The following is a 68,747-nucleotide window of genomic DNA, read 5'->3' as shown; positions in this document are numbered from 1 at the left end:
TGTGCCTCCATTTGTCTTTGTGGCTATTCTGGGCAGAAGCAGTTGTCCCCAAGACAGTGGGGTGATAGTCCCTGTTCTTTCCAGGCTGCTCATAAACAGCAGGGTGACAGGGTCATAGGTGGTAGTCAGAGTGCACTGCACAGCTTGGCTAAGCAGCTATCAAACTCTAAAACCTTGGGTGACTGCCTAGTAGTATCAGAGTGGAGACTGGCTAAATATTGTCCTCCCAGGGCTGGCTCTGTAACTGGTCTGACAACATTGTTCCCTGGCCCCATTCTGCCTTTTGCTCGTAACTTTTCCTTAGAGTTTACACATCTCCCCTCAGTCCCTTCTGCCTCTCCTTGCTGCTTATTTAAACAGGGTATGCCCTGCTCAGAGAGAGAGGTACCAGGCCAGTTGCCCTGGAGAAGTCAGCATTAGATCTCCTGCAGAGCTAAGATCATGCTGCATCCTACTGTGCTGGTGACAGGACAAGGAGACATCCCAGGCTCAAAGACATCTTTGTGGCCCAGAGGACTTGACATCATCACAATGTTACATTTCTGTAACCTCTTATGATACTAAAACAGATCAGGGAGGCCAAAACTGCACCTCTTTTCTCAACTGCTAGCACTTCCTCTTGTTTTCTAGACAGTCTTTTAACAGCACCCCACGAGCCAAGGTAGCCAGAGCCCTGCACACTTTGCCCTCCAAGGAGATGGGAAAAATGCAGAGGATGACTTGCAGAAGAAGCTGTGCACCCAGACAGCTTAACAGCTTGTGGGGCTCTGTGCTCTGGGGCCATGTCACCAGAGCTTCTTGCCCCAGTGCCACAGGAGAGCTTGCAGGAGCTCAGTCAGGCCAGGGGCTCCAAGAGCAGCTGAAGGAGATGGGGACTGCTGTAGTTTCACCTGTTTGCTCAGGCAAGAGCTTTTGGGGTCTGAAGAAGGGGGCAGGTTGGGTTGCCAGTTGGGGTAGAGTCAGGTCAGAAGGATAGCAAGTAGGTGTGGTGCTGTGGAGGGTCACATATTTGCCAGGATGGCCCCTGGCTGTAGCACCAAGGAATGGAAAGTTGTGAGATGGGATTGTGAAACCAGGAGCATGGGGAAGATGGGGCAGGACTAGCATTTCCTCAGTCAGCCTTTCACCTGAAAGTAGAGTGCCAGGCTGGCAGGATGTTCCAGTTGCTCTCTGCCTTCTCCAGGAGCCTGCCCAACCCAGGGCAGTGGTGGAGAACTGGGAAATACCTTCTCACATGTGGGGCTGTGCTGTTACACCAGCTGGCCAAAGGTCTGGATGACTGGTGTAAAGGAAGGGGTAGTGGAGGACTCCTTGCTAGCCTTCATTCCTTCCACTGAGGGAGACAGGAAGGGTTGGTTTGGCTTGTGCCTCACTCACACAATGATGAGAACACGGTCCTGGATCTTCTGCAGGAGCTTCACACACTGCTCCACCGTGAAGAACTCTAGACTCTGCTGCAGGTGCAAAGACAGAGAAAGTCTCAAAGGTCAGGGACAGCAGCTGGGGGCAGAGGGTGTCCCCAAGCCCTCCTACACAAGTGGCTCTGAAGGCTGAAGTAGCTGTGGCCCTGAAGCTTCCATGCTGGGACATGACAAGCATCCAGGCTGCACAAAGGAGTAGCTGGCTCTGCAAAGGCTCCTTTTGTCCAGCTGTGTTTCAGGGCTGCCAACAACATTGCCTGCTGGGCTGCAGCACATATGGGAATGATCTCATGGAGAAAAGCTTTAAAAATGTTTTTACTAAAAAGGAGAGAGTACATTACCCTGGCTTCCATATCCTGGCAGTAGCACAGGTAGAGGAGGCCCTATTTGCTCAGAAGTGGCACAAAACTATCAAAATACCAAACGTAAGGACTTTGCTCCACTCCCCTTCTTATTCAGGTCACCTGCCAAAGAAGCTGACAGAAAGCATCCATCCCTCTGCTGCCTGAAGAGTTATAACAGCACGAAAATGTGGCCAGGAGGCCCTGGGGCGGAGGAACTTCTAAAAAAATAAGCAGTAACATTTTCCAGTGACTCTGTAAGCTGAATCAATGATCAAGTGCAGGCCTTTAAAAGCAGCATTTAAAGGAGATGTGGGAATTAGGGAAGTGGAAAGTAAGTGGCTGGGTGGAGGCAGGGCCTGGCTCAGTGAGCAGGCATCCTGTGTCTGAGTGTCCTGTAAGGTCAGGGCTCCAAAGTAGCAGGGGGCTACATGAGAAGAGCAGTGCTCACCGTACGGGCTCTCATGTCTCTGTTATACACCAGCCCTGGAAAAAAAAAACCAGAAGGTTTTCATGTTTCATAGGAGCAGGAGTTCTTATGTTTTAACTCACTTTTGGGGTCTGCCTAAGACCTTTTGAGATAGGAGGAATAGGATTAATTCAGATTTCTCCTTTTTAAAATTTATTTTCTTTAGCTGTTCTAGGACTTGAGCAACAAATTCAGTTGCTGGGAATGGAGCACTCTGCCTCCAGACTTAATTGATCCCATTCAGGCTGTGTAAACTTGTAGCTAGGGCACCCTGTACCCTGCAGAAGACAATGGCTATTGGCACCAGTCCCTTCCCACACCCAGCAGCGGGCCAGCACCACACAGCCCCTTACCAGCGGGTGTCTCAGTTGCTCCTCGCTGCAGCAGGATTGCCCCACCTTCTGCTGTCAGATGGCTGTTTGCTTCTAAGAGCCTGAGGGAGACATGGCGGAGAGATTGTGCTGCTGGAAGGGAGGAAGGGAAGCAAAAATGGCATGACTAGGTGAAAGCGAGCTCTCAGGCTGCTTCAGAAAGGAGCAGGAAGAAGCAGCAGCTTCTAGCAGCAGAAGCAAAAGATCTTGCTGGGATTCCAGAGGACTTGAAAGGTGAAATGCAGGGACAGTTTTCCTTTCTCATTTGTGCAGCTGTAACTCTGTCAAGGTGAGGGCAGACAGTAAATGAAGAGGATGGATGGGAACCCACCTCTGCAATGCTGCTTCGGGGCTCCGTGCCTTGGGGGTTTGCTGCTTTGCCTCCAGACTCAGTAATCTGTCAATCACCTTCCTTTTAGATTTCAGCCATGCCTCAGTGTCCTGAAACACAGAGAGGCAGGGAGGAGGAGTAACCACTCTCTTCTGGATGATTTTACCCCTTATCAAAGTGTGGAGGAAGGAATTTCACCCTTCAACATCCCTCTGAACTGGTACCAGTTATGGGTATCTTATTAAAAATGCCCATTTCTGGGAGAAAGGGAACATCAATAATGCTGTAGTGAACTTACTAACTTTTTATCCTTGCAATCTTTTCTAACCCTTCCTACCTCATTTCTGAGTTGAGGACAACTCTCCAGAGTTTGGTATCTTTTGTCTCTCTGACCTAGGACTTCTGTCCCACTTCTGCCAATGAAAGCTCCAGCATCTGGTAGCAATGATGGCAAGTTGGCAATGTAGCTTTATAGACCGCCAGGAACAGACAAAGAAATCCACCAATCTTGTACCCAGGTCACCCAACAAGCTGTTGGTAAAAAGATAACCTCAGCTGGCAGTTGCCTGGACAGAGGTTCCAGTTTCCTTTGTACAAGGGCTTGGCACAGACAAGTAAATTTCAGTGCTAAGGGACTGCAGGATGTGGAGCTCTAGCAAGTGTGCCCCAAGGGCCAGCCTAAGGATGGACTTCAGTCTGTGCAACAAGGAGCAGATCAGTGCCTACCAGAAGGAAGAGCCCTGGGACTTGTGTGACCTGCCAGGAAGTGGTCACATCAGTGCTTTCTCTGAAAAAATGAGGGAAATTAAAAAAAAACCAAAACATCTATTTTTCTATTTTTAAAAAGTGAAGGGAAGGACACATGAGATCTAACCTCTGGAGCCAGAAGAAAGCCAAGAGTTTCCAGCAGGATCAGCTTGTCCACCATCTCAGGATAAAGGAAACAAAACTGAGGAGAGATTAAACAATAAGAGAATGAAAAGCTGAGCACTGAGTGATGTCTTTATCCTGCTACATGGGAGAGGGGTCAGGGAAGGGTCTCTCCTCCCCTGAGCTCCAGGTCTGTCCCTTCATTCCTCTCCCATTTGTTGTTGCAGCTGCAGAAATCACAACCCCATGAAGAAATGATGCTTTACTCACCATTCCTGCCACAGCCCCACCTGCAAAGGAGAAAAGGGTGCTCAGTTATGCACAGAACAACCCCTGGTAACAGAAATTCCCCTTCCCCACAGCAGAAGCTGCCTCAGAAATAAAACTGTGCATTGTACCATGGGACAAAGCCCCAGTACAGAGGAGAGCTCTCCCAGCCCGCAGGATGCAGGCAGAGACCAGGGCTGTTGACCTGCTGTATTCCCCATCATGTGCCATTTCCACCACCCTCAGGCAGCAAAGGCCAAGGAGGAGTCACTGTTTAAAATGCCTTGGTGTGCAGGTCCTGTTAGCTGTGACCAGAGCAGGCCTGGGAAGCAAACTCCAAATTGTGGCAAAATTAAATCATACTCCGAGCTTGAAGGGATGGATCTTGGATTCCAGTTCCCCTCAGCAGGCTTCATAGCCCACCAAATGGGCTGTCTGTTCCCAGGCTTTGTGGGGATCAGGCATGAAGGCCTGCTGTGAATTCTCCTGTGTAGACCACCCCTCTTTGCCAATTGCTGTTCCCTCCTGTGAGTGGGGGAAATGCTCACAGCAAGAGTTTTATCCTTGTCTGTACTACACAGTCTTGAAAGCAGAGGCATTTCAAACAAGGGCACAGATTTTTGAATCACTCAAGCAGGAACCTGGTACTTGACATAATATAATAAATATTCCAACCCAGCTCCTAGTAGCATGTCTTGGAAGTTAATTATCTACTGATTTCTATTAGTCTCACATCTTACAAGAACTAGAGCCACTTACCCATACTGTGACCCATCAGGGTGAACTGTCTCCACTGCAAGGCTAAATGGCAACAGACAAAAACAGTGCTGCATTAGAAACCAGAGCAGCAGCATCTTGCTGCTTCTCCTCTGACATGGGCCCTTTCTCCCAGGAGGGCTTTTGCACTGCCTAATTTGTTTCTTAATCCAGAAACTAAGCAGCTGAGTAGGCCAGTTTTAAAGAAAAAGAGCATTCACCACCTCATTTCAATGGTAGTTAAGTCATACAGCTCTCAAGCTCTCTCTGTATGCCAAACAAACTCCAACAAATTCCCATTCACTGCCAGACATGAGAAGACTGGCAAGAAGCAGAGGAGCCTAACTGGGCAGCATCTGGTGGAAGAGAGAAACCTTGACAGAGCATCTTGCTGCAGGGCATTCTGCAAGACATGTGAGGACATGAGCCAGGTCTGCTGCATTGAGGGATTCCAAGTGAAAGCTTTCTGCACCATTTAGCACATCAGGCTCTTCAGTCCATTTTTAGGGCACTCTGGGAGGCTTATAGGAAAACACCGCTCTGTCTGTGCTGCCCATCTGAAATATACCTCCCTGAAAGATGGGGTTTACCCTCTGGAACATCTGAGAGCTTCTAGAAGCTCTTGTGTACTGAATGAGGGATGTAAAACCACAAGTTTCACAAGTATACAGATAGACAGTTACATCAGGACACTTTGTCTTTCAGATTTCTTTGTATGATACTAAAGCAAGTAGCAAACTGCCATCAGGGAGAACCAGAAGCTTCCAACTTACACCTAACACTGGTTAGGGGTCACTGACTGCTTACAAAAAGCCAGTCTGGCAAAACAATTTAGTTGCATCCACCACTGCACTGCTACTGCTTTTATAGTATAGAAACACCTGGGGCTTACCATCTCTTCCTTTCCCAAAACAATGAGAAAGAGGGATGGATGCTTATTCAATCACAAAGCACTGGCTAACATCAAACTGAGAAGCAGGGGGAACTGATTCCTCTCCTGGCAGTTAAATGCTGCCTGCTTGTTGTAAAGAGCAGGACTAATACAGCACCCCCTGCACAAGCACCCACTCAAGGGTTCCTTCAACTACCCACCTGCTGCCACCCGGCGCACGTCGGTCACGTAATCTAGGAAATGGTAGGGGCAGCCTGCAGGTCGGTGGGACGACAAACCATGGCCAGAAAAATCCATTGCCACATAGTAACAACCTGAAAGGGAAAGAGTACCAGATGTGCAGCCCTGCCACACAACACAAGCCATCCTGATGAGCCAGACCTACCTCTGGGGAGCAGTGGAATGAGCTTGTCAAAGGTGTTGGCATTGTCCAACCAGCCATGCAAACACAGCACAGGGTGTCCCTCCGAGGGTCCCCAGGCCTTGGCTGCCACATGTCCCCAGGGCACAGGGAATTTCAATTCCGAGAACATGCCCAAAATAGGGTGATGTCCTTGGAGAGTCACGTGCTTGGAGTAGGTCCCAGGGGTCTTGTTAATGGTCTAAAGCTCTGAAAAGAGTAATACAGGTCTTTAGTAACTCACCAGCCTCCTGTGGTCTTAATTAGCAGCTTGCTGATTTATAGCTCCCCATTCAACATCCCAAGCTGCCGTTCCTGACTGCCTGTTTGGGGAATCCTCCTCCCAGCACGTACTAGCTATGCTCCTAGGAAGAAATAAGCTTTCCCTACACAGGAGGAGAAAGCCTTATTTCTGTCTCTGCAGCAGCTGCAACACGACCAGAAGGCGCAGGAGATCTGGCAAGAGGGAACCATGCAGAACTCCCCCAGCTAGCTGCAGTCAGCCAGGCACCTGTCCTGGACCAAAAAGACAGTTTGGGGAATAAGGATGTTGCCTCCAGCATTAGACTGTTACCACCTTGTCCTCCTTTACCTTGGTGCTTCTCTTTCGCACCACCGGTTGGCACATTCATGAAAGCAGCTGGCTCCATGCTGCATAGCAGGTCACTGCTGCCACCTGCCTGCGCACCCCTCAGGGCCGGGGAGCTTCCATGGGATATGGGTCCACAACCTGCCAGGCACTTGCTCGACCTCAAACCATCTCATCTACCTGACAGTCACTGACCCTTGCTCAAGTCCCAGCTCCTGAGTGAAACCCAGTCTCTGGGGACCCTCCAATGGTGGTTTAAACATCTCCCTTTTACCCCCAAGCCATGGGCAACCTGACTACCCCTATCCCCATGTCTCTCATGTCGTATCCCCTTCCAGGTGACTCGTCTTGCTTACCTGCTCCCTTAAGTAGCCCTCTGAGACCGTACAGCAATTAAATGACTCTACAACAAGTCTTTCATGAGCCCATACCTCTCTAAGGTGTGAGGAAAGAGGGGGTAGGCTGCTGTCAGGGCCCTGATGGTCCCAATCAGCCAGGCCTGGGGTTCCCCATAAGTGTGTTTAAGCTCGGCCCAGGACCAGCCGCAGCAGTGCTGCAGGAGTGCCGGCCTCCATCAGCGACGCCCTCGCCCCAGGAGCCGTGGCCCTGCCTGCTGATCACGGGGCTGTGTCTGACCCGAGCTGCCCTCGCCGGGCCAGATCCCGGCAACCAACCGTGGGCTGACTTTCCGGTGTGACCATGACCTGCCCTTTCCTGACGGCCTGGGCTCCTGGCAGAGCCTGATGGCTCTACCCGGGCAGTCCTGCCTGGGCCCAGCGGGGCTCCAGCCCTGGGATCCCCCCGGCCCCGGGGTGAGGCCTCCCTGGGCGGGCAGGAGGCGCTGCTACACTTGGGCCTTCGCCTCTGGGCGCCCTGGAGCGTCTGGTCCCGGTCCCGGTCCCGGTCCCGGTCTCGGCCCCGAGGAAGGGCTGCCTGGGGACAGACCCCCGTCCGGCGCCGAGAGCAGCCCCCGGAGCGCCACGGCCGACCCGGCCCCCGCTCCCCGCACCGCCCTCCCGCGGAGCCCCGGCCCCTTCCTACCGCTCCGTGCGGCCGGGCCGGCTGAGCAGAGGCGGCGGCAGGGCCGGGCCGGGCAGGGCGGGCCGGGCCGGCTGCACCGCCCCGCTGCCCGCCTCCCCGGGGCGACCCGGCCTCCGCCCCCGCTTCTGTCTGGATCGGGCTCTGTAAGAGGAACCTAGACTTAACGCTGGCTGTGGGGTCTGAAGCTGCGAGGAACCTGCTGGGCATGATAGGAATCTCTGACGAGATGAAATCAAGGAGGTATGGCTGCGTCCTTGACTACCTCCAGAAGACATATTACTGATGACGGAAACTGCCTGTACTGTGGTGACACAGTGTGAGATGTTTTAACTGTGACCAGGAACTTCATATTGACATCAAACAGGCCCAGTGCTCGACGCCAACACTGCACTTCTGTCACTCTCTGATAGAGAGACTCTTCTGAACTCCTAACTCTTGCTGGAATTGTGTTGCTTCAGGGACAAGAGTCACCCTCCCATACTGTGACCCATCGCAGTGAATGACTCTACCACAGGGCCAAGCTGCCACAGACACACAGCAGACAGCACTGCCTTAGCCGCTCCACTCCTCTTCTGCGAAAACAGACCCCTCTCAAATGGAGAGGTTTCTATACAGCTCACCTCATTTGTTGCACAAAAAGGTGGTGTCTGCATAGACCAAATTTCAAGAAAGTCAATACCTAAGTATGGCTGCTTGCTGGTGCCTCTCATTCCCTCCAGCAGTCAGTCTGCTAGGCCTAATGCAGACCGCAATTCCTCTTCAGTCAAGGACTCTGCGGTCAAAGGAAGCAAAGTCAAATCACACTGTGAGCAGTGGGACCCCCTGCTGGAACAGCTGGAGAAAGCAGGATGAATGTATATTCTTAGGGAATCATTTTTATATTGGTAACTGAAAGCCCTGTGTTCAGTTCAGCACATCGGTCTCCTAAATTACACAATATATTTTCAGAACAGCCTAAAAAGCTTGACAGAAACCAGTGTAGAAGTTTACAGCCCTATTTCTCCTGCCTAGCTCTAGCTCATCCTGGCAGAACAGGCCCTGCACCATGGCAGTTGAAACGTAACCTTGGGGACCTATCATTGAAAAGAAACAAAAGCGCTGTGTAGCTCACAGCCTCCTCTCCTTGTGAACCATTAGAAAGGAAATCAGAACGTGAATTTTTACAGGTTTGCAAAGTGTCCAGTGCCTTGGTTTTTCTTAGGCCTCCATGCTGGAGGAGCAGGAAAGCAGACTACAAGTGCTGGGGATCCTTGCAGAGGGAGAGAGGCCACAGTAACTTCTACAGCTTCTCTCCTACAACTGTCAGAGGTGGGTGGCTGATTACAAAAGGTGAAAAGCAAGAGACAGCTTGGCAGAACAGATGTGTAAAATGCACGAAATAATCAATTGCTGCGGAGGGCAGGGCCCTCCTCTAAATTCCTGGAATTCCTGCTAAAGAAGCCACCAGACGGCAGTGTAATTGTTAGGCAGTGGCTGCTGCTAGGCTTGTGGTTCTTCAGTCTATGGCATGACTTTTGAGGAAGAGGACCCTGTACCATGAGGAGTTATGTGGGCTGTTGGCACACACTCCAGTGGTTGGTGGGACAACAGGCCATGGCCAGGAAAATCCATTGCCACTCATGAGCCAGATCCACTTCTGGGGAGCAGTGAAATGAGCCCACTGAAGGTGGTGACATTGTCCAGTCAGCCACACAAGCACAGCACAGATTATCCCCAGGCCTTGGCTTCCACCTGTGTTTGGGGCATAGGGAACTTCACCTCCAGGAACTTGTACCCACAAGCAACATCCTCTGAATGCTACATGCTGGAGCTGGTCCCACGGAGCTTGTTAACAGCCAAAAACTCTGGACAGAGCTTGTAGGTAGGTGGTAGTTACTAAAGGTGTTTGTTTACCTGTCAACCCTGACCTCTACCCAATACCAGTTTTGGGCACAAACCTTGTTTGGGATAATCCTGGGATCCTGCTGTAAATTCTTGCCCTGACAGTATATACATCACCACCCATGTGTCTTGGACCACCACACTGGGCTCTCTCCCCCATTCCAGCAGCCAGTAGGATCTGGGCTCTCATTGCTTTGGGTCACATAGATGACTCTGGGACTCAGGTGGGAATAATGCATTCTCTAGTGACGTTTGACTCCTGTGACCTGCATCCTAATTCACTTCTGGTAGGAGGCTCCATCGGCAGCTGCCTGATGGGAAAGGAAAAATTCCTCACAGAAATGATCAGGAATAGGTGATTTCAGATAGAGCTCCAAGTGGAGAATATTGCACTGGGATGTGCTCTGTACCCTCCTTTCAGTGGCAGGACTGTCGGCCAAAGCCAGATGGTTGAGTTGTCCTCCAGGTCCCTCATACCTTCTCTAGCAATGCTACTCACCCCTCTAAAAGAGCAGCCCAGCATCTTACAAGACAGTGCATCTCCCCCAGCACAGCCTGGAAAACCACCCTGCAAGGGGAGGGCCCTCTGCAGGATGCACAACAGAATTTGGATGGCTCACAGAATTCATTTTGCTGTATCTACTTCTACTAAGTGCCACAGATTACTGCAGTGGAATTGCTGCTCGTGGAGGAACAAACTAGATTCCACCTGGAAAGGTGCTGAGGTGTTGGCTGGGCTACACTGGACTGCTGGTCAGAAAGGCTGGTTTTGAATAAAGAACTGTGAGTTAGTGTGAGATACCCCATGTGCTTAGCAAAGGATAATTTAACCTCTGTGTCCTTGCAAAGGAGCAGGAGACCTGCAAGGGTGAACACTGGGACATGCAAAGCTGTTATGCTCCGCTGACTTGGAACAGCATTGATCAGTTTGTGCTAGCTGCAGATCTGGTGAGGAAACTTTAAGTACAGCAGATTGATTGCTACCAGGGGACAAATTCCCCATAGCAGGTTGGATTCAAGCACTGAAGTACTGACATATTGATCTATTTATGTTGATTTATCAGCAATAGCCCTGTACCCCAATTTCTTTTGTGTGGTTATACAAATTTTTAAAAAGCATGCTATTGCTACCTGAACTGATTTCTTTCAGAGGATATATAGACGACACACCTCTATATAAAGCCCCATATTGTGAGCATATGCTGCAATCTATAATAGACAGGGGAAAAAAGTGATCACAGGGAAGCATGTTATCATGCAACCAGCTCCACCAACATGCTGGCTCACAGGCTTTAGTTTGAGCTCCATCTACAAATCTCACTTGCTTTGGAGATGGTCCCAGGAAGTCTCAAGAGTTTAAATGAGCTCCCCAGGTGGGAAGAGTTGAGGTAGGATATTATCCCACAGTCTCTGGGCTATGCTCAACAGCAACAGACTCATCCAGGTACCTTGTGTGGTGTACTTTTTCTTTGGTTTTCCCTAATTTCTTGTTGAATTTAATTTATGTGAATTTCTGACTGAAAAAGTTGCTTACATACTAAGTGCAAAAAAATTCCGTGATGTCTTAAATTGGTTTCTCCCCCCCTTGCTCCAGACCTGTTGTGCTCCTCATTTATTAGCATCATGCTGTAACCAACTGAGCTAAACTCAGTTGTTCCAGAGCTCTCCAGCTGTGCAGAAGGTGGGAGAGACAAAGAGATGCTGGCTCTTTACCCACCACAGTCTGAGCCCAATATGATAATTTAAATGGAAATCTTTGTTTTAAGCCAAGCGATGAGTGGTTGAAAAAGTGGAGTGCATCTACTTCAGGGATCAACCTGCAGCGTAATTTGGATAGTGGGGCTGCTGGAGTGTTAAATCATTCCCACATGAACCACCACCATTCAGCTGGAAGCAGCCCCAGGCACACACCATGCATCAGGTCCAAGTGGTGCACATTTGTATCACTTTATTTGCAACTAATGAAATAGCTAGAAACATTTATTGCATATAAATTATATATGAGCACCCATCATACAAATAAACTCTTTCCAGTCTCAGCTTTCCATTTCCTCCTTAATCAGAAAGTCTATTATATTTGGGACAGATTCAGGAGTCTCTGCTGGTTCCCATCCCCTGGGCCTGTTCAGGTTAACTCACGAGGTGAGCTACTCTTCAGATCTCTACAAAACCCATACCCACCTTTAGAGTACGCACCTATTTTAATGTATGAAGTGGCAGGGGAAGAAGTTTCTCCCCAGCTCTTGTCTAGACTTAACCTTCTTTCACTTGGAAAATCTGTCAGATTCCCCATAGGCTGAGATGAAATAATAATGAAAACCATCAGTAATCTGACACTTGTAATTACAGGCCTACCAGCTCCTTATTGACCTCTGACAGAATAAGGAAATAGCACATACCAGGATCATTTAAAAACAAGGAAAAAGTTCTAGTTAACACTAAGTCTCGTGTTTATGGAAAAGAATCTATAAAACTGCTTGGGAACTTTTGGAGATGTAAGTTACAGATTTGGGTTATGGATTTGGCTGACAAAACTAAAAGCTGTTGAAGTCATAGCTCTCCAGCAAGGAAACTGATACAGTCTTACACTGTGTTTTGATTTTTAAAATACTGGAATGATACCAAATTTACACATTTTGTAGTAATTGGACTGAGAATTGACTAGATAGCAAGTGTCAAAATATTAAAGTTGATACAAGCATGTGAGGGGGGGTTTTGAAACAGCCCAGTGGTGAGTTACTCCACCCGGGCCACACTTTTGGTCTGGCAGCCCTGTCTGTGGAAGAAGTGACTCTGGTGAAGGACTGACTCACAGCAGAGTAGCAGCTGACTGTGAGCTCCCAGAGCAGTCAGAAAGGCTAATTCCATTCTCCAACATATAAGCAGGGAATGCGGAACAGGTGTAATGAGATTATATTGCAGGAGATTATATTGTGTCTGCTAATTCCATGGAGGTGATTACTTGTGTGAAAGAATTCCCAATTTTGACATCTATGATTCAATGAGGAAGGAAACAAGTTGGAGAGGCTTCCTGGCACAGCTTTAAGGCATGTTAAGGAGATGGAAGACATTTTATGGGAGAGAAGCATTTAGGACCAATATGATCAAAGCCTTAGTATACCTATGTAGTGCTGCATTTTTGCTCCTCCAGTTGTCACACTGCCTAACAACGGCACAAGAAAAAACAGTCTAGAGGCGAGGTATACATTCGATAATGGAGAAGGGAGTTAAATACTTCAGTGGTTTACTTAGGGTGCTGGCAGCTTTCCAACCATTGGCAGTTTTTTAATGAAGATGGGATGTTTAACAAAACAACAATGATTAATGTGACAGAGTCCTTTGTCCTGTGATCATCTGGAAAGCAGAGTGGTCTGGAAATTAGTCTACTGCAATAGACACTGCTGTCCGATGGTACCAGCCTGCAATGCTTCTGCTACAACCACTCCCAAAATTATAGTCCATAGTTACACTCCTTGCATTTTATGTTGTTTTACTTCATTTAGAGGCTTGGTTTCCTCAGCTGAGGAAGCCCCTGCTTCTAGGTCCAGCAATGACTTAGGACCTTTCTGCTATGGGATCTCTGTATTGGGCTCCATGCAAACAGCCTCTCCCGGCTGTTTTGTCTGCTTTGGAGAAATGCCTGAAGTGAGAGACCTCAGTGCCTGTGTCCTGTGAGTGGGGTTCAGCATCACCACCCGCCTCAGCGTAGGGGGACAAATCTGGGAAAGCATGGGCAGGACTGAGGCTACGTGTTCCAAGTGAAGGATTCTGAGCAAAGGGATTTGGGCAAGGTCCACCCATTTCAGCCTCCAGTAACATGTCCTGAAAATGCGGGATAACAAGGAGAGGCAGTAGACCTCAAGGATACAGTGAAATCCTGAAATCCTTAACTGAGCTTCTACCTCCTTATCTGTTGGGCAGCAATGTTGGGAGAAGTTACCTGGGGCGGTCATGGATTTATGGGGCCACAGAGCCTCAAGTTCACACCTGGGTCCAGTAGTGCAGAAGGCTGGTACCTCATTTCCCCTGTCCCAGATTGTCCTGTACTGCTTCAGGGTGTTTGACATACAGGTAAGATTCAGAGGTGAGGGAGTGGTTTGCTGTACAGTTATAGAAGACTGCAGCTACCTAAATCTGACCTAAATGCCTTCCAGATTATGCAGCCTGATGCTCTGTTTGAAAACCTAGAAAGTCGCTGTCTGCTGGGTCTTCCTCCCTCAAGTGAACCAGGGGCATGGATTGGCAGCGAGTGGGAACTCGTGCTCTGCGGCGGCCGTGGGGGAAAGCCGCAACAGCAGAGGGTGTTGCAGATTGGCACGAAAGCGCATCGGCCGCGGTGCCCCCCGCGCGGCTGGCTCGGGCTCCCCTCGCTCCATCCCTCGTCCGGGACACGCAGCTCCGCTGGGCACGGCAGCGCAGCAGCTCCGTGCCGGGGCTAGCAGCGCGCAAGCCGCGGCACCCGGCTCCCCGCAGCCGCGCTGGGTCACCCCGCTCTGGGCAGCCCCTGTACCTTCGCTTTCCTGGAAAGCAGTTTCTCTTCGTTACTGAGAAGAGCCCTGCTCTGCTAGAGGAAGGAGGGGCCTTGCCACCGCTTCATGCAAAGGGGCCACTACTTGTGCTAATTTTTCTCATAAGAGTGGAACTAAAATAGCCTCTGCTCGCTCTAAACCACTAAAGGTGTTTGTTTGTTTGATTGTTTTCGTTTGTTTAGTTTAGGGTTTTTTTCCTGGGGGGAGCAGAGGAACGGGGCTGGGGGATTTTTGTGTGTTGGTTTAGTCCTCCTGGCTTTCTCTTTTTGTGTTGTTGGGGTTTTTTTCCTTCTTCGTAATGCTTTGCTGTTAGCACCTCCTAAAAGGAGGCTTTTGTCAAGTTAAGAGAGAGACCTTCTTGAAAGGGGAGGAAAGGTCAAAAGGGAAAAACTACCTAAGACTGAATGGAGTCAAACATTGTACATTTTGTATTATTTTCAAGTTGGACTTGCAGCACATCAGGAGATGGTGACAGTCATCTCCTACTCACCCCCCAAGCATCCTTCCATCCTCCTATCTGTACAAAATCTCATGTACTGCCCGCATCACCTCTCATCCCAGGGTACCCAGGCCTTCCCCTTGCTTTCTTCTCTCCCTTTCCGTCCCATTTAACCCCCTGGCAGGAGCCCCTCAGGTTATGTCTAGGCCACTTGGTCAAATACATTGTCGGGGCAGTTTCATACCCTACTCACATCCCATCCAGAAAGCCAGTGTCCACACTAATGGACAACAGCACGTTTGGGTCTGGCTGGGGGCCCAGTAAGGCACTGAGATCCTAAGTAATTGGTCACCTGTGATCTGGAATTGGTGCTCCAGCCCCAGCTGAGCTTTCATGCACAAGTCTGCTAAGCTGAAGGGCAAGTCAGTACTGATAGATCTAATGTGTTCATCCATCTTCCCTCCCCTGTGCCGTCTATGTTCTTCTCCTTTGGTTTTTTGTATCTCTTTTCCTTTCTTCTGCAGATTTTCAGTGTTTCATTATCTCCACTTCAGTTCTTTTCCCTCATCCTATTATCCTCTCCCTTCCTCTGGGGCAATGTTTGCCCTTTGCTTTCCCAGAAAACCATCTTTATTCAGTAGTTTGCAGTGACCTGCTCCAGAACACCTTCTGCCCACACCTCCCAAACTGAGAGGAGTAAATAGGCAGATTGTGGCTCCTTCTACCTTATGCAAGCTGTAAGGAATCTGCAGGCTGTGAAGAAGTGAAGCTGTTAGGGTGTTACTGGCTCTTGGGCTGCTGGATATCAACATCTTGGAACTTATCAAAGACTTGAAGGTTGCTGAAGAAGAAGCAGAGAAACACCACAAAGTAGAACTATCATCCAAAGGTAGAATGAACTCAGACCTACTGCTCTCAGCAGCAGGACTTCAGACAAAACTCTCTGGAAATGGTTCATTCTGTCAGCAGCTCTATCAATTAGTGCTTTCATGTTTAATGTGGTTTAAAGCTTTAGCATCGGGGACAGTGAGGGTATATGTATCCATAGGCAGAGGAAAAAATGAGGGGTAGGATAAAACTTGTAAATCCTAAGAACAAATCCTGGCACCTTCTTGGGAGCTATTCCTTGTCATGCTGTCATCAGCATCCTGGGCATCTCAAAAACTGTCTTTAAGATGGATCCACCTTCCTTCAGAGATGCAACAGTAGGCAGTGTTCAAATTAGCCTGCCTGCATCCTCACTGTCATTACCCAAAGCCTTTCAGGCAGGTATCCTTGCACTGAAAGCAGTTGGGAAAAAAATCATCAATCCAGTGGTGAGAGCATGGGAAATCTCTTGGTTCTAGGGAACTTATATTCTTTTTTCCTCAAAAAAACTCACCAAAAGACAGGATTTGTTTTTCATGTTAAACACATCCAGACTTGGTTTCAGGTTCACAGGAAAGAAATGCAGGCCTAGCTAATAATGAAGCCACCTCAGAGGTACCTTGATCCTGAACACATTTTGGATGCTGTGGGTCAAATCCGAGTTTTGGAAAATTGTGGTCAATGGTGTCATTGTGACATGTCTCACCAGCTTTTATGGCTGAAGAGGATTGCTGCAATACGCTTCAGCTGCAACTGCTGCAAGGTCACGGTTTCAAGTGGATGAGAGAAATATGAGCAAGACCCACAGATGATCTTGGAGCAGTGAGGCTGGATGTTAACTTTTCACAGGCAAAAGTGAAGAAGAAGAATAAAAGGCAGAATTAGACCAGGCCATTTAACATTAAGGCAAGGTGGCTGGAAGAGTCTATGAAGTCACCCAATGAATGTTATAAATATCCACAGAGGAAAACAGACTCCCTACTAGGCAACTGTAAAGCAAACCACAGGATATTTTTGAAGCTGCCAACCAAAAATACAAAGAAAAGTGTGACAAGCCTACTTAAAAACCAAAAATGGAACAGATGAGCACTTCATCCCTGCTGTGATTTAGAGCTCCAGCGGCAGGTCCTCCCACTGAAGCCTCTCTGAAAAAGAATGAAGTGCTTTGCCCAGATTCTTATGGAAGTTCAGAAATTCTTCTGTGGTCAGCAACATCTTCATGCTTGGTTGAAAGAAAAAACAAGAACTGATGTCTCTACATTCAGTGGAACTTCTGGCAAGGTTGAGGATCAGATTCAGCAGTGTGTTTCTGACTGCTTTACGCTCCCTAGCAATGCCAAGCAGCTGTAAAGCTTTTAGTCTGCTGCTCAGGCTGGAATTTCAGCTGCTTTGCATCACTAGGCTGGTACAGAGCAGCCAGAACACTTCTGCGTTTGGGGTTTGCACAGAGCTTTTTCAACAGGGCAATTCACCTGGTATGCACACACCAGGGAATGTGTGCGGCAGGCTCGGCAGCATCTAGAGGAAATATATAGGTGAGTGAGAGCTCTGATGACATGATCAAATCATAGCCTCATTACAGGCTAGGCCTTTAAACTGTGAGGTTTGTACTGAATTCCAAAGTTTATATTTTCTTCTATTACATCTATTCTCTCTGAGCAGCAATATGCTTACAGTATGCATCATGCGGTGCACTATTTGTATTTCGTACCATAACATTTCTCTGCATTTGTAATTTTGTACATGATTTCCAGTATTTTAATTTGACCCACCAAGGCAACAGCGTGCGTTTTGGGGCACGCTCCTTAAGTGCCTATTACCCCGCCACACACGCTGTGCTTCCAGGGTGCCCGGTGTCCTTCTGAGAGCTCCTGCAGTGCCCGAGAGGAGCTGGGAGAACTCTGGCAGGGAAGTCGGGGCAGGCTCTCTGTTTTCCGCTGGTGTAAAGAGCCCTCTGCGTCCCCCCTCGGCCCTGGCCACTGCCCCTTCCCCGGCGCTTGCGAGCTCCGATGCCCCATCCCCGCGCTGCAGGGCAGCTGATGGTGGCTGGGAGGAGGGGCAGAACCCCGGACCGGCCGCCGCCTCCCTGGGGCGACACGTGGCTCCGGCGGGTCCCGGCGCTGGCGGATGCTGCGGTGCCGTCCCGGTGAGATTCCTCTGCCAGTCTGCAGCGGAGGGGCTTTCACAGCATCTTTTTTTTTTTTTTCCTTTTTTCCTCTCTCTCCCTCCCATCCGTCCAAGTTTTCTTTAAAAAAACCCCAAACTTTTTTCTTCTTTACTTTTTTTTTCCCCTTGCAAGAGCCACGCCGTGGAAAGACGGGGTGGTGGAGGAGGGAGAAACCCCTCCCCTTCCCCTCCCCCGTGTCTCCTTCCTCGGAAAAGAAACACTTGGGGGGTTTCCTCCCCTCCTACCCTTCCCCTCCCTTCTGTGCCGCTCGGCTCCGCTCCCCGGAGCCGAAGCCGTCGCCGCGGCGCCCGCCCGCCCCGCGGCCGAGGAGGGCCCGGCGGAGCAGCCGCGCCGCCCCCGGGTAAGCCGCGCACCGGCCCCTTTGTGAGCGGAGGGGCCGGGGGGGGATGCGGAGAGCGGCGGGGAGCGGGGCCGCCTCCGTTTGGCTTCGGGGCGGGAGAGCGGCGGGGGCCGGGCCGGGCAGCGCCGCTGTCGCCCCGGCACTGAGCGCTCGCTCGCACCGGAGGCAGCGCCGCCCGCCCGTGGCCCCGGTGGTGCCGAGAGTAAGTTGTGCTGGGTTAACTGGAAACGGCCTTTTTGGGGGGCGGGCTGCGAGAAGTTTGTCTGTCCGTCTGCCGGTCTGCTCCGGTCCCCCCTTGGCTTATGAAGGGGTGCAGCCCCGCTGGTTTGGCTCCTGGGGGCATTGGGGCCGTTGTTGGCTGGGAAGAAGGAGCGCGTTGGGGCTTGGGGGGGCTTTCCCGAGGAGTCGGGGGAGATTTGGGGTGCTGGCATCTCACTGCCGGCCTTGAAGGGAGCCATGTGCTGTACTGAGGTGGCGGCGGGGTGCTGGGAGTAGCCTGGGAGGCTCCGTGGGGACTGTGCTGCTGTCAAGGTGTTCTTCACAGCGTCAGGGTAGGGAGATGCTTCTTTTAAAGTGAAACCTGCAAATTATGTAATGTCCTAGATGGGTCTGTAGGGAAGCAGCCGCGCAGGTCCGGGTAACTTGGTCATCACACCACTTCTTTCCTTTCACGTAAAGCACTGGAGAAGCGGTGCTCAGAGTGTTACACTTAGTCTTAGCTAAGGAAAAGGGAGCTGCCTTCCAGAAGTGAAGGCGTTACAGGGAAGCGGGGTGACTGAACCAGGGGTGTACATACCCGTTTGGGGTTGCCTTGGAAGGCAGAGAAACTGGCCCTCCTCCAGACCTGGCACAGTCAGAACGCAGCCTCTTACCTTGCCGTTTCTCAGAAGATCAGTGCTGCGCACCCATGAAAAGCCTCATCGCAAAGGTTATCGCTAAATCCTTCTTTATGCAATCTGAGTCATGGTGCTCACAGCCATGCAGGATCCGCTACTCACTTTTTCCCACAAACGCACGCGCTGTTACTGAGAATTTTGGAATGGTTACCACGTAAAACCTCAGCTCATGCTACTCTTAGGATTCTTTTTTTCCTTTTTTAAAAATTTAGTTTAAGTGCATATTCCTTCCTGGTTAGTACAAGCTTGGAAACAGGATCTGGATGAACCCCAGAGGTAACTGAGAGGAACTCAAGAATGTTAACTTAGTGTCCTTGGCTGTTTTCTTCTCCTGCATGGTGAAAAAGGGGGATGTGGCTTGACCATTGTTCTGGAAAGTTGAGGGTAGAGGGTATTGTTAGCAAGCTGCTATTTCGGACTGTGTGGTCCAGACAGTGCCATTTACTAGTTCTAGTCCTTGCAGCTTTCAGAGAACTTAAATGAAAAACCCAGTCACATGTTGACCACGCTCAACTATGTAAAATGGGGTGAACTCAGAAACAACTAGTTTCCTGATGTTTCATTCTCTATTGACTGTGTCCTTAAGAAGGTATGCAAGCATATCTTCTTTCTCCAAACAACTGCAACTGCAATTCAGATGCTGTGTGAATGTCAAATGGGCTATTCAGTCACAGCAGGGCAATGGTCATGTGCTTAAAAATATGCACATGCACAGAAGTTTGTGAGACTGAGGCTGTATTATCACATAATGTTGCTCTTGGTTGAATCAAGTTACGATGAAATGTGGCCAGTCGCTGCAGATGAAGCCAAGCTTTGTTTCTGTGTTCATGAGTGATTCTGCTGGGTATGTGATTTAAAACATAGCTGTTAAGTATGAATTCTTGTTCCCTCCAAGGGAAGGCTCTTGGGCACAAACCCTCAGAATTACTGGGATGCCAACCTCCCACACAGGTTCGCATCTTTTCCTGAGTTAGACTGGGATCTGGGCCTTTGTTATTTCTGTGCTTCTTGTTAATGTTCAGTATGTTGTATGTCCTTTAATAACCTGGCTTGCTTATCACTTACTTAAATGTAGTGGGGTTGAGTGGCAGGGATTTTCCGTAAGACTGAGTTGGAAGGCACAGGTAAACTTTGCTGGAGTCCCCAAAAACAGGCAGAGAGGAGCACTGGGGAGAGGCTGAGCTTCTTCAGATCCTCCCAGGTGTGTGTCTCTGTCCCCACTGTGCCTGCTCAGAGAGGGCCAAATTCAGTTTCCAGATGACAGCTTCAAGCATGCAACCAGTGCCTCTTACCCTCCTCAGTCCAGCTGGGATTTCTGTGAAGTTGGTGGTCGGTGTGTGCAAGGATAGAGCTGGCATTGGGTGGTGTAAATTCTTAACTGTTGTCACTAATACTGCGGTTGCATTGCTGAGAAACAAAGGAGAAAATGTGCCTTTGGAGCTGTTTTTTTCCCCTTGTTTCTCTTTTTCTCTAGCCCCACTGGGAATGTTTGGTCTTTTCTCCTAGTCTATCCCTGCAGCTCCTTGCCACCCCTCTCTCCCCCTGCCACCCACAGGCTTGTCTGTCCTGATTTCTCCAGCTTTGGTTTGGTCAGCAATAAAGAGATAGTGCCAGTACTTAAATATGACATCATTTGGGTCGGGTTGATACTGTGGTTAGATTAATAAAAGCTGTGGGGAGGTGGTGTGTTCCTGAGCTGTTATTCCAGGCCGCTGCAGACCTCAGCTAGTGGTGCTTGCCAAAAGCTCACAAGATGGGAGAGGAGGGCACGTGCCTCTCTGTAACTTAGAATGTGGATGGTGTGAGAGCTGAGTATGCCATACAGGGACGATATCTTTTTACAGAGTGAAGGTGTTAAGTGTGTGTGTCATTAGGAGGCATATTTATTTAAAATAATGCCAGTAAATGCTACATTATTTAAATCCTTGGTTACGTGTAAGTAGAGGCAGAAGGCAGGTATGATAGCAACTTAACCCCTTTTATCCTGTCAGTCTGCTTCATTATGACCTGCTCTTCTGGTCTGCATTTGTGCATATCCTGCATCCTTCTGCCTCAGTAAGGTATTTATTAGCTCACCATTTTGCTGACAACAGTCTCAACCTTTAAAAAAAAAAAGATGCAGTGGTGTTTGATGTAGCAGGATTTGGTGACTTTGTGTTAGTGAGTGATCAAAATGATAAATAAAATTCTTCCTCCCTCTCGCCCCTGACCAAGTTAAGATTTAGAAGTGAGAGGTGTAGAAAATCCCACTTTTTAAACTTCTGGAAATCAATGCTTCTGTTCAATAGGTATTTAATGGTATAAAAATGTAAATTCAGTTTTAGTGGAGTGGCTAAATGCTGGTTTGTGTTGTCTTTGGAGACTTTAGAGCTGCCCCTTATTTTCATCCTCTTCAGTGGAGAAATGAAAAGGCCTGTGTGCACTTCACAGGAAATGAGTGTCTGATACAGGCTTGCAGGCTGCACATTTCCAAGAACTGCTCTCAAGGTATTTTGATAATGTACATTCTCTCTGCCTTCTCCCTTCCTGCTCCTCCTGCACTTTGTGTGCTTCTGCTTTTTCGCAAACACATGCAAAGTTGAGGGGAAGAATCGAATGGTGCCACTATTAAGTTTGCAGATGGGCTCCTTTAGCTTTATACTGGAGCAGTGGCTGGCAAAATGGGATTAAGCTGGCAGCATTCAGTTGCCTTTGTTGCAGAAGTTTTTGTCCTTCCCCCCACTCCGTGCAAATGCTGAAGAAAAATTTTGACTTCAGATTGTGACTTGTGCAACAAGGGAGTTTTTTGTGTGTATGTGATTATGCAGTTCAGAAACAGTTTGGATCTACTTTCATACTTCTTCAGTAGCAAAGTTTATTTGGAAACTTAGGCTAAAGCTAAGAAAATTAGTGTGGCTGTTAGCAGTTGGAAAATGCCAGAGATTTGCAACCTGAACTGTGTAGCTGGGCTTTTGCACATCCTGCTGAAGGTGCCTTGCTGAAGCGAAGTTTGCCTCAGTTGGCACACTAGTGGTAATGAGCACAGGTTTGATTGTGCAGGAATGGTTTGTTTATGCTTTTTGACAGACCAGCAGTGTTGTTCTTCATCCATATTTTAGTTCTTCCTTGTTTTCTGGTGAGATTTTGTGGTGTGGAAGGAGGGAAGTCGGAGCTGGAGAAACATTTACTGCTTTAGCAGTAAACACTGAAATCTGCCATTTGTGTAGGATGCACGCTGATATTCAAGTCAGCACATCCAAAGAAGAGGTGCTGTTCTTTTAGTCATAAAAAATGGGGAAAACATGGGCAGAGCTAATTTTAACTCTGCAGTAGGTCCATAGTTGATTCCTCATATTGACTTCATATACCCTTGTTTACTACTTCAGTTTTACACAAAGGTTATTTATGCCTTGTGCTGGGGCCCCCGTAGTGTTATGTCAGGTTTGAATGGTTAAGAGGTATCTTAAAAAGGTATTGCTAAAAACCCCAGCCCTTTGCTGCTGGATTCCTCTGCCTAAGATCTGCTAAAGCATGACATGGTGGGTACAGCACAGAAACAAAGCAAAAACTTTTGAGAAAGAAAAGAAATGAGACTCCTTAGATCAGCTCTCTCACTTTCCCCAGTCTATATAACTGGAGTTTTTCCTTTTATGAGTTTTAAAATTAGTTACTTTTCAATCTTGGTCACCTTTGAACTTCCTCTCATCTGGTTTTCTGAAAGAATACAAAAAGAATGTCCTGATTGTACTGTACCTTTCTCTGGCATCCCCTTGTATATATATATATATCTGCTCTCTGGGCATGATATTTCTCCAGTTTCTCTTTGTACAGTTACGTGTTGCTTCGTATTGCCCATCTTTAGGCCTATCCTCTTTGTTTCAGCTCTGTGTGTTTTTATTTCAGGTGACTAGAACTGACTGTATTCTCTCAGGTGGTGACATTACTGTTATGTTTCCACCCATCCATTTTGCACCCTCACGCTCCTGCTTGCTTGTGGGTTTTTTAATGACGCTTTTGCATTCGGAGCTGGAGCTTTCCTCAGTGAACCCTCAGCACTGTTACTCAGCTCATTGGTCAGCTGTGCCACTTAATTTATTGCCCTTGAAAATACAGACCCAGCTGGTTTTCATACAAGCCTGTGTGCATTTGCATGTGTCAGGACAGAGTCTTGCCTGACCTCCTGGTGCTTTCCTGCTGATGAATTTTGAGTGACCTCTGACTTCTCTGTTCTGCAGTGAGTGAAGTGATTTTGTCACTGTTTACCCTGGGAAGGTGATGGAGAGGACCCACCACGTTTTGAGTTGGCTGCCTAGATTAAAGTAACATGAGGCTGTAAGCTGCCTGCTGGGGGGCAGAGTTAGGCCTCGGGGGTTTGAGGTGTGAGTAATGACAGCTTGAAGACAGGGAGAGACAATTCTAGGAGGAGACCTGGGTCAGCATGTGAGTTTGCACAGTCGGGGGGAGGGAGGGAGATGCTTGCGTAAGAGATGGGGGACCCTTTGGGCTGCTTGTACCCACCAACCTGTTGAGGAGTGAAGTGGGATGCTCTGCAAAGTGGGCTGAGTTGAAGCAGGGGGAAGATGCAGTGGCTGGGAGGGTGGCAGAGAGGTGACCAGATACGCAGCGGCTGAAATGCCTTTGTTTCCTCTGGCCACCCCTCTTCCACCTCCCATTCACCCTGTGGCATGACTGCTCCATGTCTTCTGCCCATCTGCTGTGCAGGTCCTGGGGTGCTGCTGGCTGCTTAGCTTGTGCTCTTTTTGACTTGCTTCTGGTATGGGGGCTTTGGGGAAGCACAAAGTGTGTCCTCTGCTTCTTCAGGTACCATCTGCCTGATGGGGAACTCTGCCTGGGGATTGGCTCTCCCCCACACTAGGTAGCCTTGTGCTGCTCCTGCCTCAGCAGCACATATCAAAAAAAGTTCCTTCCAATACTTGCAGCCTTCTGGCAATTGGTAGTGCAGCTGATTTGATTGAGAGAGCACCTCTCTTTGTATCTCAACCGTCCATTTCCAATTCAAAATCTCTGGGTATGGTCCACTGTGCCCAGCTGGCTTTCTGGTTTTATGTCACTTTTCCTCATCGCTTCTGATAGAGCACCCTCTTTTTTCCCTTTAGGTTAATCAGCATTAAATAGTGGGGAATCTCCTCAACGTCCTGTGCAAGAAAAAAATAATACCTGCCTGCATGTGTAACTTTCCTGCAGTGTCCCTGTCCCCACTAGCTGGTATCCCACTCAACTAAATGATCCCCCCAGAGGTTTTCTCTTTTTGATAAACTGAAAATACCATATGTTTTCTGGGTTTTGTTTGTTTATCTTGGCCACCTACTGTCCCACTTTCATGACAGCCACGCTCATATTAATTTGTTCCCTACTGTCAGTAATTTATATTCCTTTATATTGGCTCCTCCAGGATTATTTTTTCATCTTCTGAAGGATTATTGAGGTTGTAGAGAGATTTGGACAGGGGCTGTGGTTTTGTAATGTGTGTGTTTGATGTCTCTGATCCACAGCAGAGGCCTTTGCAAGCTGTTGCACTTACAGCTAATACCTGCAGTGTGACCTGTGTTGTCCCCCAAGCCTGTCCTCTTAGCCAGGCAGCATCTCTGTGCCATCATTTGTGGAAGGTCTGCACGCTCTGTCACTTTAAGATTTCCTAAATAACCTTTCATTACTTAGTTTTTCTTTTTTAATTCTTTATACTTTTGATTCTCAGGACTAGTTTCTTTATTTTGTGTGTTGGAAATCCCCCACTATAAAACTTAGTGTTGTGGTGTGTCTGTGCTTTCTGACCCTTGCCCTTTCCTCTGAAGGCACAGTAACTGGTGCTGCGTAATGGCCCCTCACATCTTCTGAAGCTGGTCCTTCTGAAGAGTCAAGGCAGGGTGTCTCCCTTGTCCCCCTGTGCTCGTGTTGGTTAATCACCTGGGACTCTTCTCTAGCAGCGTAGTTCTGATAAGGATACCGAACCAGTTTTAGCTGCAGGCACTGCTCATTTCTCAGAGTTAGCTTCTTCTTTGAATTCCTTTCTGGCTCAATGTGATGGTTTTGATAAAAAGCCATGGTTGTCACAGGGACCACTGATGGCCTTTGTGTCTCAGGATTTACTCATTTCCTCAAACAGGGTTCTGGAACAACTGAAAAAAGTGAGTTTAGTAGAGAGAGGCAGAGGAAGTGTACCTGTGCTGCTGGTCTGGGGGTGGGGGGAGCTGGTAATGCTGAGGAGCCATGATGGGTGGAGGCAGCCCTGGGCATCACTACCCCCTTCCCACTGATCCCCCTCTCAGCAGGGAGATGGGACAGAGCATTTCAAGTGGGAGACATGAGGGACTGCTGTTATCGTGGCTTCTTTCTTCTTCCTCATTGTGCCCTCTCCCCATCTCCTTGTTTCTGCCCCTAAACCGGGGAGTGCTCCAGCCACCTTTCCAGAGGGCTGCTTCCCGAGCCGGTGTGTTGTGTGGAGGGAGGGAAGGCAAGGCAGCAGCACAGACTTTATGTTCCCTGGTCGAGCACAGGGCTGAGGTTTTGTGTAGTTCTGCAGCACTGACATTCACAGGAATGGCTGCTCACTGTGAAACTGCAAAGGTCAGGAGCAACGCGACCAGGCTTCCCTCACTTACCAAACATGCTGTTGGCCAGAGGCAAGCAACAGCTCTCTTTGATTAAGCCATGGCAGGATAGGCTCAGCTGCAGCTTTGGAACTTAGTAGTAACTCCTCCTGATTTCCTTTTTCTAACTTTTTTTTTTTTTTACTTCTTGTTTCCCCAGTTACAGGAGAAGGCAGAAATAATTCAGTCTCCAGTAGAAGCTGTCTTTGCCAAAAGTCAGATGGTAGTTTTGGTAGTTTTACTTGCTGTGGAACAAGCTGTAGGTGCTTGTGGCTACTGCAGAACAGCCTCTGAGTTCAGGGAAGTGATGAGGCTTCTCTGTTATTCTGAAATGGCAGGATTACAGTTTCACATTGGGCTATTTTGATGAGGAATAGGCTCTTCTATTTGAAAGTATTTCTGAAAGTGCGTAGCATTTCCAAAGTATGAGGAGGGGACCCTAAAAATGGGTCTTTCTTCCAGCTCTTTCAATTAGCCCAGTAAAGACACTTAACTTTTCCTGTAAATTGCCACCTTGTTGGGTCTTTCTTAATGCGTGTCATGCAGAAACCAAACATGCTTGTAGACTTCCCTGTCTTGAAGAATATTTGGCACACATCACACTGTCTTGTTGGTTTTCTTGGAGTAAAAACCTTTTAGCCCCTTTCAGCAAAGTGCCATATTAATTCAGAAAACATGTGTCATTGAAAAATATGTTAAGAAGTACTAAACATGAATATCAGATCCATGAAAAGTTATTTGTGGGTTTTGAAGTATGTTTTCCAGCCCCAAAATGTTGGGAAGTGTTTGATAAGACCAGTCCTCTTGCAAGATGTCCAGCTGCTAATTCCCAGAGCCTGCATGCAGGATCTTCCTGCACTGGGTCTCTACTGTGTGAAATAGGAACTGCCACAGTGTGTCTGCTGCCTCATCTTATTTTATTAAATATTGCATCCATGAATGCTGGTTACATAGGGAAATGCGGTTTTGGTTTGGGGTATGTATGTGTGGTGTGATTTGGGTTTTTCCCATGTATTCCCTCATGTGTCAGACGTAATGGCAGCCTCACATCAAACTGCCATGGCATAAAAGATAGAGGGAACTGCAATGTCTCCGAGGCCTGCTTTGTGCTGGAGAAGTTGGCTGTGATTAACATTGGTCCTCTTGGCTGAGCTGGTCCACATTCCTCCCCTAACCACAGTTCCCTCTGTTCTCTTTGGCACATCTGTCTGTGCATCTCCTTTCCCTTCCCCCTCCGTGATCCCTTTCTGGATCAGCCCTAATCACCTTGGCTGTGGCAGGGTGCTCATGACAAGGGACATTGGTGTGGCCATGCACCATGGCAGTGACAGCACGATTCAAACCAGTGCCCGGTGGGTGGCAGGCGGTGGTGGCCATGGGAACCAGGCTGGCCCACCGTTAAAACCCAGTGCTGCGTGCTTGGCTCTTACCAGGGAGGTTTCTTCCAGCCCTTTGCTCAAGCTTTCCTTTGAAACAGCCTTCCCAACCACAAATCAGTAGGCAGCGCATTTCTGTGGGATGCAGACATGCAAACGAGATGTCTGCTCAGGCTCTGCTGCCTGGAGTGGGGATGCTGTTGCAAGGGCTTGCAGGGTACCTTGGGGAGAGCCTTTCATAATTATCTCAGCCTCCACCTAACTGCTCTGGGAACTGCAGGGTTGATATCTGGGAGATGTCAAAGCCAAATGGAGTGGTCATGGGGAAGTGTAATAATGGGATAGACCTGCAGTTTTGCTAGCTGCAAGTCAACGTAGCTTGTGGGGTGTGTGCCCAGTTTGGACTGGACTGGGGAGGATGCAGAGAAGTGATGTTACGTGGGTACAAGTGAAGCTGTGCGGGGACTGCCTCTGAAAGGCATGCAGAAAGCTGGGATTGTTTTTTCAGCTTGCTGATGGATCCACTGACAGACACGTGATTGCACACATGGTGTGACCCACCAGGTCAGTGGGTTTAGTTTTCCATCTGCGAGGCGAGAAGGAAAAGTCTTGAGAGCTGGGGAAGCAGGGCAGAAGAGTGTGGGCCAGAATGGAGTGTATCAATTAGGATAACTCAGCAGTGAATGGCTACCTACGTGGTGTCAAATAAGATACTCTAAATGTTGTGTGCTGTATTCACCACAAGTTGGGAGTTTGCTGTTCTGAATGCTTATGTTTATTCCTGTTGCCATCATCTCTTAACATTTGGGTTTTATGGTTCCTGCTTCTGGAAGCTGATGGCAACTTTATGGTCTTTCCATTTGTCCTTAGGCCACCTGTGAGCTGCCTGGACCTAACCAGCTCACAGCTTTGTAAGTAGCAATAATAATAACAGCAATAATTATCTCTGTTGCTATCTGAGGTGCTCTGTACGTGTTTCTACAGTAACACAGATCAAAGAGATCGAGACAAACAGCCTGTCCCCAGATTTGTTGTATTTTAGATGCACGTTACAGCATACTAATGGGCTTAGTCACCTGCTTGATGGATGTCTCTTTCTTTTCAAAGGATGGATCTGCTCTTAAGTAAAGCTGTGCAAAAACTGGGAAGTGCTACATCAGAGCTTTTGAATTTGGACCACTTCCAGGCCTGACATCCAAAAATTCATCCCTATGGGTGGCAAAGACAAAGAGGTAAGCTTTTTCAGGTGTCCTGGAAGAAGAGCGCGAGGATGCATCGTAACTGAGTACTTAAGGCTGCTTTTGAATATGCCAGATTTGTCAAGGCCCAGGGAGCAGGGCTGGCTTGGCTAACACCACATGCTGTGTACAGTCCCCTGATTTACTAGAATTGTCTCCTTATATAAAATACGCCGCCTTGCCTGGGTCGTAAGTGAGGAGGAAAGCAGAATGCCCTGTGTCAAGAGCACTTATTTTGAAAAGCTCTTGAACTTGCAGTAAATCAGAAAGTCTGGGGAAACTTATCCAGCTTTTTAATTAGCAGGATACCAGCTTTTTAGGGTATGTTGCTTTGGCTGCAAGTGTTGTTCTGACTTGCAGTAGGGAGGTAGTAACTCGTTTGGGCATTGGGTTTTTTTGGAGGGGAGAAGAGGGAAAGCAAATCGTGGTGTGGCAAGTCAGCAGAACTAATTATGCATGTGTGTTTCATTACACCCCTGGCTTGGCTTATTCCTAATCCTGGGTCTGCACATCCTCCTTGATGTGGGAAGCCATGTACTCATAGGACCTGTTGACCTGTTAAAAGTGAACCTTAAAGGTAGTATCAGGCAGCACTTCCAGGGCTAATATTAATGTAACTAATGCTGCGCTGCAGGCCAGGCACTTATCTCTTGGAAATGGGTCACTAAGCTAAACAGATTCCCCCCATCTGAGGCTCTGACCTATATGTAGATTTCAAACCAAGTGAACAAATTGTCAAGGTGCTATTTTTGCATGTACTTTGAATTTGAAATGATGACACGGTCTCAGTTCTTAGTCAGTCAGATTTCTAGTAGCAGTGGATTTTTCTTAAAGGCTTGGGTGAATGACTCAAGGTTGAAAACTGGGACAAACCAGTTTGGGGTTTTTTTCTATCAAATAGCATCTGCAGCCTTAAACAAATTATTTGTTTGTTGTTATTTTTAAAACTAGCCTGGAAATGAGTGACAGCTGCCTGCTTCTGTTTTCGTGCTTGAATTAAATTTTCAACCTTGACAAAATTTCCATTTGGACCCAAGAGAAGTTGCTGTTTAGGAAGGTTCTTTCTCACTCCTCTCAAAGCTATAGCCACAGCCCTGGAGGCACCTGACAGATGACCTTTGTTTTCTATAGGAGCTAGTGTCAGAGGGCCCTTAGCTTCCTCGCCCAGCAGAGAGGAGAAGGAAAGGGACAGAGACGCTGCAACTCCTTGTGGTGCCTTCTGTGCTGAGTTTTCGGTGGTGATAGATGGCTCTGGTTGCTGTAGTGGTGACTGTGTTTGTTTGCATCCTGCTCACTAAATCACCTTCACCTAAGATTCATTCTGACTTGCTGAATGGTCTGAACAGCTTTCAACTTGCTGCCTTTTTTTTTTTTTTTTAAATGGAAAATAAAAAACCCAACTTGATTAACTCCTTCCTACCCCTCCCACCTTTCTCTAAGCATGGAATTTCCCTCCTACTATGACACTACCTAAAAGGCAAGATCAATAGGATTCAGAATAGTACCAGGGACATTAGCAGCTTGTGGACTGCAAATCACAGGGCTATAAGCTGGATAAGTGTCCCAGGCTGTTCTTGGAAAGGACGCTTACGGCTCCGTATATGAAACGTGCCTGGCAGCTACATTATTGGTATTACTGTTAAGTACTGAGAGCGATGTTAGATGAGAAAAGATGTCAGTAGTAAGGCATTGCCAGGTGCATGCCTGCTTTCCTGAACTACCGTGCCCGTGTGAAGGAAAGATGTTTGTCCTCTGGGGCGCAGTGTGCATGGCCACCCAGCTGGCATGAGCACCAAAAGGAATGTGAGGCTTTTGAATAGCTGGCAAAGGGTTCGAGACAGGGGAACCTTTCAAGAAGCTAAGCTTAACATAAAGCTCTTCCTGCAGAGCAAGCCCTCCACAGGTCCCTGCACATTCCCTGGGGGGCTGCCTGATATGAGCTCCGATGCTCTGGCAAGTCTGTGGTGGGGGGGGCTGCTGGAGATGAAGTGTGTCTCTTCCTCTGCTGCAGGCTGTGCCAGCACTCTGTTCTGCTCCAAGCATGGCTGTGCTGTGAGTGAGTATGACTGGGTTAATGGAGTATGTCAAGGGAGCAAGGGCAGCATTTGGCGGCGAGCTACTGACTTGTCAGGCCTGGGGAAGTGGTATGTTACAGCTCAGCTTCTCACACAGAATGAGCCTCTGGCTTAGGGCTGTGGTTGTTACGTTTGTGCCTATACACACACATACACATCTAGAATATGTATTTTTTTAATATAATTGAAGTGACTTGGATGGCTGATGGCAACACTGGGTTCAGAGATTTGCATTTCTGAAAACAGCCTGGTGATAACACAAGGTGCAGGAGATGAGCAGGGTCATGACAGTACATTAGAGGATGGTGACTGGGAGAGGGCAGCCTTGTCTGCAGGCAGGGGGAGTTGTCCTTCTGGAAGAAACAGAAGTTAAGAGTCTGGAAGGGCATCAGCAGTGTCTGGTACCAGTATAAAGTGAAGTCATTCATGGTAGTCCCAGCCTTGAAGCTGATGTAACATTTCTTGTAGGGGTTTTGATCTGAGACCTTTGCTTTCTCCTGACATAGCGAAACAGGCATGTCTTGGGATGAGGGAGTGGTTCCTGGGATTTGGTGAGAAAGGCTCATCCCTGTCTTCTGCTTTTGCTAAGTCCTATTGTCAATCTTTTTGTTGGAGAAAGGGTTGGAGAGGTGCGAGGAAACCTTTCTACCTTTCATGAAAGAAAAAGTAAATGATACTTTCCTGCTTTAGGAAATCTTTCCCTTTTGATTTGTGGTGTCATTTCCCCTTTCCAATCTCAAGGCCACTCTGAAAAGTCCTAAACATCCAACAGAGGGAAATCTTGAAATGCGGAGATCTGCTAGGTTCAAGCCAGCCTGCTGGAGGGTGTGCAGGAGTCCCTGGCTGTGAATCACAGAAACCCAATGGATGCTGAGCTCTGTGAAGTGCCACCTTGTGCTGGTGGGGACCCAGCTGGAGCCCTTTCTGCACATATATCCTTGGTTGTCCCTAAAGCTGGGGATTGGTGACATGCAATAGCTCCTTGGTACCCTCTTTGGTACTCTTGCTGGTCTTTCTCCCTTGGGAAGTGTCTTGCCCAGGTTGAAGAAGGTATTGGGTTTGCCTCACTCTCCTTCTGTCCCACAGGCTGGATGCAAAGGAGGAAGCATGGTAAAGGCAGCATCTTTCCAGGATTCATGGGCTCTTTGAGAGATGATCAGAGGGAGGCCAGATGATCTGCACAACACACACACCACTGTTCCTCGTCTGCAAAGGCAGCATCGGAGCGTTCTCCCCAGCCCCGCGCCACCTGGCTTGCCCGATCGTTTCCGGATGTTTCGCAGCTGCGAGTGGGAAGTCCTGGAGCGATCCCTCAATATCCTCCAGGCCAGTGACTTCTACTGGGGCCCCTTGTCTGTGGGGGAGGCTCACGCCAAGCTCCAGCGGGAGCCTGTAGGCACCTACTTGGTGCGGGACAGCTCGCAGGGGAACTGCTTGTTCAGCCTGAGCGTGCGGATGCCCACGGGGCCCGTCAGCCTTCGAATCTCTTTCCAGGAGGGCTATTTCCGCCTCAAGAACTGGTTTTCAGACTGCGTGGTCCGGCTGCTGGAGCTGGTGGTAGCGGGGACCCGGAACAACCCCTTGCACTTTGATGAGATGGGGGGAACTCCCCTGGTCTTCTCTGAGCCCTTGTGCCGGAGCCGCCGGGCAGTGCCCACACTGCGAGAACTTTGCTGTCAGAGCCTCCCTGCCGGTGCCATGACAGGGGATAGAGCAGGGCTGGGGGCCTCCTTCGGGATGTGTCTGAGGGAAGAGGTGTTCTCACCCCTGGACAGAAGAGGAGGGTCAGAGGGGAGCGTTGGTCCCAGCCCCTCTCTGTCCTGGGCTGGGAGATGATGCCATTCATATGGGAGATGAAGGGAGATGCCTCTTTTATGGCTGTGCTGATGGGATGTGTGTCACACCAGTCAAGCTGGACTGGCTGCTGGGAGAGAAAGGGGGAGGGCAGAGGGAGCAGAGCTTGAACCCGGTGGCTGTGACAGATGTGTCCTCATACGTACACAATGTGTGTGACTTTCCCCAGACATGCCTGGGGTAAAGCCAGACCTGAAGAGCAGACATTTCCATCACCAAGTCCTGCTCTTTGCTCCATTTATAACTTAAAAGCTTCAGAAGGAGGTGAGTTGCCTGTCCTCCCAGGTCAGCCCTGTGTTCTCTTCTACCCCAAAGTGCTTGAGCTCATTTCTGCTTCAAATCTGCCCTTGTGAAGTGCAGCTGAATCCAGTCCCACAGCAGTGCAGCTTGGACATCGATGGGCGTGACCCTTGTGCTGACCCACGAAGATGTGGTGGAGCAAGAGCAAGTTTCACTCGTTGCAGCATGGATGTCATGCCTGTTACTTCAGAGGCCGGTGTTTGCACCAGAGTGAAACCATTGCAGCCGTGTACGATACATGCAGCTTCACTGGCTTTTGCATTGCTTTATTTGATTGGATTTTTGGGAGTGAAGATGGATTATGCTGTACTTAAGGGCATGGCATTCCTGCAGAGGTAACCCTGGTCTGGAGAGTCATATCTGCCCTGGGAGGGTGTGAAGAGATGGGATCCTGCACCCTTTCTTAAGCTCATCTGATAGTGTGCTGCTGCCATCTGTCGAGCATCAGAAGATGTTTTGGTTTTGCCTCTGAAAAGGCAAAGAATTTTTTATATAAAACTTCTAAAATTTTAATAAAATTTTTATATTGATTTTTAAAAGTCAGTGAATACATGGCGATAACTTCATTCCCTTGTAATGTTGGAAGCCCAGTTAGTTTAGTGCCCAGGCATGGTAATCAAGCTGAGACTGAACAAGTTAATTTCTCATAAAGAATAAAAGCAGAGCATAAAAGCAGAGTAGTCCTAGCTGGGAACATTAAACTTAAATTCATCTTGCAGTGTAATTAATTGAAGAAATATTCTAAACAGAGAATACTTCTGAAAATCCCACCCCTGCATTTTTAGAAAGTTTTTTTAGTACCTTAAAATTTGTACTGGGTGTTTGAAAAAACCAGTAATTCCAGATCTTAGAACAGGGCACAGCATCAGTGAACTTGAACTGGTGAGTATGAGTACAGATGGGAGGGGAACAGAGTTGGCTTAAATAGGGTCATGGTTCATTTCAGGAATAGCCAGGTATGATGTCTTCAAAATAAGTGAATGAAAACCGCTACATGGAAGGAGAAATTCAGGTACTCTAAAATTTGAGTCAAACCATTTTACATGCTGCTAAACATCCATAGCTGGGCAGGCAGCCTGCTGTGTTCATGCTGACTTTCCTCTTCAGACCTGTATGGAAGTAAAAAGCTGAAGAGGGGAATAGAGCACACTGAATTTGCTCTATTGTCTTCAGGTGTCTTATCTGAGGAATTAAAGCGCGTGGTCAGCACAGAGAGAGATACAGGCTGTGATGCATCACAGGAGCCTAACTTAGACACTCTGAATTATTCTCTGCAGGGCTCTGTTGCTCTGCTGGCGGTGAGGTGCCTGGTTGACTGGCTCAGGGCATTGGCTTATGAACCAAGGTAGTTAAATAAGTGTCAGGGAAGTGGTGATCTTGTTCTTGCTGCCTGCTCCTCCCAGCTGCACGGAGGCCAGAGGCATCTCAGTGGCCCTGCAGCTACTGCATCTCTCAGCCCAGTGCAAAAGCAGGAGTTGGGATTGTTAATTTCTGCAGGTTTGCATGCCATGTGGCAGCTGATACATGGGCGTAGCGTTGCTTGCTGCTAGCATCTCAGGTGGCTCTGGGCACCTCTGGGACTGTTCCTGGCACTTGAGTGAAGCTCCTGCCTCGGCAGAGTCAGCCACACAGCTGCCCTCCCTCTCTGCCATGGAGGAGTGGGACTGAATCTGCTGGCCCAGGCATTATGTCCATCCCCTCAATCCTTTTCTTTCTTGAGGGTGTCTGCTGAGGTGCCTTGGTTGCCTTCCTGCCTTCCCTTCAGAAAGCAGGGGGGTGGAGGAGCAGTATAATTTCTTCCATGTTTAGAATCAAGGTCGGGAATGCTTCTGTTTTCTGGCCACGGTTATACCTCACTGAGGGAAGAGCTTTCTAACCGTATTGCTCTGACCTGGCTGTGAACTGTTCTCATTTGGCCGCAAATAAGCATCTTGGGTTGTATGGCTAGGAGCTGCAGAAGAGCCCTATTTGCAGCCTGGATTGCACTTTAGGAAAATCACACCACAGGAGAAGGAAATAGTTTGGATTTTAATAAAGTCTACTTTATTTTGTTCCTTTTTTTTTTTTTTTTTAATTGCACAGCAAGGACTTGTCTGAGTCTTACAAGTAAGTCAATTCCATGCAGGGCTGCAGCAAATTGATTTGAGATCTGTGGATGAAAAGCAGTGAATTACTGCCAAGCATTGTTATATCGTGGAAGTTGAAAGCACATCATGTGTGAGTATCCTCATTATTCCCAAGGAGAGGTCATTTTGCAGATCAGGATTGGTGCAAGAAAGGAAATCAATGTAGAAAGAACAGGAAAGTGAAAAGTGCATTGGCTAAGGCAAGCATTAGAGTCCTTCATTCTCTGCTTGGATGCTGGAAGAGAAACCTTTTTCTTTCAGCTCTTGAGAAAAAAGATGTACAAAGCAAAACTGTAAGAATTTACTTCATCGGGTTACACTATCCTGCTGCTTTCATGAGAGTGGGAGATGTTCACTTTAATGACCCTGCCTCTGAACCGGTCCCTCTGTCACGTAGGAGTAGCTCCTGGTGGTCTGTATCCAAATGTTTCTTTTGGTGGCTCCTAAGGGGACTTAAAAAGAAATTGCAAACTTCCTCACAACCTCTTGAGCACCATTTGGGGAATAGAAGAAAATTGTTTGCATTTTTATATGTTATGTTATACATTTCTCCAGCTGACTCATTTCAGTTTGTCGAGGAAACTTACACAGGCTTTGCAGATGGTTTTTTTCAAGTGTTCTTCCTAACAGCAGAAGTTGAAAAGTTTAGTGCTTGCGAGAAGAGGGGCTTCCTCTACCATGCTGTGAAGGGCCTGGATTTCAGTCCCAATATGCTGCAGGCATCCAGCAGGAAACTGCTCTTCGTCTGCTCCCAGCTAGCTGTCTGTTGGTAGTGCTCTGGGGCCCCAAGGGTTAATTTCCCAAAATTCCTCACTGGAACTTGCTAATAACTTCCATATGTACCCATGTGTGTGCTCAGGAGGGGCCCCACAGCCATCAGCTCTTGTAATAATACTTGATTACCTCTGACATAAGGGTCTGTATGTCATTAGGGATCAAGATTCACCAAAAGACACAAGTTTGTGCAAAACCACTTTAAAAACATTAACATTTGGTCATCCTCAGTGATTGGGAAATGAACTCTTCTTAGGTAGTCAAGCTTCAAAATTAGTCTGTGTACACACAGCTGGATCTCAGTTTTGACCCTCTACCCTGATATCCCTCTGAAAATGTGTGTTTGTGTCATTAGTCTTTAAGTGTGCTAAACTCCTTAATTTACAACACACCTTGGTTTGGGGAATGTGATGGCTTTGTCTGATTGAGTTCTTTTTGTCCCAGTTCCTTAGGTGTTTGGCATCTGTACAGTTAAAACTGCACGCACTGGAGCTTTCTGGCTGCCCTGTGCCATTCCCTAGTGCAAAGGCTGGGCTACTGAGGGCAGCCTTCAGAGAGAAAGCAGGTGTCAGAGGGAGATGTGGCAGAGTTGCTCTGAAACTTGTGATGCCTCCCTGCAGAGCTGCTTGGGTCTTGGCAGGCTCCTGCTGCCTTCTGATCTCAGCTGGGGCTGGCGGAGCTGGGGTTTTGATTCAGGCAAAGCAAAGTACTTCCAAACGCTTCCCGTGCAAGGGCTGGCTCAATAGTAGAACTCTTCAGCCAGAAAAGAGATGGCTGAGGTCTGCGGCAGAGATCTGTGAAGCCCAAATGCCACAGAGTAGGTGACCATGTGTTTTTCTTAAAAATCCATGGAGGTGTCTGATGAAATACTCAAGTTTAAGACTCAAAGGAGACATTTCTTTCTTGTGACTTATAGTAGCCTAAGCTGTGGAAATCTCTGCCACAGGCCACCAGCGAGGCTAACCTCTATGTGGCTACAAAAAGGGATTAATGGTGATTGATGGAGTACCTCTGGAGGAGGAAAAGCGGAGTTGGGAAACAGGGGAGAGGCAGGATCCAGGTGGAGCTTTGAGTTCTGTGCCTTGTTGGACAGACCTCTGCTATGGCAGGAGTGTGGGAACAAGCCAGCCTAGGCTCAGCCTGAGGCTCAGCAGCACAGGGTACAGCCCAGGCCAGCTGAGCCGGTGGTTTGGCCAGGGACAGCTGTGCTGAGCTCCCAGAACCTGTGCTGGGCCTCTCAAGACAGAGGGGTCTGCACCTGGCAGACCTGTACACCCACCCCTGCAGTGTGGTTGCGTGTCCCAGCAGTCTGATGGCAGCCCCAAAGGGAGCAGCCCTCGGGCACTTCTTCCTGGCTTTCACAAACAGAAAAATTGGGACACCCATCTGATGCCTGGAGGCAAGCATCAGCACAGGCTGAGGATAAAAACATTGCCATTATTCAGAATGAGTGAAAGAGCCTGAACTGACAGCTGAGGGCATTGGGGGAGGCCAGCATCAGCCCGAGGTGACAGCTGGTTGGGGCAGAGGTGGGGGGTCCCAGCCTGACTAACTGCATGTCAGAAAGGAGCTGCAGAGCTTTGAGAAGCATAGCAGTGGCAGTCTCCTAGGTTCATCCATCCCAGAGCAAACAACATGCATACACTTTTAAAGATTTTTGCCTCCTGGGCTACCTGCTTTCCCAAGACACCACCCTTGCCATCAGAGCTCTCAGTCTTTGAGCTGGTCCCAGGTGCTACTGAAATCAATGATCAGATTATTGTTCCCTCTGAAGATTTTGGATTAGGCCTCCCTGTTTTGTCAGGCTGATGTGAGCAAAATGTGGGTTTTCCGCACTAAACGTAATCAAAACAAACCCTGCTCCCACTGGCTTGTGCAACAAATCATGCTGGGGGAATTGCTGGCATTCGGCATGATTAGCCCAAGTGCAGATGCCTTCCAGCTTGTAAACAATAGCCTAAAGGATTGGAGAGGATCACAAACAAAGCACTTACAGACAAGACAGCATTTTCAAAAGGGACTTGAGAGCTTCTGTCCATTGGGGGTTTATCTTTTAAAAATAAACTAGAAGTAAACAAATTGACAGAGATGGCTCTGAAGAATCTAAGAGAATGAAAGGGAGGAGACTGGATATAACACTCCAAAAATTAAGTAGGGGAAAACTAGACAGGGCTAATGGATCCTCTTAGACTCCTCAACAAGATGTCCCACAGCCTTAGGGATGGGCAGACACTGGAAACCTCATCTCTCCCTGTGAATGAGGCCAGGTGGGATGTGTAAGGGATGCAGGAGAAAACCCTTCTTCAGTTCATAGGAGAAAAAAAATCCCTAAAAAGCAGTGAGAGCAACAAAAGAATCAGGCAACTTGTGCTTGTTTCATGGTGATTCAGTCTGAAAGAGACATTCGTCTTCCTTGAACTGCAAACTAGTGACAAATTGCTGTGAATTTCAGACTGAAAACTGTTCAAGTCATGTAAACCATAGTTTTTGTGTTGTGCTCTTAATAATGTTTTTTAAAATTTCATTTTCATATAGGGTTTTTAAGTATGGGCTGAATTATTTTCAATTATGTCTCATTTCTCCTGGCCCTGGCAGAGTGAAGTAGCAAGTGCCCAGCTTCACACTCAAGAGCTCCTGCAAGGGGACAGCAAGGTTCGTGACACTGATGGTCGCTCATTTAATGACATGGTGAATGGGAGCTGTGGCGAGAGCTTGCCAGCGTCTCTGTAACTGAGATGGTGTTGCAAGGAATGCTAAATCTGGAAAGACGTGAGCGCCCTTCACGCTTTCCCTGGTTCTGTGCCTGCTGGAAACACACAGTTCATCCCTCTGTTTCAAAGGTTCAGGTAGCAGCCATTCTGATCACAGAGCATGAGGTATTTACCAGGTCCTTGCTGCTAGACTTTCAATGCATCTAGAGTTGGTTTGGGACTCACGGAATCTCAAGCCTAGAATAATACAGGTGCAAATCCAGATGCTCGTGGTAGTATCCAGCCTCCGTGCTCTAAGTGCTTCAGCACTACGGTTGTACGTTCTGCAGTACTGAGTTAGGAAGGACTGATGGTTCCTTTGATCCTTGGTCTTCTCTAAGGAGCGCACCAAGGCATTGGGATGGGAGAATGGGGTGGTGGAGAACATGAGCTGCAGATCTTTTCCTGCTCTTCCAGACTCTGCAGGGACTCAACCAGATATGAAGGCAACTCTAATGTACGTGCTGAGATACCTAAAATAAGCCATGCAAACAAATCAGTCGTATGTTATCCAGATGGGACTGTTCAAATCCAATAATAGCAGTAAAGTGCTCCCAAACTCTGCAGAGAGAGAGATTATAGAAGGATCAGTTATAATTATAGTGCCTTATTATTACCATTCTCATCATTCTTTCTAACAAAGCTTTTCAATAGGATGAAAAAATTTCTTGCAGGAGATCCTAATGTGTTTGCTGGCATTTTTTTCATTCTTCCTTCTAAGGCTGTTCAAGTCAGCCCCTGTAAATGGTGTTAATAAATATCATAATGATCTTGGACTGTATTATCTTTCAGATGAAACCTTCTTTAGCATCTTTTTATGGCCTTGACTGCAGCAAACCCTTCTCCTGAAACACCTCATTGTTGCTACCACTACTGAGAGCACCAGCAAAAATGTCCCAGTGCTGCTCTGATCCTTGCCTTGATCCAAGCTCTTCCAAGCAGGGTTAAGTAATACCTTGAAATATTAGTGGCTTGTCTATGTACTGCTCCATATATTCCACCTGCAATATAGGTGGAATCACTCAGCAAAGATTCTCTACTTTGGAGAAAGTCTTTGAGCTGGAGGTATGTATCTGCAAGCTGTTCTTTCCTGCTTGAGTCCTGTCTCCTCCAAACACCATCAGTGTTTGTGAGAAAAGCCTGGGGTTATCAGGATCAGACCACAGGCAAAATGGATGCAGGAAACATACATCCTTGTCTGCAGGTTGGTCCTGTGGGCTGGCACCACTCAAGAGAAGGAAAAAAGCTCCCTGGTATTTATTCAGCAGTATCCCTTTCCAGATCACTGCAGATCCCTGGAAATACTGGCGTAAGAGCCTGACAGCTCACCTTGGAGGCACAGCCCCACAGCAGCTCTTTAAACCCAGTGTGGACTTCCCAGGGAGGGGATTTCTAACAGGAGGGAAGTCCCAGGCAGCACTTCCCCTTCTGCAGCTCTGCCAGCTTAGGGAGCAACTTGCTATGGGGAAGAGCTGTCAGTGAGCATGGGGACAGTAAAAACTCTACCGACACATCTCGTTCTTAATCTGCAGCACACCCTGCACTGCCATCCTTGTGGCCCTGATTCAGTGAATCCCTTGCATCTCTCTCAGCTTGGGGACATGCCTCTGCCTGTGTCAAGTATTGCAGTGCAGGACAGCATCTCTCCCAGGCTCCATGTCTCCATGCCCTGCTCCATCTACAAGTCCTGGGCAAGCCAGGAGAGGTGATGCAGTTTGAACAGATGCAGCTGACTTGGAGGGGGATGGGTTACGTTTGTTTCTTGGACTGGGAGGAAGGGGTGGTTTGCTGAAATGGGTCTTTCTCCTCGCATCTCTCCTGAGCACCTTGGCAGAGCCTTGCTCTCAACTCAATGAAAGTAGGGCAGAGTCTAACCACATTTCAAGCTGTCTGCGTTTTTGGATTCTCGGTAACTGTGATCTCTATCTGTTCCTAGAAAAGATTTAAACAACTTATAAACCACAGCTGGAGAGATAATAAAGGAAGCAGTACCGGGGTAGGGAAGGATCTTCCCAGAGTGTACAGAGTGAGGAGAGAGTGGTCTGCAGGAGAAACCATGGGCCCAGCTGTGGTAGAGGGTCTCAGCATGGCTACTTGGGCTGTAGAGGGACACAGAGGGGCTGCCTCAGGGAAACTTCAGCAATATTAGTAGCTAGGTATAAAATAGGGTACATGTATATACATGCATATATATATGTATATATCTCTAAAAAGAGCAAGTGGAGATACAAAAGAAGGGGTCTGAACTCCGCTATGGTGTCCATACAGTCTCACCTCCGTGCACTGTTCCCGCTGGGGTTTGTGTCTCCATGCAGACAGGATATGCTTCCTCTTGTACTCCAGGGATTTTTGCATCTCATCCCTGTGCGACCCACATCTATCATCACACAGTTTTCCAAGGAGAGGAGACCCCTTTCCATTGGAGGGGTTGGAGTGGGTTCAGGCTCAGTGCCTAACCTCCAGGCCCACAGAGAGGTTCACAAAACCCCTCCCAGGTCTCCCCATGGCCTATGGCAGCCTTGGATGCTTCCAGTGCGCTCAGCAGTGGTCTGTTAGGGTTTGAAAAACAAAACCCAATGATGTTTCTCTTGCATTAGGCCAAAACTACAGATCCTTGTCCTGTAGTTCTGTCAGCCAGGAATGTAGACAGCAGGTGGGAAATTCAGGGGTAGGGAGGAAAACAGAATGAAACACATTTCTGTATTGGCAAAAATCCTAGCAGAGATGTGGTTCTTCCAGTACATGCTTTTGCCAGGATCCTTTATTTAGTTTTCATAGCCAGAATAGGGCCTGGTGGCAAAAAGATGTTTTTCCACCCTAGGAGGGTGTGCTATTACAGCTGTATCAGCCTGCATATTCTCCACAGTTCACAATCAAAGCAAAGTTGAGGAATTAATAGAAAGAAAAAACCAACATATTCACTTGCCAATGAGATACTTAGCTACTTAATCCTTTCCCAGCTTTCCTCCTGGGAGCTGGCAGAAGCCTAGTGTACATGAGGAAGGCTGTGCCAATCTAAAGCAGGGTGTGACTGCACTCAAGTGTCCTCTGTGGGGTTCTATGCTGGTTGCCAGCGTCATTGCAGGTGTGCTGTCGGTTCTACTTCCCAGTGTACTGAGCTGAAAAAGGAAGACATTAAAAGGAAAAGGAAATAAAAAACAAAACCCAGATAAAAGGGAGAGGAGGAACAGGGAAGGGAATGAGGTAGTTTTGGTGAAAGGGAGTGCAGGGACTTCTTGAACAAGCTCAGGTGGAAGGAGCTTAGATTCAGAGTCAGCCATGGGGCAGGCCTGGGTACCTGGGGGCAGTCAGAAACTGTTGCCAGGCTGCAGGGAGCTGGAGTTGGCACAGCTGGCTGGCTCAAAGCAGGGCTGAGGCCCAAGCAGTTTTCCTGCACAGACAAGACCAGAAGGGCCATCTGGCAAGGCCGTTGCTGGCAGGGACCAGTCCTGTGGCTCCCTTGCAACTGCTGCCATCTTGTCCAACATGATCCTCCCTCTGTGTGCCCTGCACAGAACCCAGCACCTGCCAAACTTGCCTGCCTCCCACCCTTCACCCCCAACGGAGGGGATGCACAGTCCTTCACTCAGGACAGTTTCAGGGCATGATGTGCACACCTCAAGGCATGGAGCTGGCGAGCAGGGGCTCAGGGGCTCCTGGTTTAGGAGAGCACTGCTGGCAGCATGCCCTGCTCCTGCCCAGCATCCTACCCCCAGCATTTTTGCTGCTAATGTGAGAAAGTTTGGGCTGGCCTGGTCATGGCACTGTGGGGCTGGTGACACATCAGCGGGGCTGTGAGGATTGTGTGCCTGTGACTCCCCCCCCCCCCCCCCACTCATGGTCCCATGAGAGCTGTCGAGGAGTGTGAGTCTGTGGCTGTTTGTGGGGACACTCCTCTGAGCCTGCCCCAGGTGAGGCAACCACAGCAAGCTGAACACCATCACCAACACCTTGACTAGTGCAGCACCACTGGTCAGCAGCATGAAATAGGTACCTGGGCTCTGCTCGTGGTGGGAGGCATCCACACGTGGTGCCAAGAGGCCTCTGTAAGGTGAGAATTGTCATTCGTAATAAAACTGTCCTCACTAGCACTGGCAGGAGTGGGGAGGCGGTGCCAGGGCTGGAGGCAATGCTGCCGGCAGCTCCCTGCGCTTTGCCCCCCGGCTGGGGGCTGCTGTTCCCCAAAAGGGCTCAGCAGAAGTGACCCGGCTGCCGCTGCCAGAGAGGGCTGCGAGGGGAGTGTCCAGTGGTGGGGCAAGAGGTGTATGTGGGGTGACTGGGCTGGGCTGCTGCGGGGAGAGTGACCTCTGGCAGCAGAGAGGGGCGACGAGAGCAGGACACAGCGGGGATGGGTTACACCCACGGCAGACAGGTTCATTTTCCTTTTCTACACGCCGTCTTCTGCTGCTGCTGCCTGACGGGCGAACTGCGGCTGCAGTATCTGCAGCTTGCCGAGTAAAAGTTGTTCCTCGAGCTGTTGATTACGGTTAATTAGCATTAATTTTGCCTTAAGTGGATCCTAGTCATGCTCGTTTTCTCCAGGGTCGCAGCTCCTCTGGTCCCCCGGTGCCCTGGGCCCGTGGTGGGTGGGCGGGTGCGGGAAGGAGGGAGGGAGGGGGCGGCCGGGGCGGCGGCGCCATCTTGTGGGCGAGGGCGCGGGTCGGCGGGAGCGGCTGCCGTCCCCCCCCGCCCGCCCCGGCACCGCGGCATGGCCGGACCGGGGCTCGGTGTCCGCGGCTCAGCCTCCCGCGGGGGCGGGGGCGGGCTGCCCGGAGGAAGATTTAAACCCCTGGGTCAGGCGGACCTAACATGGCCTGCTCTGCCCTTGCGTCAGCCCCGGGCCCGGCCAGGTGGATTTTCTTCTGGAAGGTGTCACTCTGAATTGGCAAAGCTGTCCTGCCAGGCAAATTCCCGCTGGCCACAGCTTGCCACACAAGGAACCTATGAAGGACAACGGTTGGGAGCACCGCGAGGCTGAGGCACGGCCCTGAGAGTACGTCAGGCCTGTGGTGGTAACTTAGTCCCTGGGAATCTTTCCAGCAGGTGAATAGAGAAAAAGCAGGAGTGGGTGATTTCTGAGGCAGACTTGTTTTGCTGGTGAAAGAGAATTAGAGAAGTGTCCCCTCCCTTCCCCACGGGGGTGTCAACACCTCTAATTTTCTGTTTTCCCATTAAGTCACTGATCATTCTCTTCCCTAGAGCAGTTCGATGGTTAGAAACGTAGCGAGGGCATTGGCAGCTTTCACTTCAGCATCATCCAGCCCTGCTGAGAGGCACTCGACACACAACAGTGGTAAAAATGCTGGCAGAGGTACGGCCCTGCTCACGCTTGCTCTGCTATCACTCCTGCCGCCAGACGGAGGGAAACTGTACTCCGTGGAGTCTGGGGTTAGAGGAGTCAAAGAGATTGTGAATCCTCAGAGGTGCACATGTTGCCGCTGGCTGGCTTTCCAGCGACGGGGGTTTGAGCTGGTCTCTGACAAGGCAGCAAATCCAGAGCTGCCGTGCTGGGGAATGCTCTGAAACGCTCTGTGCAATCAGGCTCGTTGAGTTGCTGCAGCTCTTCTGTGTGCCAAGTGGTGTTTCTCTTTTGGATGGTTGCGGTGTTAAATGCTCCAGCAATAAAAAGGCTTTGTTGTGGTCTCTGCAGCATTGCTTTTGCTTTGGCTAGCAGCAGCCTTTTTGTTTGAATTAGTGCTTTCCCTGGAGTTGGCTGTGGGGGCATGTGTGGGCTTGTGTGTGTGTGTGTGTGCGCTTTTACTTGTGGGTGTACATTGGATGCAGCTGTGAACAGGCACTTCTGGTAGGTGCAGCACTTGCCCAAACTCGTTGTTCGTGCATGCCAGAACAACATGCTTTTCCTCACTGTTGGGAGTGCTGGCCGCTATTGTGGGCTTTTAAAAGTGCTTGAGTGAAATTAATAGCCGCTTTTCAGCTACAGACAGAAACTGGTTTGAATCTACCTCAATCCTGTATTTAATTTCAGGAAGTGTCAGCATTCGCTGCATCAAAGGAAGGACCGAGCTATACAGATCCTGGCCAGCCGGTGCTGTGGTGGGGTTACAACTGGCCAGGCAGTTCCCTCCTCATCATGCTGCAGGGACTGGCTCACATGCACCAATGTACTGTATAATGCATGAGTGAAGGTCGTACAATGACTTATTCCTTTGGAGCTTTGTAATTTATTTCCTTTGGCACAGGTATCCTGGTGAGTTCTACCTAAGTTTTGGGGCAATCAGCTCAGTCCTGCTACAGGCTGGTAATAGCAACTCCCCAGCTTTTCCTCATCTTCCTCCCATTTATGTCTCCAGGGTTAAAACTCAGTTCAGAATCCCCAGACCAAATTGAATTAGAATTTAACATTCAAAGATTCAGGCTCCCTTCAGGCTCTAAGGAACAGAATGTCATCCTGTCTCGCAGTTAATAGCTGCTGGGTAGTCGTTTCAAAGCCATTTCTTTTCAGTGAGCTCTACCATAGCAAATCCCAGCAGTGAATGTATTTCTGGCCTGGCTGTGCCTTTAATCCCACAGCTGAGTCTTATGTGTGATCTCTTTTGAAATGCTAGATTTTTTTTTTTTTTTAATTCCAGACACGATATTTCTAGGACTTGGCATTTCGAGTGGCAACAGGGATGTTTATAGGAAGAGAACAGAAAGGACAGAAGGACGATGTTGACCTAGCAGCCCTACAAACCTACCGCACTTAATCCACTTATCACTCTGAATTCCTGAAGCAGATAAATGCTGATAACAGTTAAAACACATCACTGGCAGGAGCAGCATGTTCTGTCCTCTAGAAATACATCAATACTGGCAATTGCAAAGCTGTGTGCTACCATGGGGATGAGCATGATATAAGAGCCGAGGAAGCCCTCACTGTTCAGCAGAGTTTTTCCACAGGAGGGTAGTGAGCCTCTGCTCCCTTCTCCCTCCCTGCCCCAACTACCTTGAGATGTGGTTCAGACCTGAGAAATGCTTTCAAACACTGTTGTGACCCCTGAGCCACAGCTGCCTGATCTGTGCCTCCAAATCTTAAATACCAAGTGGGCCCCAAGTGTCTTGTTAGTGCTTTTGATTGTCCTTGCTGCTCAGCATTAAGACCTGTGAGGAGTGATTTCTAGCTGAGACCAGCCCTGTGCAGCTCACATCAGCATGTCTTGGGGAGAGGAGTTGGTTTTGGGTAATCTGACCTAAACCTTCCCTGGAGGAGTGCAGCTGCTGTACCAGCCTTGCAGAGCCACACAAAGCCACTTGCTCCCCTCCCCATCTGTCAGGGGTCTCAGCAAGGTACTGGTGCCATCCCTGGGCTCAGGGCTGCAGTGGCCACAGCTGCATGCCTCCCCCTGTGTCAAGACCCCTTCCTCCAGGAGCCTGTCCCAGGCTGAACAAGAGGAAAAATGCTGTAAACCAAAGGTTGTTTGAAGTAAACCTTGTTCCTGACAAAGTCTGGAGGGATAAAACAACTGATAGGGCTTTTGAATCCATGAAGCTTACAGGCTCATCTGCTGCCTTAGGTCTTTCCCCACATGGCCATGCCTCACCAGTCTCTGCAGCACAGCACCCCATGTGAGTGGGCACCCTTGAAGTTGCAGCAAAGTGCTTTCTTGTGGACAGTACAGTTGTCTCACAAGAAGTGTGAAAGGAGGAAGCTGCCTAAGGAGAAGTGAAGACCTCTCAGCCACGGGTGTTTTTATGAGTCAGATGCTGCTCAGCTGTTGCATTGCAGATGTCTTAGCTCAAAAAACAAGCGTTCATTGAAAATCAAAGACTCTTCGTGAGTATAGGCGGCAGGAGCCTCCCACAAAACGTGGTTTTTGTTCTTCAAAGGACTCTCCTTAGATTTGCCTACAATAGATTACTTAAAGCTTGCCTGCATTGCGAAGCTGATTCAGAGCCAGCATGGTGTGGATCTGAAACAGCCCAGCTGTTCAGGACGAATTCACTGTCTGGTTGTTCTCACTCTGTGAATACGAGTGGCTTCTTCTGAAGCGACCTAGTGGAGAAGTTGGCTGTGGAAGGACATTTTGTGGAGTCAGGGGTACAGTAGAGCCATTGCTCTGTACTGACTACTTATGTGTGTACTGGTTTTCTGTGTTGAAGGCAAAACAGGTGATCCCACACTTGAGTCTTCATGTCACTGTGGAAGGTGACAAAGTTTGCTTCAAATGCATGCGATATTTTACAGTCATCAGGAGGCAAAGCTCTGTGTGTTAAAGTGCTTGCGGTCTAATCTTTGGACACCCACTGGTAGGTCTAACATCATCATTGCAATACAGAGAAATCAACCCTGGTGTGGGGAGGAGCCCGACCAAAAAGCAGAAGAGCTTGGATCTGCCAGGAACTGCTTGCCAAATGCAGTGTGTGTACATCCCGCCTGTCCCTTCACAAACAGGAGGGGATCAACCAGCTGCCTGGGCGTGAAAATACCTGACAAACCCCCATCTCCTTTGCTTGGATCTTTGTGTCTGGTTGCTTTCTTACAGCCTTTGACCCCCATCATGGCCCCTAATCTAAAAGTCATCTTCCTGTTTCTTTGGTTGCTTCAGTGTGGAGGTAAACAAATATTTTCTTTTTAATTCCTTTTGTTTACTCTCATGTTTTTTCATATTAGAGCATTTCCAGCTGCTATCTTTTGCTAATTTCCAGAGATCCCCTCTAGGAATTTGCACTCTGCTATTTCTGTCTTTTAAGCATTTCAAAGCTAAGAGAGTGAATCCTCAAGAAAGGGGGAATGTGGGAGAGGGGTTAGATAACCTAAATAAAATGGTTTGCCTTTTTCCTTGGTATGTTCTTCTCAAGCTAGTGGCTTCTGGGATAATGCAAGAAGATGGATCTTTCTTTTGTTACAGTACTGCTTAGCCGTGTCTTACATAGAAACTATATTCACATGTGTTCTGTTATGTAGAGATGAGGAGAAGGATGATGAATGATTTTGAAAAATATGACCCAGAATAAACTGCTTGGGTTATCACTCCCACAGTGTCTGTAGGATTTTGTTACCCCCTTTCCATTATAGTGTAACTAATGTATACAGGACTGAGCATGTCCCTGAGACTGTACTGTATCTCAGTTGCTTTTACAGCCAAGAACCTTTATCTGGTGTTGTAACCTAAGCTCTTCCTTACTGTCAGGCTGTTGTCTCTGGCTATGTGATCTGTAGAGAATTTTCCTTAACAGATGGTACTTCCCAACAGTTCTTTCTGGGCAGTGTCTGTGCCCTCTCTCCATTGTTGCCCCCCCACCACGCGTCCTCAGTGCTCAGCATTCGGCAGCGCTAAGTCTGAGTTGCCTTTCCCAATGCCAGCTCCTGCTGTGCTGAGGTGACGCTGCTGTTGTGATGCAGCGTTAGTCCATGATGACAGGAAAGCAAGCCTGGCTGTGCTCTGGGACAGCTTTAGTACCTTGTTATGAGCCTGTTCATAGATGCAGAACTCCAGGGAATCCCATCAAAAGCATGAATGGAAAAGCCTGCCCATCCCCTATTTTCTCTCTCTACCCTTTTTTCCCTCTTCTCTTTTCATGTCTCTGAAAGAATCCTTTATTTTGTGAGAAGACTTGCGTGTAAGTTTCCAGTTCCCTTTCTCAAAGAGCCTCTTCTTAAGGTGCTTTGTATGTGGTGTTATATCAGCTGACAAACAAATAGATCTGGAGACTGCCTGATACTGAACCCAGATTTGGCTGGGAAGCCAAAGAAGTCCTGTACCCCAGTCTCCGTACTAGCCTGTGGCTTATCCTTAGGTTTTTTCCCTTTTTATTAAACAAAAGAGGGAGTGAACTGTGGTATAGTTCCCCATCATTGTCTACTGAGTTACAGTGATAATCACTTTAAACTACCTTGTATGTATTAGGAGGAAACACATGAAGGGCATGCTCTCTCATCTCTGCCTAAGATACTGTCATGTATAAATAGTTAAGATCTGCAGTCATCTGCAGATAGTTCCTGTTTCGAGGCTTGCACTTTGGTTCCATTTTAGAGCAGCAAAGGTTTGGAGTGATGAAGTTGTGGCCTATTTCTCATGGCCCTGGTGCTGACCCCTATACGGAATATGCAATTTCCTTCCTCACTTGCCTTTCAGAAATACCCAGTCCCACTGATAACACCTGCTTGCGTACAACACCTTCACTGCCACAGAGCCATCACACAGCCACACATGGATTCCCAAGCAGGGTTTATACCTTGGCAGTTTCAGGAGATGTCCGGCTAGCATTTATCTTGGAAAATCACTTTCTATTTGCCTTCTGTAAATACGTTCATACACCACTGCAAAAATCAGTTCACTTCCTGCTTCATTTCCTGTCTTTCTGCATGCTGGCGTTGTATGGAGGGACTCACAAGAGAAAAGGGGAAGCCTGTGAATGCAGCAGGCTATCATGGATCAGACAGCAATTACCCAAGAGATGTGGCAGATCACACAGGGCACGTGCTCTGAATCACTCAGCTTCTGACAAGGGCCAACACTGTATGCTATGGGCGTGCTTCCTGGTGTATGGTTATTTTCAGTGTGATCCTGTCTTTGGGGCAGCTGTCCTCTCCTCACTGAAAGTGAGGTTAGGTGACTGCTAACAATTATTACCCTTACAGGGGGAAATGTCGATGTACAGCAGAAACCTCCAATCCAGGTTGCCCTGCTCAAGGAAGGAATATCCATCCCCTGCAAAGTCATCTTCCCTTACATGCCGAAATACACCAGATTTTCAATCTTCTATTACTGGATTAATTCACTGGATCAGAAGACATCTATCTATAGTAGGCAGGAAAATGTAGCCATTCCTTCTGGAGAAGAAAATAAGACTGCTGCCTTATCTTACGACTACAGAATCATGCCGCTTGAAAACACCTCTTCTACTGGCACGTACTACTGCGAGGTCGTATGGAATGATATCCAAAAAACGGGAAAGGGAGTGTTTGTCCTTGCTAGAGGTAAGTGACCAACCAGAAAGGAAGGGCAGGAGGTTAAAAATCAGCTGGATCTGGCTGTGCAAACCTGATCTTTGTTCTTCTTTTTCTACCCAAACATGCTATGAAGTCAGGTACGAATAATGCTTTATGCCCAATAGTCACTGCCATCAGGGTTGAGTGCACTTGGCACAGGTGACCTGTGCTGCTGTCCCAATGCACAGATGAGGACCTGAAGATGCAGTAATTTATATATGCCCTTCCACAGCCTCCTGGGAGTCAGGATCTATCCAGGGAGCCTGGGCACTGGTCAGATGGTGCTTTTAGGTGTCAGTGTTCAGGAGACAGTGCAGTTTGTCCTTCAGCAGTGTGACAGAGGCCGCTGATAAGGTCAGTCATTAGGGTGCTTGCTCTAATCATGTGTACAGGTTCAGCCTGCTCACTTTTAGGGCCTCCCGAACAGGTTATGCACTCACCGACATGCCTCCCTCTTTTCCATTTGGTACAAGGAGTTGGTTGGCCTGTTAATGAGCACCCTGGAAAGCAAGGGAAAGCTTGATGCAACATAAGAGGAATGTTAAAGGAAAGTGATAAGGATGTGCATGCTGCTGACTGGCTGGATGTGCATTACTGACTGTTGGATATGAAGGACTTGTTAATGTAAATGCAAAGAGGCGTGACGAAGTAGCTTTGCTGTACTGGTCAGAGGATGCCTACAGTACCCACCCTCTCAGTTCATGTGGCCTGTGTGCTTTCCACCATCTTTCTGCTCCTATCACAAAAGACCTTTGCCAGCCTCTATCTACCAAATTTCTTGGCTCTCATAGTTATGTCACCTTCCTCTGTGAAGTGGAGCTGCTTATACCCTGTGCCTTCTGTGTGATTTTGCAGCTGCACCCTGCTCTCTGTTCAATCAGAGTACATTTTGAAGGGTGTGTGTGTTTCTGCCACCATATTCTGCGCTCCTGTATTTTTGTTTTCTCAAGGTTCTTTCTTTCCAGGCTTAAAAATACAGCAGGGTTGTAACTTCCACTCACACTATGAACCTTTTTCCTTCTTTCTTACAGATACAGGGTACATAAATACCTCTTATGGGTGGGAAATCCTCGTTACCCTTACTGTTCTTCTTGCTGTATTGAGCATCACCGCAACAGCTCTGCTTCTGTGGAAAAGAAAGGCAAGTAATAACCAAATGAAAAGCAATACCTGACCCATTCTAGGAATTAATTCCATTTGCTTCTAACTTGGCTGAATTGGAAGTCCCCATGCCGAAATTTTCCATGCTGGGTGTCTGATCCAGTTTATTTTCTTAAGTGCAGTTTTTCTGAGAAGAAAAGATTACAGGAAAGACTAAAACGAGTAAGTGATTTGTCCATTAAAGAAATTCTGGCAATCATTTTGACTACAGCATGCTCTGCTTTAGAGCAAGGATTTGACACAGGGCAAGAAGTCACACTAGCGGTGTGCTGGCCCTGAGAATATTCAAGGAGATGTAGCCTTGTGATGGGATTTTGGAGAATTGCCGTTTGTGCATACTCAGTCACGGCTTCTGTCAGTTTACCAGTTCAGCTGTCTAAAACCCCTGTGAAGGGGCCAGTTAGACGAGTAATGTCCTGTGCACCCAAGCAAGTCTGTTACAAGCCTGATGGCAGGAATTTCCCTATTTCTAATCCTCTTTCAAGATGGAGGTTGCTCTGTTTCAAGGAGCCTGCAGCTGCATTCCTGAGCTCGGGCACCATAGAAGAAAAAATCTGCAGTGTGATGGGGATGGGGGCCAAAGCCTTGGGCATCTGTTTGACAGAGAAAACATTAAGAGACAGAGTGAGAGGGGAAGGTCAGAACAAGAATCTCAAGGAAGCCTGTGTGGAAATTACAAGTAACTGGGGAAAAAAAGAAGAGGGAGGGAGAAAGATCGGACTATACGATCCCCAGGGACACCTTCCATCAGCAGTGATTCTGTGAGGCTGGAAGAATGAGCCTTGGGGGGAAACTGGGGCTGGAATCTGGAGTGAGAAAACACTAGGAGGATCTTCAGACTGGATTGACAGAGCCCCTTGGGTGAGCAGACTAGTGTCCCAGGTTGGGACCAGCTGGGTAAGGAAGTGCAAGCTGGGAAGCTGAGGGCAAAGGGGGTGCCAGGAGTGGGGAAGAAAGGATTTGGAGAGTGGGAGAAGAAAAGCCAAAAGCAGAACTGGAAGATCTGGATGAGATGGGCCCTGTGGAAAAACCTCTGGAGTCGTGATATTGGAATCCCTCTTGTTTGGCAAAAGCCTACTGCTTCTAATACTGCCACCCTCAGGTGTTCAACTAGCATCATCTGCATTCTTCCAGAGATCTCAAGTCTGGCTTAATAATAGCCTTACATCTTTTAGAATGGAATTTGGGATTGTTGTTTTCTAGGTAGAGTACACCCCGTAACTCCAAGCTGCTCTCTGCCACCACAACAGCAGACTCTCTGCATGCATTTTTATGTGGAGGCTGTGCTGTGTGTACAGTCCTTCAGCTCCAAGGAGCATCAGGCTTCAGCACACACAGAGATCATGAGGTTGAAAACAGAATGGCAGCAGTTGGCAGCCCAGCTAATCTCACAAGACTTACCTTGCAGGCAGTCTGATGCAGGGGAAGGAGTGTAAGAGGCAAAGGGAGTTAGCTGAAGACAGGCCCCCATCTCTGTTTGCCTTGACAGTGTCTCTGTGGGGATGAGGAGGGGAGGCACTGTCATGACTCACCAACTGGCATCTCTAGGTTTTGAGGTGGGCCAGCAAATCTCAGACTTACGGCCTTTCCTTGGGGTCTGAAGAGATTTTGCAGTCATTACATTTGCCCTCCTGCAGAACACAGCCCATATTTCTCACCACAGCTTGCTCAGACCTGCTGGTTTAAAAATGTTTATCTTTAAGAGAAGCTATTTAGCATCCTCCTTAGTTACTAATGGACTGGAAAGCAGTTTGTCGTATTCATGTGATGTGAATATAATCATCCCACTTCTTTCTGAATTAGAACAGAGATACTTAGCAAAGCCTTCTGCCTTTTCTGCCTCTTCTCTTGCTTGCTGAGCAGGGCTAACCCTTCTCTGTGTGTGAATGGAATGTGTTCAAGGAGAACTCATCTGATGCAAGAAACATTTCAGACGCAGGGACCTTCTTCCTTCAGCTCCGTGCTGGACTTGTGCATTAATGTATCACTGACTATATGTCACCATTAATGATTATCGGGTGCTCTTCTGTAGACTCTGTGTATTAGGAAAAGCTTCCTTACCAAATGCTGATAAAAGTAATTGCATTTTGCCTCTCTGAAATTCCTCTCTGCTCTAGGACCAAGGCCCTGCTTCACTCCCTGTCCCATAGAATTGTTCTATGCTGTTAAATACTTAAACCCTTCCAGTAAGGTTTCAGTGGTGAAAGTGCTTGATATGTACACACAGAGCCCAGTTCTCCTTTCCACTGCTCCAGTGTAAGTCACTGGACTCTACACTTAACCCTGCGGTGCGGAAAGTAACCAGCACCTGTTGTGCAGACACTCCCAGCACTCTTTCCTGTGGAAGCATTCAGGAGATGTGCAAACAGCTGGCTTTGATATGACATTGGTGTTCATTTTAGCTTTGGGGAGATACGGTTTTCTCCAAGTGTGTTATTTGGTGTCTTGTGCTGTGCAGGTGTTGTGCCCTAGAAGGAACCAGTCAAATATCCTGAGACAGAAGGTGGAAACGCAGCTCCCTTCAGCCAGCCCACCATCACCACCTCCTGTTTATGATGTGAGTACCAGGATCACCCTTCATCCCTTCTGTCCACATCGTGGTACAACCCTTCCTTTCCCTGCTATGGTACAGACAATGCCAGTATCATGATGTGAAACATAAGCAATACCCTCATACCATCCTGGTCTTAGTGACCTTGCCCTGCTTAGCTTTTCTCAGGACTGGGTGTGTCTTCATTCCGGTCCTAGTCATGGCCTCCCCAGTGCCCGAGCCTTGCCCCATGCCCTGCTGAGCAGCAGCCTTCTCTCTGCCAGCAGCACAAAGCATCAAGTGTGAGGCCAGAGAGGGGTCCTAGTGGAAGAGGTAGAAGGGTCTCCGAAAGTCGAGAAGGAGAGGGACTCTTCAGCCCCACTTTGTACTGCAGAGTGTCTCAAGGACATGCCCTTCCCAACTGGAGAATGATGGCTCAGGAAAGGGGCAGAGAGGTGTGCTCCCCTGAACAACACCCAGCTGTTTTGAATTTCTGCTGTGGCACCTTCACTGGTGCCTGTGTCACAGTCCACTGCAGTCCTGAGTAGGCACACTAGCTAGCAGGGGGAGATGGGCAAGAAGAAAGTAAAGGGAGTTTCTTTTTCTAAGCATTTCCCTTTTCATTGCATAGGAACTCCTTTTCCATTTCCCAACCTGAGGAATGGCTAACTGCTCCCACTCCTCGAGCCCAGTAGCTGCAGTGTCATAGGTAGTAGGATTGAAGTGGCTCCCCTGAAATGTCAGGCCTAGACCTCAGCTACCTCAAGTAACCATGACTCCTAATCCCATTTATAACCTGTCCAGCTCCATTTTAAATGGATTTCTTTTTCTCCTTTTACTCCCATGGGATGGCTGCTCCACTAAGAAGGGAAGGGTTTGTTTTTTTTTTTTTTTTGCTTGTGATCTGTAGGACCAACAAGGAAGAATAAAATGAAAGTGAGTAGAGAAGGATGTTGCCTGAATATTAGGAAACCTTTCTGTCTGTGAGGTCTATAAGGGCTGGAAAAGTCTCTCCAAGGAAAACCTGTGAGCTCTGCTGCATTAATCATTTAAACTAAACAAAGCAAAGCTCTGGAGAATGTACTACAGAGAGGAGGAAAGCTCTGCCAGGGAGGCAGGAGACCTGATCGGGGGCAGTTATCTACAAGAGGATGGGCCTGCCCCTTCTCATTCTCACTGTGGGGGGGTGAGGGGGCACCATTTTGTGGCCCTTTAATTTTTGGACTAGCAGTTTAAAAGATAGTATTGTATGTGATATGTTTGTTCTGGGCAAAAGGCAATGCTTTGGGTAAAGGAGGTTGCAGGTTATAAACCTTTTCATTTGTATCAAGTAATTTCTTTTTAATTCAGGCTTATAAAAATCCGAATGGGTAGTTTCCTGCTGAAGTAGATGATTTCTGCAAGGAGACAAAAAAAAATCAAATCCATTTCTCGCTCAGTCGGCCTCGTCATGCATCCTTAGCTCCATCTTAATTACATGTTTCATCATGCTGTTCTGTTCAGGCTCCACTAAGGCTAATATAGCAAGCCAGCAGAGCCAGCCTTAGGCACAGGCAATCCCAGGAGCTGGCTGGGCCCCTGTGCTTGCGGGAGCCCTATGGACCTGGCCCAACCAGCCTTCCTGCGAAGCCTGTTAACCACACACCAGCTGTGCAGGGCTCCTGGCCAGCCCGGTGTGTGGGGCAGGTGGCTTGGCCCTCTTTGGCAGGGCTGCAAGCAGCTGGGACCATCTCCTGCGTGCTGGGGGGTATGAGTCTGCCCACTGCAGTTTCCTCTATTGAGGAGCAGCTGCTGCAGTGGGGGGGGGGGGCTTGAAGCAGCAACTCCTGCTCCAGACAAGGCACATGGTGAGAGCAGGGCTGTGAGAGCAGTGAGCACAGCCCTGCAGGGCATAATGGGTAGGGGGTGAGAGCCCTGGGATGGAAACCTGCATTGGATGGGCCCTCAGGACAGGCAAAGGGAATAGAAAATTGACAAACCTGATTTCCTTAGAATGGTAACTCTGGTGCCCCACTGCTAAATTTTGTTGGGGCTCTGCATGGTCTAAACCCAGCCCTGCAAACTGAAACTAGGTGAGTTGTGAAAATCTACTGGTGGGTGTTGAACTCAGTGCTTAATGCATGGGAAGGGAAAAAATCTGTGCTCAGCATTGGGGTAATCTAAGGCAAGGAAAAAAAAGGAAGGACAAGTGAGAAGTAACTCCCAGTGATGAGGTAAAGGAGGTCAGAGATCAGGGGACTGGACAGGAGGCCAGCACATGCCAGCTGTGCTATCTGTGTGGGAAAGCAAGAGGCTGGAGTCTGGAGAAAAATCAGGTCAGGGAACCACAGTGTCCTTGCAGGCCTGAAGCTGGGAGCAGAAGCAAGAGGAGGCAGCACTGGACATCAAAGTAACAGATGCTGTTGGAACTGCCTGGCACAGCTCATTAAATACTCTGTGTTATCCCACATGGTAGCTGGGCTCATCCCTGGTGTGGGAAGGGTCCTAACACACCTTCTGCAAAGCTGTCCTGCTGAACATTCCTGGGAGAAAATACCTTCCCCAGTGGCTCTTCCAGGTGCCACTGTTTACCTTGTGGTCCCTGGGGGTGGCTGTATGCAGTGAAAAGCATACAACGTAGCAAAAGGCCTGATAATAAGGGGGCAGCTTATTACAAATGCACTTTGTTTTCTCTATAGCGCCTTCCTTGACCTCCTTGACCTCTCTGTCCTGCAGCCGTAGAGTAGCTCTACCTTACTGCACTGCCCGGAACCAAACCTGTATATCCTCTGACTTCCAGCTTAGCTGCTTAGTTAATGAGCAGCTTGGAAATAACAATCTGAGGGACTGGCTTCATCTGCTTTACACTTCAAACAAGCTTTTTTGAGCAGCAAACAGAACTCCTGCAGTGCAGCTGCAGTCAGGTTCCAGAGCACAGGAGCTTTTCCAGGTGTGAGGGAGACAGGAGGCTGCTCAGGGATAGGAAAGCATCTGTCAGCAGGGAGGAGAGTGGCCTGTGTGCCTCCACTGTAACACTCGCAGGTGATCAGTGACCAAGTAAAAGTAATTAACTTGCAAATGTTGGTTGGAGACACCAGCTCTCCAACTGGCTGAAAAGGACCAGCATTGTTAACAGCCTCCATGGGAAGAAGGCTTATGGAGGGAAAGGAATCTTTTTTGGGGGATTAAACACCTCCTTGCTTGCAAGTGGCTTCAGACTGGAGTAGAGACAGAGGCTGCCTGTCCTGCCAAGGGGACATGGAGCCAGGCTTCTGGAAACTCAGCACATAAGATGAGGTCCTCACTGTGAGCATCACAAAGAGAATTGAAAATGAGGAGGGGAAATAGAATTTTCTGTGTGCATATGTGCGCATGCAAATAGTGGGGATGTCTGAGTAGGCAAACGAGGTTTTTGGGAGCAGGAAGCAGACAGATGAGTAGCAGTGGGAATGTGAGAGCCGTGTGGTGCCCCATTCACTGTGGCAAACTCATGTCTGACTGCCTGTTTATTCCAAGGCCCACTCCCCAGTGCTGCTTCTCTACCCTCTGGTCCTGTTCAAAGCACTGTCCTGCTAGCCACGATCCTTAAAGATGCTGAGTGTTTGCAACTCCGGATGAAATAGTGAGGGTTCAAGTGATTGGCAGCCCCCAATGAAGCCTCCATGTTTTGCTCATCCTTCTCACTGCATTACAGGGCAGCTTGCTCTTGCTACTAATACCATCTGCCCCTCTTGCAGCCGGAGCTCCTCCCATCTTCCTGTTGCCAGAGAAACAGCCACCTTGGCAACCTGCTGTCATCCTTGAAACACACATGGAAAAGTCCTCCTGATTGTTATGTTTGATCCTTCAGGCAGATCTGGAATATCACTCAAACTGACATGCATCTCCTGTGACACAACTACCTGGGGGACAATGGGTGCATATGCATGCAGGGCGTGTGTGTTTGTGTAGCTGTGTGGGACCATGGTAATGTTTGAGGGCCTGGGAGCATATGGATTTCTTTTATTATTCTTTGCTCACTCAAAGAAGCAAGGAGAGTTCTGGCTTGGGAAAAAACCCCCAACAGACAATAAACAGAAATGGAGTTCATTTTCAACAGCGTCTGTGCTTCAGGACCCCCAGCCTCTCCTGTTTTCTCACCTGTGTGTCCCCAAAATAATCATGAACGAGAGCTTGTGGTTGTCAGGCACCTAAACAGGCTTGGGCTATGCAGAGCACCGCCCCTTACCTGTGGTCCCTCTGGTGCACAACGTTGTTCCATGTGGCAAAGGGGTCTTTATTCTGCATTCTGGGACAATTTTGGAGCAGAGGGAGGCAGGGGCATTGGCATTCTTCTCCACTGCCTTACACAGGGTAGGTAACATCAAAGCCTGTCTCTGTAAGTCTGAAAAAAGGTGATGCAGCTGCATTCCAGGGATTTCAGGAGAAAAGGATTTTCTGTTTGCCTAGGTTAAGCTCGGGAACTTCAAAATTTTGGAGATGGCAGGGATTCCTAAAAAACATCAGGCATGAGATAGGGGGACAACCCAGGCGGTAATTAGTTGGCTTAAACCTGAGTGTTTTATTTGACCCCTACTTTCTTCTCTCTTCTCTGTGCAGAGCCTGGATGTGCAGCAAGTTGATGTCTATTCTAGCCTCGAGAACGACACAAACAACCCATCACACAGAAAGAATCCTCCAGGGAAGGTAAGGGCCAGGGCTGTGTTTTTGGAAAGTTCCTATATGCCCTGGGAACAGGGGAAAAGAAACCCCACACAATCCCATGACCTAGCGGGCAGTAAGTGTGTCTCCAGTCCCACCAAAAGGGGAAAACGGAACGTGGCATGCACTCACCAGCTGGGCTGCACACGTAGCCTATCTTCCCTCTTCCAGCAGCACCCTGGCTCCTGCAGCTCTACCGGTTCTGGCACTCATGGTTTTGTGCAGATGTTTTGCTGCATGACAAATGCTGAAAGGCATTGAGGGGTTTGCGATCACTGCTCCCTCTGAACAAGACGGGCGTTCATGAAGAGTTGGACAGGTGCTGGTCCCATTATTGGCCTTGCCAGATTATTTAGGTAGCTGAGACATCCTCTGGGCTGAAGGAATCTGTGCACCAGCAGCAGATCCTGAACACAACTTTCCTCTCATCAGCATTAAGAACCTGAGAGTCATTTCATGGTAGCAGAAGCTAAGATGGTTTGAGCAGAGGCTGGGCTTATACAATCTCTGCTGTCAGCTCTTGTGCTCAGAAAAGGCAGTGTGGGTATGTTTTGGACTTGGATCTTCTTGTTGAGCTGAGAATTGTGAGTGAGAGACAAGGAACTAAATTCACTAACAGTGAAAATAGAGGCAGCTAGGAATATGCAGGTGTAAATTGATTGTGGGGGCCACATGAAGCAGATCAGGGGCCCATACAGCCTTCTACCCTGTCTTTGGCAGGAATCAGCTGTTTCATATGGACAAAACTTGCATCAGGCACCCCAGGGAACATTTCCTTCCTGTCCTCAGAACTTAATTTTTCTTTTCTTCTCCAGACCTTTTATCTGCTTAAAAAATATATTGTCTTCCAATGCTAGAAAATGTTCCTGAAAAATGTCTGCTGCTTCCTCCCACTAATGTTGTATTGGAGAGAGCTCCCCTGGTTGTACCATCCCTCTCTTTCATGAAGGACAGTATTTTCCAGTGTCCGTGATGTTTTCACAACTCCCGCCTTTTAGGAAAAGGTGGTCTAAAATAATGCAACCCCCTTTGTGTCAGAGCTCCTTGCCACATGGTCTGGTCCCATGGCCACTGGCTTCCTGCAGTTACTGCTGTGGCACCACCATGGTGGTGGTAGCAAAAGCAGTGGCAGGTCCCTGACTATTAGGGGAAGGATGGGTTGTTCTATATAGGCTCGTCTTATACGATGCACAGGAAAAGACAGCATCCCTGCATTTGTGTTTTGCTGCATTTTGAATTAGTTGGATAGGGTCCTTCTTTCTGATCCTGTTTATTCTTCTGTATACCTTTACCAGCTGCCCCCTTTGAAATTATTCAATCTGGATGGTAAGATGAAGTATGTGTGGGGTTTTTCCCTACCGGGGAGCTGTCTGGGCTGTGCTGAGTTGCTTGTGTGTGGCCCACACTATTCAACTGCTGCTTGGAGGGACAGAGGGTCTGTAAAACAGAGCAGCAACAAAGCAACAGCAGAGGAGCATCTGTGTGTGAATGGGTCTGGTGCTGGCAGTCTTGGCCAGGGTGGAGTAAAGGTCAAAGCAGAGATGGGAGAAAGAGAGGAGAAGAAAGCAAAGAGGGGTTGCGATGAACTCTCACACTGAGAGCAGACAACTCCAAGTGTCCTCAGTTCTTGTGTTGGTCTGAAGGAAGGGAAGTGTGAGTGGCAGGATCCCATGAGCTCAGCACTGGAGAATTTGCACTATCCACTATGGTTGCAAGCACCTTGATCAGCTTCCCTTAGTCATCCTGGGCTGTGACCACCTGAGACACTTGTGCTCCAGCTGTCTTTGCCAGAATATAAGAGGAAATTTTCCCTAAGAGTGAGACTTGTGGATCAGTGGGTTTGGCCTGTGAGTGGGAGCTGAGATTGCTGAAGCATGGCTGACACTGCTTCAGAGGGCCCAGCCCAACCCTTCCTGCGGGATGCTGCGCCTAGAGGGGGAGCTGTAAAGGGAAGCAGGGCAGAAAGCCTTTGCAAAGAGCATTTGCATGCTGTCACTCTGGACTGTTGGCCCGTTTGGATAGCAAGGGGTTAATCCTGCATGCTTTGGAGGTGCCTCCACTCAGCACTTTTGTAGTGTTTCCCTTTGGTGGTGGCAACAGAGAAAATGCTAGTGTAGGTAGGGCTTAGTTCAGCCGGTGGCATTTTCAGCTGCTTGCTATGTAACCTTGCTTACAGCAGGCCTGTGCCACACAGCACTTAAAATATCAGTCTGTCAGCGCCTTGTCTACACAAGGAACGGTCGTGAGGAATAGACTCAACTGTTGAAGAAACAGGATTGAGGAGGTCAGGGAATTCCTCCTGCACAGAATCCAAAGTGATTTATTTTCTTACTGAGTCCAATTTTCCCTCCCCTCCCTGTCTGACAGTTTTTTTGGGGAAGAGTGACTAGTAAAGGAGGCATCTTTATCCCTTGGGCTGGATTAGTCACGTTCGTCTCTGGTGGAGCAACATTTCTCACTGTAGTGACTTCTGTTTCAGCAGATCACTTATAGCCATTTCTAACAGAACAAACGTCAGTGTCTGCTTATTAAGAGCTAATTAATCATCTTTTGAATAATTTTCCTCCTTTTTTTTTTTTCTTCTTTTCATCATTCTGCAGATACCTAAGAAGCAAGAAACTCTAGAAGAATCCTCTGATACATTGTATGAGAATATCTAACAGGAAAGATATCTGACCCTATGTGGACCAGACATCTTTCTGTATGGCAGAGCTACTCTCTTACATCCCAGATGAGATGCAGATACATGCAGAGATCCACAGTGACTTCAGAGCACAACCACGAGGGGATTGTGAACCCCTGGCTCCTTCTAAACTGCCCTTCATTAACAACAGAATGTATCTGTTAAAATCCCTCGGGGCTCAGTCTGCATTGATGCAGCAAAGCTATTTTGCAGCAAAGCTGTTTGATGCAAAAGAAAAGCTGCTTTTGTCAAGCACTTATCTTGGGAATGGGCAATCTGTGAAGGTTTCTCTCACCTGTCCCGGCTGAAATACTTAACTCTCAATCCTCTTCAAGTGGTAGGACAGTCCAGAGACCTCTCTGCTTGCTGACTTGATGTTCCAATCCTGACCTGCAGCCGTCCATCTGATCCTGTGCTTGTGGCTTTGCCAAAATGGCCATCAGGACTTCATGCATAGTTTAAACCAGATCCAAGCATCCACCTGTCTATTTTCTCTTTCTCAGGAACGCCACCGCAAACACACTTTCTCATAATCTGCTAATCCCATCAAGTAGTCACAGATGCCTGCTGTGACCTTACTCGGGCGACTCAAGTCAGTGCCTCCAAGTAAATGCTTCCCCTTCAGCAATATCAGCAGTACACGGTGAGGACTGGATGCACTGACAAAAATAAAGGCAGGGAAAAGGAACACAGAGAAAATATCCCTTTCTGACAACATGTCTCGGTGACAGTGCCCATTCCAGAACAAGGAAGAGGAGCAAGGAGGTGGGAACGTGAGGAAACTCCCTTGCTAGGGCTTCCTAAAACAGGCGGGTCTGCGGCCAGGTTCCAGCCCACAGAAGTCCAAGTGGAGCTCTGCAGTTTCCTTTTCTTCTTGGCAATGGCCGTTGTTATCACTTGGGATTTCGAACCTGTGTGGGAGCAGGCATGGTACCTCTGCCCCACCAAAACCAGTAGGTTTGCCTTTGTTTCAGCTGGCCGCTTTTTTTACTCCCCCACCGTACATTATTGGCCAGGGAGACCAGTTCTGAAACTTAGAATGACTGGAGGAAAGGAGGAGGGAGGCCTTAGAAGTGAACTTTCTATCCAAATTCTTTCTCCCCTGTCAGCTGGAACTTGCCTACCATTTGTGCTGATGCATATTCTGGTTCTGATAGGGAAGAAGTTACATTAAATATCCGTATAACACGATCAAAACAGTGGATCAAAAAGCTGAGGCTGTTTTATCTCATTTTAAAACAACAACAACGAAATAACAACCAAGCAAAACCAACCCAAAATAAGAATATGGAGCATAACTTGAGAGGAATTGTAGAAACCTCTTTAAAGAAGAAGATCAAATTAAAATTGAGCTCCAGGGTCATAGGACCCTCTCTAGCTGAAGATAATGTTGCTATGTATCAGAGATAGAGGCTATGGAAAATGTCTCCGGGGCCTCCAACCTTCCTATACTATGTTTAAAGAGATAATCCGCTTATTGCTTTGCTCTTTTTATTAGAAGAGATTTCAAACATGCAATTTGGACTTTCTTTAACCACAGAAAAATGCTCTTTCTCTTCCCAGTGCTGAGAAATTCACTTCAGAAAAAGCAATGAATGGACAGCATGGCTTATTAGACCCATTTATAATTTGTTAAGTGATCACAACAATTATAAATATTTTTGACGCAAAAAGTTTTAGATTTTACTAATATGACCAGGAAACATTTGTTTTCACAGAAGAATTTACAGAGGATTGTAGAGGTTTAACAATTCCTTTCCTTAGCAAATTTGAAGAAATGATGAGATGAATTATAAATATGTTGCAGTATGGCAATAAAATATTCAGCAGATGCTGGTGGATTAGATGAAAAGTAAAAACTTTCAAAATAATGATGCTTAGGTTTTGTGTTTTGTTTTTTAAATTTTATAAATGCTAAAAATACTGGGTGCTACTGGAAATTTCCTGGCAAGGATCTCTCTTTGCAGTGAGTTGATTTGTCTTGTGTTTCTGTTACCTTTTTAAGTAGCATGTTTCTTACATTTATGCCTGAACAATTCTATATATTAAATAGCTGAAGCTGTTTAAAATAAAACATGAGAGAAAGAACAGTATTTGGAATGGAAAATGCTATTCTAGAACAGTCAGTGCTAAAGTACTGGAAGAATCACACCAGGTTTTGATCAATTAAGTGAAAAAGTAAAAATTTTCAAGAAACACTGGCAACTGTGGGGATTTGGGCTGTGTGCCAGACCTTGTCACAGTCGGGGTGGGGGTCGATGCGTTGATTTCAGTGGCTTTCAGGTTGGCCCTGTGAGGAAGGCTAAAAGGCTGCTGCATGAGAAAAAGGAAGTTTAAAGCTATGTAGCCACAATCTAAAATCACTTCTTTAGCATCATGCACCATGGGCAGCCACAGCAGCAACAGCGTGTGTGAGAGAGAAAAGCATAAAGCAGAAGGCTGTGAGAGCAGGGATGTTTTTAAAAGGTATGGAGTTTTCCAAGGTGGTATGAGGAAATGCCTGAAGGCACAGGTAGGGAGACTAGGAAATATAATTTATATAATATTGGTATAGCTACTTTGTAGCAGAGATTTGTTCAGGGAAAAGGCAGTCATTTGATCTTTTTGTTGTCATTTGGTCTTTCTGTCTTACCTGTCTCTGTGGCCCATGAGAATAGGTGCAGAAAATGAGTATTACTAGCAAGAAGAAACGTGTTCATTTCTAAGTTCTAGGCAATTGGGGAAAAGGAAAAAAAAAAAAAAAAAGGCAATTATGGATCAGTTTCCCCAGCTCCACAAATGTGGGAAGCAGTGACTGGCTTACTGTGTTCACCCTACACATTTTGCTTTAAAGTGAATGCTGAGAAGGGATTCCTCTTAAAAACTGTGTCTCTAAGGGCCTCAGCTCCCCCCAGGATGGTGCTGTTATGCACAGAGCAGGCCCCCTGGTTATAGTGGTATAACCTTTGATTCCCAGGTGTTGAATTATCCTTTTCTGTTGACAGGATTTCAGGGAAGTGGAGACCTGTTATCAAAGTAAGCAGTGGTGTGAGGTGGAAATGCACTGCCTTGCCTTCTTCTAAAGGAGGTGCTGTGTTAGGACTAGGATCCTTTGCCCTCTTCACCAGACACGAGCCTTTGGTCCTGAGAGTGCATTGCTGCAAAGGGTATTGGTGACACTGAGGTCATCTATTCCCTTTAAATGGACTCCTTCATTATGCTTTACAGCAAATCTTCATTTGAGAAGGCAGAAACCAGAGTGCACTTGAGAGCTTTGTTGGTTTGATCTTTTTCTGCAGAGGACAAGCTCTTGCATGGGTACTGTTTTGTCATATGAAACAGTGCAAACTATATTTTGCCTTTATCTGCAGACAAGACCTTACTGTGGTGGATAACGCCAGTGAAACACATGTTCAAAGTGTTCTCCTTCATCACTTCTGTCTTCTCTTCTTTAGCCTTCTCAGGAATGTCTCTACTGCAAATCATCTCTAAATACCCAGCTAGGGCTGGTTCTTTATCAAGGGAAGTGCTTGACCGAACATCACCCAAGAAAAATGGTTACCATGGCTCTGGTTTGCACTGCTGTCCTACCCAGCAGTGCCCAACGGGTGTGCGAGTCTGGGCCAAGGGCAGGGATCTCTTGTTCCAGCTTGGCTGTCTCTTGGAAAGACTTGGTGTTCCTTCAGCCTTTGGCCATGCAATATTATGACCCTGTGAGACAAGGATTTAGGGAAGGCAGTGAGTGAAGCCACCAGATGGTGCCCTAGGTCCTCTCTGCTCTCTTTCCTGTCCCGTGTGTGCCCACATGCCCCCGCCAGCTTCCCTGGTAACCCCCAGACCACAGACTCCCCAGGGGTGGTCAGCTACAGCCGTGCAGAACATCCCCAGCCATGACTGTCTTCTACCCCTGGGCCTTGTGACTCTGACACTCCCCAAAGGTCTGTGCCATGGCCCAAGTGCCACCAGTGCCCGCGAAGAGATGGGTACAGGACAGGCTCCCCTCTTTTGCATCCATGATGTCTGGAGCAATCACTTCATCAGATACCAACGTCTTGGCACAGGACTGCCCATGTGAGGGAGAGTGGCTGCTGACACCATCATTGGGTCAGAGTAGCATCTGAAGTGCAAAACTGGTCAGATGTTGGGAGCTGCTTAGAATTGCCACCACCTTCTTTCACCATTTGGAAATGGCATCTTGTCTTGAGTTTGGGAAAATTTACTGTGTGTCTGTGGTGAAAGAAATCCTTTGCACCATATGCTGCTTTTCTTCTTTACTATGTCAGGAAACTGATGAAGGCTCAGATATTGCTCTTTCTGTGTTTTGGGATTCTGTGGTGGTCCAGATTTACAATGCACAGTGAAGTATCATTGAGAGTTTATAAAGAAAAAGGGAACAGCTCAGAGAGCACCAGTGATCTCCAAGAGAAGACAATAAGGCGAACGAACCTTCAGTGTCTTCTCTTGCTTGATTCTAGGGCAAGCCAGTCTCCACTTTCTGTGAGGGATGAAATGTTTTTCTTTGTTAATGATAAAGTAGAAATTCAGATTACTATTAGTAACTAGTATGTCACTAGGTCCTTCACTATTAATAACAAGGCCTGTAACCACTGGAATGTGTTGCGAGCTGTGGATCTTCAAGGTTCACAGCATCTGTGCATCACAGAGCTGCAACTACACAGCTACCTGGGTACAAAGTGTGGTGGTGCTTTGACAGTACCAGGCATGTTCCTTTGGAAAGTGACACGGAGGAATAGCCACCAGCTTCTGGCAAGGACTGTTTCAACGCAACGGGAGGGCTCCCGTTCCAGGAGGAAATCTTTCTCGCTAGCTGATGAACCTCTCCTAGAGCTTCTCTTTTCCTTCAGCCTTTTGAAATATGTGGGTTGTGTTGTATTGCTCTAGGCCACATGAAGATTTGGATATACAGCTGGTAGGGCCAGGCAGGTCAGCCACCCTGCTTTAAGGAGTTAGAACGTAATTATCCAAATTGGAACAGGGTGAACATGAAAAAGCTAACATATGGGCTTCTTCAAAACGTTATGTCTTTTAATAACCTGTTAGGGCCTCTGGTTTCTGTCCCATCTGAAAGATTCATCTGCCTACAATTTTGTGCAATGATATCTGAGCACTTCCAGGGGCAATAATTGTATCCAAAATACCTGTGGCACAATGAGCTTCCCTCCCCTGAGAGAGAATTAGTGCTGTAATGCCCGTAATGGTGCTTTTGGCACTGACATGTGCTGTTAAAATCAAAGGTTTCAGAAGTTCTTGCAAGGCTCAGTTTGTCATTTCAGCTTCATGCATGGAAAAAATGGAGACTCAGGAGCTTAAATGACTTTTCCAAAACTGCAGAACATCAGAGGTGAAGTCTGGAACAGAATTCAGGTTTCTATGCTCTTATTTGTATCAGGCTGTCCAGGAAGAAGGCAGTAGCTGGGTAAGTAAGAGCTGCTGAGCTACTTATAGTTTAGGGAAAAAGAAAGTTTCTTCCTGAGTCACCAGCACTGGGTTCTGTAGTACTTCGCTTTTCATTTTTGATTTCTCATGCAGGTATCAATCAGACTCACATCTGCCTAGCTGAGGTCTGTTTGCTGAGGTAGCAAAGCTGCAGAAGAAACTACTCCTCTCTTTTACAGAGGCATCCACCATTTTGGCAATAAGGAAAGCTCATCAGATCCAAATTACCATAGAAAGCCCAAATATGTATGCTGTAGTTCCCCAAATAAATGTTTGTAGAGGGAATGTGCTGAGCTGTTGCTCATCCAATCCATGAAGTCTTTCTGATTGCTGAAGAAGTTCCTGAGCTCATGGAGAGGAAAGCAGATGACTGCAGCTGAGTTGCAAGGGCTCTCTCCACTCCCAAGGAAGGGAGGCATGGAAGTCTCTACCATCACAACAATTAGATGCTGGACAAGGAGGTGTGAGGAGAGGTGATAATGTTGGTAATTACGTGGATGGAAATGCTTGCCATTCTTTTTAATGTTTAAAGGAAACCACAGTGTTGAGGTTATGTAATTCCTGCTCAGTTGTGTTTATTCAAGCAGTGCAGTGCAGTGCAGTGTTATGCTGGCATATGGGGGAGAGAAAGCAAAACTTCATCTTGGCTCCTGCTCTTGGGATTTCTGTACACTTTCAGACTCATTCAGGTAAAGACAGGGTGAAGTACAGCAGCTCTTCCAGCATGGCCCTCTGTACAGACAGGCCCTTTGCTAAGGAATGTGCAAAATGCAGATGGTGGTTCTGAAAGAACCACTTTAATAGAAGGAATTGTGACTGTTTCCCCAAAAGATTTAAAATAATCTTGCTGTCCATAAAAATCAGGTTAGCTATTCTGGGTTCTTGCAGAGCTAAAATGAATGCAGCATCTCTCATTTCCAGTCATGATAAGTCACTAGATATCAATTCTTAATTGCTTGATTAATCTTGAATTTTCAGAGCCTGACAGTGCCTGTCCGAGTACTTAGACAAGAGCTACATTTAAAAGAAATTTTTTCTTTTTTTTTTTTTCTTTTCTTTAAGCATGGTCTGCAAGGTAAGAGCATGAAATTACAGAGAGATTTTTAACATATGTTGTCCTGAGAAAGATGGACCATTAAGCAAAGTGCAAACAAAACAGTCACAGGTTTGTGATAAACTGGGGGGGGGGTGATGAATTAATTTTAGCATATGCTTCAGCAGTTCCTTACAAGATTACGTCAAATATTAGTACACTTATATTTGCTGTATGTTTGTGTGTGTTAGGCCATGTTTTTCATTTACATAAATAAGCAGAAAGGTTTCCTTCATGAAGATCATGACATTTCTATGTAGAGAAAGGCAATTTAAGGTCAACACTTATGGGGGACTACACCTTTGTGTGCTTTGTGTATGGATGAACTGATAATGATCACTGCACATGCCTCCCTAAAGGGCGGTGTTAAAAAAATAAAGACCAAAAAAAAACCCCCAATCAAACAAAAAAACAGCAACAAAAAAGCCAAATAAACCATTCAGACTCCCTATAGAACATTTATTAAATTGTTTGGGCTTTTAAAAATTTTTTCCTGTTTTTTTCCCCCCCCCAGCAATGAGCGTGTTGTACATCCAGGCTGAGCAGTCACATGGTATATCAGCCCTTGCTTGGAAGCAACATGTTACACTGTCAGGTCTCTTTTTCTGTATGACAGGCAGGCTAGAATATATGATGGCACAATGTGATGTAAAGGTGTTATGGATACAAGCTTTCCTATGTTATATCCTATCTTGGTATCATCCCTCTAATTATGGAATATTAAATTTTTTTTTTCATTCCAATTAACTGCTGTATCTGGATGCCACAGACTTCTTGGAAGAGGTTAGTGCTGTCCAAGACATCTACTCAAAGGTCTGTGTAATCCAAGTGAATGTATATTAGAACATCACTGCTGTTTTTTCCAGATGATGAGCCAGTGACATCTCTAGGAAATCATAGCGATAAAAAGGAAAAATTCTGACAACAGACCTTCCCCCCCACAACCCCTCTGAGTACAAGACTTCATCCATGCTTACCCACATAGTTATTTTGGTCTATAAGCATCTCCAGCAATGGTGTGGAAAAAGGAGATTTCCATATACTGGGCTGAGAGCTATTGCTCTGCAGATGTCCCAGTCAGTGAGCAGTTCTGTGGTCCCAAAGACATACTGTCCTCATGTAATCTTTTCCTGCAGTCAGAGTTTCTTTAGTGGTTTCTTGCATGCTTTGCTCCATAGTCTTTTGTGAATCAAGTGTTGGGAGCTCCTGTGGGATCCCATCTTGCAGTCTTGTAGATTAATGTTTCCTTTACTTAATTTACTTTACATTTATACCATTTATATTCACTCAGACAACCCTAAACAGTCTTTCTCGCTCCCTGGTGCTTCTGCGCCCCTGGAGTTCTCATATGCAATTCCCGTGATGCTCTTCACAGTTGTTATTTGGCCAACCTACACGTGCTGTAATCCCTTCCAGCTTTTTATGTTCCTCTTTTTTTATTTCCCTCCAAGTTGTTGACATCTAGCTAGCACTGCGTTGTCCAGAACTAAACATGTCTTCGAACTGCGGTCTCACTGCTATATTAAAAAATGGGACTATTGCCTATATCTCTGAGAAGAGGTCTCTGCCTTTACAACTCCAAATTAAATTAACTGCATGATTTTTGCTGCCATATCACATTGCAAAAACATATTAAATCTGCTGTCTACTGTCTCCCCGAGGTCTTCTGGCATTTCTGCTTTCAGTGCTTGAGCACAGATGATTCCTCTCTTCACCTCAGTTTCTGTCTTTCAGTAGCTCGTATGTTGTACCTACTGCCTTTGTAGACACGTGGGATCATTCAGGGTTCCTCTTTGAGGAACAGCAGTGTGATTCCTTACACATAAGTAAATTCCCTCTATTTTTTTAGCATGAAATAGTCTGTCTCCACCATTTCCCTTCCAAGCTGTCCTATGATAATCTGCCTCGGCGCAATTAAAAGGCGTGTTACTCTTTTTGGTTTCCAGATTTTCCTATTTATAACTGTATAGAGCGCTGGCCTGTGTGTTAATAATCTGCCACAATCTGTTTAAACGTCGCACACTGAGGATCACAGGTTGAAACTCTTTTTCTGGAGAAAGGAAAATGCTGTTCTTTCCTTAGGAAGTTTCTGTCCCAAATGTCAAGAATATGGATTAGCTTTTCTTTGGTGGGGAATAACATAGTAAAATGTTGCTTTGTGCGGGGGTCTATTTCTATGGGTGGCTCAACGCTCTGAAATTAGCTTCCTTGGGAAATAAGGTCTATCTATCGCATAAACTGTCATTGTCCTCATTTTCTATGG

The 68,747-nt window shown here is 47.6% G+C and overlaps 3 protein-coding genes across 15 annotated transcripts in view; 2 read left to right on the top strand and 1 right to left on the bottom strand.

The window, feature by feature from the left end:
* Positions 1 to 7,853, bottom strand: part of SERHL2 (serine hydrolase like 2) — a 9,115-nt gene extending 1,262 nt beyond the window's left edge. Inside the window, exons 1-10 of one of the 2 annotated variants that reach the window (XM_042051079.1) lie at positions 7,749 to 7,853; positions 6,104 to 6,328; positions 5,919 to 6,032; positions 4,830 to 4,871; positions 4,074 to 4,093; positions 3,808 to 3,882; positions 2,934 to 3,043; positions 2,585 to 2,664; positions 2,214 to 2,248; positions 1,378 to 1,454 (exon numbers count right to left, since the gene is read on the bottom strand). In XM_042051079.1, the coding sequence (XP_041907013.1) occupies positions 1,378 to 1,454; positions 2,214 to 2,248; positions 2,585 to 2,664; positions 2,934 to 3,043; positions 3,808 to 3,882; positions 4,074 to 4,093; positions 4,830 to 4,871; positions 5,919 to 6,032; positions 6,104 to 6,251 (701 nt within the window). In that variant the 5' untranslated portion in view covers positions 6,252 to 6,328; positions 7,749 to 7,853. Of the gene's footprint in view, positions 1 to 1,377; positions 1,455 to 2,213; positions 2,249 to 2,584; positions 2,665 to 2,933; positions 3,044 to 3,807; positions 3,883 to 4,073; positions 4,094 to 4,829; positions 4,872 to 5,918; positions 6,033 to 6,103; positions 6,329 to 6,710; positions 7,632 to 7,748 lie in introns of those variants that run through there. The other variant, XM_042051081.1, reaches the window with a different exon arrangement.
* Positions 7,854 to 17,586: 9,733 nt separating this feature from the next.
* On the top strand, positions 17,587 to 42,216 carry LOC121675353 (suppressor of cytokine signaling 1-like). 4 transcript variants are annotated; one of them, XM_042050733.1, is made up of 3 exons: positions 17,587 to 17,610; positions 27,959 to 28,083; positions 31,251 to 42,216. In XM_042050733.1, exon 3 carries the CDS (start codon positions 31,317 to 31,319, stop codon positions 31,998 to 32,000), a length of 684 nt encoding a protein of 227 aa, XP_041906667.1. In that variant the 5' UTR covers positions 17,587 to 17,610; positions 27,959 to 28,083; positions 31,251 to 31,316; the 3' UTR covers positions 32,001 to 42,216. The 4 variants fall into 4 exon arrangements, with proteins under 4 accessions (XP_041906667.1, XP_041906665.1, XP_041906664.1 ...); XM_042050731.1 differs by lacking the exon at positions 17,587 to 17,610 and adding an exon at positions 17,940 to 17,992; XM_042050730.1 differs by lacking the exon at positions 17,587 to 17,610 and adding an exon at positions 18,089 to 18,194.
* Positions 42,217 to 42,657: 441 nt separating this feature from the next.
* On the top strand, positions 42,658 to 61,826 carry NFAM1 (NFAT activating protein with ITAM motif 1). Of its 9 annotated transcripts, none has more exons than XM_042050725.1 (7): positions 42,658 to 42,961; positions 43,173 to 43,279; positions 48,551 to 48,889; positions 49,933 to 50,042; positions 52,521 to 52,619; positions 57,171 to 57,257; positions 59,873 to 61,826. In XM_042050725.1, the coding sequence occupies exons 2-7, from the start codon at positions 43,177 to 43,179 to the stop codon at positions 59,930 to 59,932; spliced, it is 798 nt and encodes a 265-aa protein (XP_041906659.1). In that variant the 5' UTR covers positions 42,658 to 42,961; positions 43,173 to 43,176; the 3' UTR covers positions 59,933 to 61,826. The 9 variants fall into 9 exon arrangements, with proteins under 9 accessions (XP_041906659.1, XP_041906657.1, XP_041906660.1 ...); XM_042050723.1 differs by having other exon boundaries at positions 43,168 to 43,279; XM_042050726.1 differs by having other exon boundaries at positions 42,658 to 43,011.
* The last annotated feature ends 6,921 nt before the right edge of the window (positions 61,827 to 68,747 follow it).

The sequence above is a fragment of the Corvus kubaryi genome, unplaced genomic scaffold (genome assembly GCF_017639235.1).
Source record: "Corvus kubaryi isolate FWS band 111438036 unplaced genomic scaffold, C.kubaryi_AGA036_p1.0 74, whole genome shotgun sequence".
In the NCBI taxonomy this organism is placed as follows: Eukaryota; Metazoa; Chordata; class Aves; order Passeriformes; family Corvidae; genus Corvus; species Corvus kubaryi.
This window is presented reverse-complemented; position numbering and strand designations above follow the sequence as displayed.

What these genes read in the sequence shown, in the direction of transcription:
- LOC121675353 (XM_042050733.1), top strand. Translation starts at nt 31,317, where the DNA reads ATGATCAGAGGGAGGCCAGATGATCTGCACAACACACACACCACTGTT.
- NFAM1 (XM_042050721.1), top strand. Translation starts at nt 46,134, where the DNA reads ATGCATGCGATATTTTACAGTCATCAGGAGGCAAAGCTCTGTGTGTTA. An exon ending in CACCACCTCCTGTTTATGAT is followed by an intron (nt 52,620 to 57,170) that starts GTGAGTACCAGG and finishes TTCTCTGTGCAG; the next exon opens with AGCCTGGATGTGCAGCAAGT. An exon ending in GAAAGAATCCTCCAGGGAAG is followed by an intron (nt 57,258 to 59,872) that starts GTAAGGGCCAGG and finishes ATCATTCTGCAG; the next exon opens with ATACCTAAGAAGCAAGAAAC.